Source organism: Telopea speciosissima, chromosome 1, assembly GCF_018873765.1.
Source record: "Telopea speciosissima isolate NSW1024214 ecotype Mountain lineage chromosome 1, Tspe_v1, whole genome shotgun sequence".
Classification (NCBI taxonomy): domain Eukaryota; kingdom Viridiplantae; phylum Streptophyta; class Magnoliopsida; order Proteales; family Proteaceae; genus Telopea; species Telopea speciosissima.
The window spans coordinates 60006778-60078866 of record NC_057916.1 but is presented as its reverse complement, the minus strand read 5'-3'; the positions used below and the strand labels follow the sequence as shown (position 1 = coordinate 60078866).

General features: G+C 40.5%; 2 protein-coding genes and 2 long non-coding RNA genes across 4 annotated transcripts; 2 read left to right on the top strand and 2 right to left on the bottom strand.

Annotated features, from left to right (window-relative positions):
- The first annotated feature begins 19275 nt into the window (after positions 1–19275).
- LOC122645855 (protein ALP1-like) lies at positions 19276–20491 on the top strand. Its single transcript, XM_043839250.1, has 2 exons — positions 19276–19948; positions 20043–20491. Exons 1-2 carry the CDS (start codon positions 19324–19326, stop codon positions 20246–20248), a joined length of 831 nt encoding a protein of 276 aa, XP_043695185.1. The 5' UTR covers positions 19276–19323; the 3' UTR covers positions 20249–20491.
- Positions 20492–35675: 15184 nt separating this feature from the next.
- LOC122661995 (zinc finger protein BRUTUS-like) lies at positions 35676–66067 on the bottom strand. Its single transcript, XM_043857530.1, has 14 exons — positions 65591–66067; positions 62133–62342; positions 60515–60709; positions 60026–60393; positions 55713–55938; positions 55226–55394; positions 53931–55130; positions 53625–53796; positions 53330–53551; positions 53110–53247; positions 51116–51350; positions 50933–50992; positions 36162–36233; positions 35676–36068 (listed from the first exon to the last, which is right to left on the bottom strand). Exons 1-14 carry the CDS (start codon positions 65885–65887, stop codon positions 35928–35930), a joined length of 3705 nt encoding a protein of 1234 aa, XP_043713465.1. The 5' UTR covers positions 65888–66067; the 3' UTR covers positions 35676–35927.
- LOC122662002 lies at positions 49712–50157 on the top strand. Its single transcript, XR_006332953.1, has 3 exons — positions 49712–49787; positions 49892–50009; positions 50109–50157. It is a non-coding gene; the product is annotated as an uncharacterized LOC122662002 (long non-coding RNA).
- On the bottom strand, positions 52374–52888 carry LOC122662009. The gene is made up of 2 exons (XR_006332955.1): positions 52688–52888; positions 52374–52513 (listed from the first exon to the last, which is right to left on the bottom strand). It is a non-coding gene; the product is annotated as an uncharacterized LOC122662009 (long non-coding RNA).
- Positions 66068–72089: the final 6022 nt, after the last annotated feature.

Genomic DNA, 72089 nt, shown 5'->3' with positions numbered 1-72089 from the left:
GCCTGCCCTCGCCTGGTGTACCCGTTCCCACTTATAGATGATTGGGAGTAAGTTAATATCCTAATAACTCATGAGTATAAATACTAGAATGGGCTTAGGACCTGATGTTCCTTCTAATCATATTATGGGCCTAGTAGTATAATGGGCCCAATAACTTAAAATGGACCTAAAGACCTAAGACAACCAAACATGACTTAAGACTAAAGTGAGGTAAATAGGGGTCAGTCCACTATTCACCTCACAATAGAAAACCTAAATCGTGGAGAGGAGAGGAGAAAAAGAAAGAAGAGGAGAAGAAGAAAGAAGAAGAAAGAAGAAGAGAAAGAAGGAAGGAGAAGGGAGAAGTATGGTGGAGCACAAGCTATCATCATCAACCCTTGGTGAGTCTCTTTCTCTCTCTCTCCATCTCTCTTTCCCTAATTCTATTACCTAGGGTTTGAATCGGTTGAGCACACCTTGAGTGCTCCATCTACTCAATTAGAAGAGCCATTAATGGCAAATCCTTGATGCTTAACAATGAAGCACCTAACCCTACCTTAAACCCATTCACCCTTCTCCATTTATGAACCCGAAGTTGGGGATTTACCTCCATTTATGGGTTTCACCAACCCTCATGGAAGACCATAGAGGTGTGGTTTGTGGGTTATTAAATAACATTGATTAAAGCCCCTTTCAAAATCCCAATACCCAAACCCATGAGTTTTCTTTCCATATGTATTTTAATGGAGAAAAACCTAATCGATCATGGGGTTTACAAACCCATGTTGGGTGTGTGCTATGGCACCTTGGTTGGAGTTGTTCTCATGGCCAAAGAGACCCCTAAAAACCCCTAAGAATACCCCATTTTAGCCCAAGACTTTGGGGCTGCAAAACCATTCTCGGAATGGCATGAACAGCAAGATCGCACGTGGACAGCACATGCAAGTGCCAGTCCCCGAGAAACTAGATCTGCGGTGGGAAGTCCGAGAGGGACAGCACATGGACAGCACATGCAAGTGCCGCCCCGAGAAAGATCTGCCGGTGGGAGGTCCGAGAGGGACAGGCACATGGACAGCACATGCAAGTGCCACCCCGAGAACCTAGATCTCGGTGGGAAAGTCCGAGAGGGACAGGCACATGGACAGCACATGATATAGCCTTCTTGTATGTGCCGGTCCCCTATTTTAGCCTTGTTTGATAACTTATGGGGCCCAACTCTTCTAGCCCTAAGGCACTAATCTCTCCCCACGTTGTACACTCTCTTTAGGTTGACGACCCGGCTCGGGGCGTATTAGTACGTGGGACAAGTGTACTTGGCATCGAACGCGATTTGAAGAGCTCCGCATCGACGATTGACGAGAATCAAGGTGAGTGAGTTAAGCAAACGTCTTAATTTATGGAATGTTTGTGTGTCGTGTCTTGCGAATGTCATTCATGCATGTGTGCTATAATATATAATTATTAGTAAGATATAGGACGATATAAATGTTTAGATGTTGATAGGACTTTACATTCTTGTCTTGCGATATTATTTATTTTACTGCACTATGGTGCGAATGGTGTTGGATTTAATTATGGGACTCGGGTGCCGGTTGGTGCTGGACCTGAGGATTCCATAATATGGACTCACTCATGGCATGTAGATCTAGGGCTTCGGAAGCGGGATCCAAGTGCCGGTGGGTGCTGGGCTTGAGATTGCCGTACTTGAAATTGCATTAGAGTTGTCCATTGCATTAGGTGGAAACGGGATGGTGACCGACCGACTGCCTTCGGTATTCACATCTCGTACTTGTATACGTACGTATGGGCTAGAGGGGCGAGAGGATAGCCGGCCGACCGTATTTCGGTATCTATGGACTCGGCCTCCGGCCTATGCACATGCGTACCTCACTCATACAATAGGTGAATGCTGGCTAGGATAAATGTTTACCCAAGACTATGACCCTTACCGACCGGGGGTTAGGTGTCGGTCAAATCCGTGGGTTCCGACCGTTATTCGGGTATACCCACCCGGGAAGTTCGGGCGCCAACCGTATTTTGGGCCGAACGCCAGGACGGGATTTGACTCGGGGTTTGCGTATATCTCTTGGTGGAGACCGTGCAAGAGGCTTCCAGTGCGACTCGGGTTTGTCATCGCCGGTATACCATCCGTTTATGGTACCGATGTCGGGGATGCTACCTAAGGTGTTGCTATAGTACTATACCTGACTTAGTTGTGTGTTAGGTGGATAACAATAAAACTATACATCATCATTCATTCATGTAGCATGATTGTAAATTGTATGTGATGTACGGTCTACCTTGGTGGTATGGGACACCTTGGTATCCGTCCATCATGTATGGTTTGCAGTCAACCCCATTCATTATTATTATTGTGTATGCTTGTGTGGCTTAGCCACTCATTGGGCTCAGTTGGAGCTCACTCCTCGAGAAAACATATTTTTTTTAGTTGATGCAGGAACATTCAAACATGATGGCACGGAGTTCAAGACTCCTGATGAAGGTCATGAAGAGTGGTGGACTTCGGAGTATGAGGATCATGGACCGGAGTGCTACTGTGAGATGTGTTCCACGAGGGAACAGTGATTCTTGGCTGGTGGCCATCTTTTGTTACACTTTGATAAACTATTTTCTGATTCAAAGGTGTATTCTTTTATTCCTCTCTTGATAAGTGTATTTATTATACAGTGATAATACATAGATCCTTATTAGAACCCATTGATATGAAGGGGTAAATTTGAATAGATAATATTTTATATGCTATCACCTAGCTTCTGCTAACTCTGATGTTATTAATATTAATCCTTTGTTTTTACCTATTATTTGTCGTTGTGAATGAGTTAGTCTTAGGTACTGCATCAGTGATTCTGGTGGTTAGAGAGCGTATTGGTACGCTCCAGTTGCATTCCCCGTGGTTCAGGGATGGGGGTGTGACAATTACCCCACTAAGCATTGACAAGGACACACCACATAGAACGGTAGCCCAAAAGCCTAGAACCCCAAAAGACATTGTGTGTTGATTGAGGATCGAAGTTGTAAGGGCCAATATCGATTGAAGATCGGAGCCGAAAGCAATTTCACCTACTGAAGAATCAGTCTCCAAAAATGGACATCCGGTATAGCCATAAAGGCAAAGGCAGCCAAAAAACCAGAGAAGAAAAAGAGCCTTAAGGGAAGTGCAGGAAGAAGACCTACAGAAAGAATTCATGGCTTCACCATGAAAAATAGGAGTAGAAAATAGAAGCGCTATTTAAAGAAGAACCAATGCTCCAGATCAAGAGGGGAATATCAAAAAGCAACCACCAAATTTAAGAGGAATAATTTCTGGGAGCCACGTGGCCAAGCCCCATTGTACTTATACTCTTTAAAAACTACGAAGGGTTTCAAATACGAAGGCAATGATTCGGCTTCTACTTAAGTTCCATTAATAGCGTAGTAAACGAATCATTGAGAATGGCATAAGCAATAAATGTTCTACGTTGGAAGGTACAAACAAAATCCCCTGGAAAAAGATCCTCTTCATAAAGGCAATTTTCGCCAAAAAGTAGGGCAAGCACCACAAAAGGAGATAATCTTTTATCTAAGACAGAAAGACTAAGCAGTATGAGCCAGACAAATACCGAGCATTATGACAAAAAAAGGTGAAGATTCCATAGATAAAATATGACAGTTGTCACTGCCTGAGATACCATGAATTAATTACAAATACAGGCGTTTCGGTCGTGGAGGATTAGGGGGCAAAGGTCCTAGAACATTCTTGGGAGGGGGAAAGAAAGGTACTGAGATGGAAGATGGATCCAACATCACCTCCCGTACAGGAATTCGGGGATCAAAGCCCAACTTAATCTTCCCTCATTTAAAGTAGAGGGTAGCTTCCCTTATCTTATCATACAAGCGTTGGGCACCTTCTAGTACCTTATCTTCATAGAAGCGTTGGAAGACCGCCGACTTCACAAGGTGCCCGATAGTGAGATTGGCAGCGGCATACTTCTCCACCCAGAGATAGTCAGCAACGTTATCTACAATGTCCCGAGCAAACTCCAGTCTTTCCAACAAATCTTTCTCCCAACTTCCAAGTGACTTGTAGTAATCTAATTCACTCTCAAGACGAGAATAGCGCTTCTGTAGGACAACATTTGGTTATCTGGGCTTACAATTCCTTTTCTCGCTCCATGGCATCAGATTGTGTGCTACCATGCACAGAAAGATAATCCTATAGACAAGTTCTTCCTTGATCTTCTTTTTTGAGAAGAGAGGAGAGTATCCACGCGCTCCTCAGCCGCAGCCAGCTTTGGATCCGCATTGGCGTGAGCTTTCTCAGCAGCTTTCTTTCCCTCCGTCAACTCCTTCACCTCGGTAGCCAGGAGATGGATTTGATTATTCCTGCCAAGACAAGTTCACTTCAGTTCCCGACACTCTTTCTCCAGGTCACTGTACACCGAGGCAATCTTCCTCTTACGTTCCACTAACCCATAAGCAAAAGCCAAAGCCTGGAACAAAGGAAAAATCAGCAATGATCACCCCGAACCCCGAGTTTTATAAAGAGAAAGAGCATCACCTCATAAACCCACGCAAGGGTGGAACTCTCCAGCGTGTCGTCATCCATATCTGAGAGTAGATCCTGATCAGCTGGAGGAACATAGTTTAACACCAGATGCACGGCGACCTCTGCATTACCGATCACCTTCTGGTCGGTATGAACCGACCATTTGGGGACAAACACATCTGAGCTTATCTTCTCCTTCCCCTGGTCCTTCCCAATAACTTCCAGGGACAGGGGATCCTCGAAGACTGCGAGAGAACTCTGCTCCCATGCTGAATGCTCAGAGGAGGAAGATGTCTTCTTCTTGCTCGAATACTGTTCCTAAATCTTGTGACCCTGGGAAGATGGAGGAGGGACATTCTTCTTGAGTTCTTTCCTCGGCAGACCCTTTTTATGATCGGTTGGGCCCTCCTTCCTCTTTTTGCCTTTATCCATGGGAGAAAGAACTGTATCCCCAGTGATTTAAAGATTCTCCGTCTCTATGAAATTGGTAAGAGAGCCCAAAGTAAACTCCACTGCAACAAACATAAAAGAGAAGGTTAGTGCCAAGTAAAGATCCACGGGAAGGAGACAGGAAGAGGCAAATTCCAGGGGCGCTCACCCCTCTCCAAATCATTCATGTCTAGAGCGTCAATAGCATCCACTTCCACACATTCCTGCTCGGTCACCATCATTTCAAGGTGGACAGGTCCTCGGCATCAAGGCGGGGGGTTCTGTTCAAAGCAGAGGTGTTTGAGTAGCCCCATGCAGTAGGAAACTTGGGCCCCGTATATGAAGCCCAAAAGAATCTCTGTTTCCAACCATGAATGGCGGTCGAGATCCTACCCATAACAGGAGTGTTATGCTGACGAAAGTAATACCACCCAGGGTGACCATTATTTGAGTTCAAGAGGAAGCACTTAATGAACAGAACGGGAGAGGGACGTTTGCTTAAGTAGAAACATCTAACTATGAAGGCTCCTACACATCTCCAACAGTTAGGGACCAATTGGCTGGGGGCAACCCCGTAATACTTAAGAAGATAAGAAATAAAGGTAGGAAGGGTGTAACGGAGCCCCGTCTCAAAAGCATCTAAGATGAGGCTGACCTCGTTGAGATGTGCATCATTCAGCCTATCCTCGGGAGAAGGGACTCTAAGGTCAATAGACTTTGGGATAGAATAAACTTCTCGGATCTCCACAAGGTTGTGCACTATCAGTGCCGAGAGGATCTCCTCCACCCCTTTTCCTATGGTAGGATCAAATTGGAGTTGGCGAACATGATAACCCCTTTTCCCGCGGGAAGTCGATGATTTTTTGGGGGAGGCGCGACTGGAAGTACTGGCAGAAACACCAGATGTACTTTGAGGAATTAAAATGGGAGCCCTAGGAACTACGGCGCCCTCCATGGATGACCGAGGAGGAGCCTCTCGGTTTCTTCTCACATCCTCTCCATGATACAACTCCTCAGCCTCTTTTAACAAAGATCTACATCCCAATTAGGTAGGGACCGAAGTTTTCATAAATTTCCCCATCTCTCAGACTAAACAGAAAAGCAAAGCAAATGAAGAAATAAAGAGGAAAGAGAAAGGGAAAACTTACTTGAGCAAAAAGGGATGCGGTTAAAGAAAAGAAGAGGCACTGAGCGAAATGGCTTTAGAAACTCAAGAGGTTTTTAAGCAAGGAAACTTGAAAACGATGAGGAAGGAAAGACAGGGGAAGTTAGAACGCTTTATACTCTTGGGGGTAATGAAACAAAGCTCCTAATCCAACCATCCATTTTGTTTGAACGATGAAGATGCAAAGAAGAAGAAGAAGAAGAAGAAGAAGAGACACATGTTTCTTGAGTGAGAAAAACAGCCTCTGCAAGAAAAACACCGGGAAAGCAAGAAAGTTTAAATTTGAACTTTATGACATCCCATCAAACTTCCCTCAAAAGGCGTGAAAATCGAAAGATATTTTGGACCCACATGCAAACATCGGTGAATGGCGGCGCGATTGTAAAATACCCACGGAGGGTAATGTCATCCAAAGGAGAAGTGTGATCCAAGGGAAAAGTGATTTGTTAACGGTACGCAGCACCACCGAACATTAAAACCAACCACCAACGAGGTATATGGACCCAATGAAGATCAAGAATGACTGAACATAAAAATCGAGCTGCATTCACATCTGCAAGGGATGGCCAGAAAATTTTCTCCCCATACCTCATTTCAGGTAAGGGGAGTAGGGGGAAAATGATACACCACTTTTGTACATCCAATCCCTACTTTACACGTGGCCCCACTTGGGCTACAAGTAAACCAGTTTCCAACCGAAAGTCCAAAAAATCACACCCAAGACAGTTATACTGGCCTAGACATGTCAGTAAAGACAGTTGTAAACTTTCAAGTAGGCATACATTGATAACCATAATTCACATGCCAAATTCGGAGGGATCCCAAGATTTGAGGGAAGAATCTCGATTCTTGTAAGGGTTTCCTAATCCGAGCATACAGGGACCACTTTACCAGAAAGGAAAGGTCCACTGGAAGATCGAAGAGATGAAATAGGAAAGAGATTGGGCATGAACTTGTATAAATAAGAGCCCTATTGCTCACGTAAAGAGATCTCATTCTTCTATCAATAGAGAAATCAAGAAATACTATAGAGCAATCTTTGTTTTCCATATTCTTCCTAGCCCAGGGCTAGCTTGAAAGTTGCATTGCTTGAGGATTTTCATCGATAACATTCTTTGTACAATAGGTCCAAAAGTGGCATATTTAGGCTTTACGAAGGATCCCTGCGGCGGATCAGGGGTATCCTCCGCTTGCTTGTTGAGGATCCTGGCAGAAACTCACCCTGCGTAGAAGACTAGAGCGAAGGCTCTTGTGCCATGACTTCTGCTTACGCAGGCTCCAAAACGCGACCAGAAAGAGAAAGGATTAAAAACCCAATTTTCTTTTTATTTCCCATTTCCTCTCTTCCCCAAAACGTGAACCAAGCCCTTCAAGCTTCCAATAGGGAGGCCCAAGCTCAAGATCACTCAAGTCCAAGCCTCTTCCTCGTCAAATCCATCTCCAATCATCTTCGAGGTATGTTTTCTTCCTCCCAACTTGATTTTTTGGTGTTTCTTCTTTGCTCCAAGCATAGCTAGGCTATACCCATGCGTTTTCTCTTTGGATTGGTTTGCATTTGAGATTTCCTTGGGTTGTTTGTTTTCATCTCTCATGCGTTCTTGGTGATTAACACGCCCACACATACGCTTGATGTTTGTTTGATGCTCAATGTAGTTTTTTCTCAAGCCCTAACCCTAGTTTCTTAAGATTTTTGTCCAATAATCGAATGTAGCTCAAGTTTTAGGCAAAATAGCTTGATATAGCTATGAATCTAGGGTTTCATCCATGTATGCATGCTAGCACATTGAGAATCAAGGCAAAATTGGCTACTCCCAACCCTATAACTTGGATTTTGGGTTTTTTCCCCCATGAGGAAATTAGGGCTCTTCTATGTTTGCCCCAATTAATTTAATTTGCCATAGCATTTGGGTATTTAGAACAATGTTGGATCGTTTGTATCAAGGTCATCCCAAACATTGTCCTCGTGCCTTTGAATCCAACATTTGAATTCCTTATTATATTATTCAATTGAAAGGTTTTGGGAATTCTTCCACATTTGTTCGATGCATGTGTCAAACATTTGCACACACACTCTTAACCTATTTTACCTTGCATGTGACCCAACTAATCTCATTTTGTTGGATTCTAACTTGTGTATAGGGTTTTAATGGCTACACGAAGGAGTGCTTGACTTTAACCCTAGGAGAGAGAGCAACCTCCACCAGGGGAGTTTGATAGACATTGGTTCCGATCAGCGGAGCTTAAGGACTCTTGGGTTGACGTTAGACTTGCTAAGGTCATACCGGAGAGATGGGTGGTAGTAGAGGATTTTCAATCCTTTTGTGTTGCAGAAAGATTTGCTCGACTCAGATGGACAAAGATTTTGGAACCATCCTCATTTGGTTCGATACTTCTATGCTAATTTTGAGATGGCCGACTATGGTGAGGGAAAGTATTGGATCACCACAAGGGTCAATGGAGTGGACATATCCTTTACCACAGCCGAGCTTGCTACGATTCTTGAGATCTCTCCCTGAGGTTCTTTGAGGTATGGTCCTCCAAAATCCGAGTACACTAGCATTATGTCCCATGAGGAATATGCTACCATGATGCATACTCTCCGGTTCGATGACATTGAGACTCGTTTGCTCATCAAGGATTACTATCCTTTATTGCGGATTCTGGCCCGCTTGGTTCAGTTCAATGTGCTACCCATTGGTGGGTACATAAACCAGGTAATCCCTAAACCTTTAATTTACTCGAGTATTTTATCATCAATTGATTTCTTATTAATGTATGTTCCTAATGCTCGATTTGCCTCCTTTACAAGTGTTAAATATGCAGAGCTACTGTGCTTACTACCTTTACCATGGTCAACCATTATGCCTTCCCAACCTAATCATGTGAAACCTGGCTTACAAAGCAAATCACCCAAAGGAAGGAAACCTTCCTTGTGCTAAATTGATCACCCGGTTGCTTTGTCACTTCCAAGTACCTATAAATGATGAATTGAGAGTTAAACGCATTACTCCCTTCGATAGGACCACTTTGAGGAGGATGAGTATGACTGTGCGAGAGGGGAGTTTTGAGCCACCACCTAATAGAGCACAAGTAGCGAGGGAGGCTAAAGAAGAGGAGGCTGGAGATGTTGATGACCATGATGGTGGTCAAGGAGATGATGACCTCGATGATGGTGATGATCACAGAGATGGGAGAGGTGGTGGGGGTGTACTTGTAGTTGTTCCTCTTACTAACACTGTTCCTGCTATTGCCTCTCCCGCTTAGAGGATAGTTCCTTCTATTTCCCAAACGGCGGGTGCTTCTACTTCCTATATGGTCGGGACTTCTTCACCGCGGACTGATGCATTTCCTCCACCGCCACCTAGAGAGAGTGATTAGTCGGGTACTCCAAGTTGGGGGTATATGATATAGAGATTCTCTGTCTTAGAACAAAGGATGGAACAGAAACTCTCTGCCATAGAACAGAGGTCACAGGCCCAATACAATGATTTTGTGGCCCTAGTGAACATGGGGTTCGATGACATGCAAGATTGGTTGGTTAACATTGAGTCTCATTTGAAAATTAAGAGAGCTTGGGACATGGCAAGGCTTAGGTCTAGAGTGAGAGATCAGGCACAGGACAAGGGGAAGGGGACAAAGCAGGATTAGACCTAGGATCAATTGGGGGTATATGATATAGCGATTCTCTGTCTTGGAACAAAGGATGGAACAAAAACTCTCTGCCATAGAACAGAGGTCACAGGCCCAATACAATGATTTTGTGGCCCTAGTGAACATGGGGTTCGATGACATGCAGGATTGGTTGGTTAACATTGAGTCTCATTTGGAAATTAAGAGAACTTGGGACATGGTAAGGCTTAGGTCTAGAGTGAGAGATCAGGCACAGGACAAGGGGAAGGGGACAAAGCAGGATTAGACCTAGGATCAATTTTGGTTTTCTAATTTTTTTATACTCTTTTTTAGGTTAGTTTCTAAGTGTTAGGTCAACAGAGACTGGAATATATGTATTTTCCTTTCATTTATGTTACTTGGATTATGTCGGCCTTGGATGGCCTAATATGTAAGGATGATCTCTACCTAATGCAAGTTAAAATTCTTAAGCAACAACATGTCTTTATTCTATTCTTATATGTGTTTATTGGAGATTTTTTTAATATTTGATTCCTAACACAGAGTAGTTTGAGGTAGATCAAATCAAGTAGTGAACATGACAGGGTAAAAAGGGGCTCTGATACCATGCTGTCACACCCCTACTCGAGACAAGGATAATGTGATTGGAATACCCCTGTATTCCACACCTAACCTGCTGTGTCATGTCCACTACATAAATCATATAATTAAAGATTAAGGATAAGTTCAGAGTCACAGCGAAAGTAATCATGAATACTAATAATATGTAGATTAGGATTGTAAAAGTGGTATCATATATATAAATGGCATTTTATTCCTACATCGTCTTCAAATCCCATAATACCATATAAACATGTATGAAATAAAAAAGAGATTCGCAAGGTACCATCCATCATTAATTACATTATCCTCAGGAACATTCTCAAAATAAAATAAGAACAATATCCATAACTATTGGGCCTTTAGCCCGATCTATTGTGCTCCGTAAGCACACGCCTTGCAGGCACAGCCGGATCCATGCTCCTTGGGTTGGGCACCCCAGGCTTTGTAGCCATCTTCATAACAACACGTCCGATCAACCTCAATCGAATGCGCCACTCTTGTGTCCATATCTAAAAATAAAGATTTTCGAGGGATGAGCTTCCACTAAGCCCAGTGAGCGTTCAAACCACACATCATCATATAATAATAATAACAACAATAAATAATGCATGCTAAAGTGTGCTCATCACATATGATGCATGAATGCATTTGTTAATTTTCCCCCTAACAACAATTTCTAAGTCGGGTCAAGTACTACTATAACATAAGGCTGCATCGTCGGCCAACAGTGCCATATACTGGATGACATTTCGACAATGTCAAACCCATGCTACAATAAAAGCCTGCGAGACCGGACCCCCTCACCGGGTTATCCGTAAACCCCCAATACATACCCCATCCTTGTGTCCAACCTAAAATATAGTTGGCGCCTGAACTTCACAGTGGGCTACCCCGAAAACACCGTCGGGATCCATGGGCTTGCCGAACACCTAAACCCCTATCGGTAAGGGTCATAGTACTGGGTAAGTCATAACCTAACTAGCAAACAACTACTACAATGCAAAAAGGAGTGTGCATGTGTAGCCTAAAGGTCGAGTCTGTAGTGCTAAACACAATGGCCCGGCTATCGTCTCGCCCCCTCTAGGGACACACACATACACAAGATAATAGTACGCGGGTGATACTGATATACCTGTCGGCCGGTCACCATCGGATTTCCAACCATCATATACACATCACAATCATTCATTATCCACATAATTCTCCTCACAACACTCACATGGCAATCACAAGTCTGGTGCCCACTCATGGCACTTGGATTCTGTCACATATTCTTATCATAGATTCACATTTTCATTTTATTCATACCATCATTCGCATCGATTTCAAAATAGAATTTCAGTCCTAGAACATCTAGCATTCAACATGATTACATCTCATCATCTTCGCATTGTTCCACCATAATAAGAAACGAGAAGTGGCATAGCATACATAGTAATCACACCATATCATCATGCATAGCCTAATGAGAAACATTCCATAAAATAGTTCAAATAATCAATCCACTCACGATTGTCATATAGTATATCTTTGAGTTCTATGCACATGTATGCTCCGATCATAAGTGTAATTTTATCTTAAAAGTCACAATTTCATAGATAATATAAGTGAGAGGAAAGTCTAGGTTTCAAACCCAAAGTCAAAATAAAAACTGCTGACCATTTTGGCCTCTGCGGAGGATCCCTGCAGAGCCTATGTTGTATCCTCCGTAGGCTACCTCCCCATAGCCAAAAAATGTTGTTTTACAGCAATGCTCGGGTCTATGCTTGGTCTGGGGTCTTGGGGGCCTATGGTGGATCATTGAGGGAGTAAAATCAGTCTCCTAAACTCTCTCTTACATAGGGGTTGGATCCCCAATGGGATCCATGCATTAGATCAAGTCCTAGCATTAGGATCTTCCCAATTTGAGCTCCTACAATGGGGCTTTCATGGTTGTTTGGCCATGGGATGGATAAACAGTAGATTAGGGTTATAATCTAACATAAATAACACCTAATAGAAGGTCTAACAATAGTAGATCAAGAAGCCCTATGATTTGGCTAAGGATTGGATGGAATTATCACATAGCACACACCAACTGCCTTTTCATACAATAGTTGCTAACATCGGCTTGAACTTGCCTGGTTTACTGGTCGTAGGAAGTTATGAACTCGGTCATAAAATAGCCCAGTGGACCTTTTACATTTTGTTAGATGGCCAACATTTCCTAACAGTTGCAGGGTTAGCATGTCAACAACAGATGACAAAGAAGCAGAGCTTTTTAGGATCATCCAAGGATGGGGAACAGCAAAGGAAGGAAATATTAAGTTAAAAGAAATATGGTTTTGCAACAAGTCCCTTTGTGAAATACTTACCCCCATTGAACTCAAAACCAGTCCCTTGAAACCTTATAAATTTATATTGTGAACTTGCAGAAGTATCTACTAACTTTAGTAGCCCAGTTTTTAAATGGTGTGATGTAGACTATGTACTCAAATCTGTGTAATCCTTTTTGCCTTTTTATATAATACTACTTTTCCGCCTCTGTGCGTGTCTAAGTTTTCCGCCTCTGTGCATGTCTAAGTTTTCTTCTTATGTCTTTACTTCTACATCTTTCCTTCTTCCCTTCTCTTATCTCCTGTCATCCTTCTTCTGGGTTTTTCCTCAATCCTTTCTTGGTTCCTTTCATGGATTCTAATCCACCAATTTCATCTACTTCCACCCATCATGATGTGCAATCTGCTCTTCTTCCACCACCCATTCACCAGCCTTCATCATCACCATTTCCTCATCCTAATTCACCACTGTCACGTCCATCTTCTTCTTATTCTCCTCATGGCCATTCCCCCGTTCCTCCACAACCATTTGTTGATGGTTTGGATTCTGATCAGCATATTTTTTATGATGATACATTCTCTCTAGCTGATGATATGGAGGATCGTATCATCACAGATTATGCTTTCTCTTTGGTTGGCAAAGTGATTGTTGTCAAGCCATATAGGAAGTAGTCTGTAACCGAGGGTTTACTTAAGGCATGGAATCCTGTTGCAGATGTTCATGTTTGCCCTCTAGAATCAATCACTTTTTATTCAAGTTTGAGCATGAACTTGATATGAAGAATGTAATGGAAAGTTATAGAATGGTAGTCAGGATGAAGATTTCAATTTTTGTGATTATTGGATTCAATTCCATGTTGTTCCCATTGATCAGCGCTCAACTGAGATTCTGGTTTCAATTGCCCAGAAGTTTGGTGTTCCTAAGTAGATGATGGAGACTACTTCTTTTATCAATGTTGTTCGTTCGACATATTATAGAGGCCGTGTTACATTGGACATTCGCAAGGCTTTACGATCAATGATTCATATTAAGCGTCGTGGTGGCCTACGAATCTCCATTCCAGTAACTTATGAACGATTGCCAAATTTTGTTATTATTGTGGCTTAATGGATCACGATTTCAAGAAGTGTATGAAGTTATTTGGTGCAAAATATGATCATCGATTGGAGCCTACCACTCTGGTTGTGTGGAGAATGATGATTGTCCATCATCCCAAGTTACCGCTTTAGTGCTTCTTTGCGTGGCTATACTCCAACATCTCGACAGATTGAATTATCCATTAAAATAAGGTCGGGATCATCTTCTTTACCACCAGCAGAAACTCAGTCGCCGCCGGCAAGGAATGGTGTGAACAAGGGTGATTCCAATTCTCCACGTCGACAATCAGTTAATGCAAAAATTGGAATGATTTCAAATTTAAATTCAAATCCATTAGTTGTAACTGCCACAACTACAACTTTTGGCTTATCTGGTTTGCAAAATCAGTTTATAACTGAAGGCAACTTCCAAACGGCTAGTGCAACTTCCCCTTTTTTGGTTGATGGTATATCTCCACCTATACAAGCGGTTATGCAACCTAGTCAGCAAACTCCATCTTTATTGGCTAAATTGGTGGAGGTGACAACTAATGCTGGTCAACCTATAACTCTCACTCATGATATGGCTAATGCTTTGGTTTCTTTATTACCATACTTATCTGTAGTAACTATTGCTGGTAAGACACAACAAGGTGCACCAATATTATCTTCTCCACTTCTGCCTACGTCAGAGAGTGGTATGTCACAAGGCCATTACCCTATTATGCCTTTTGTTCATGTACTGGATGCTTCTGCACTTCATATACCTTCGGCTACAGCCAAGGATACTTCTGAAACAACAACTATTCCTCCTACTATTTCTTAATCTGGTGGTATTGATAATCATAAAAGGCCACGTCCTTCTTCTCCAGAGTCTACTTCTCAAATGGTTTCTTTGTCATAAGAACTTTCTTATGGTTCTACACCCGTGGTTGCTGATTTGCCTCAGCTCCACGGGCAACAATGAAATTCTTCAGCTGGAATTGCCAAGGGATAGGGAGACCTTTGACTATTCGTATTCTTTCACAACTCTCCCGTGGGGACAGACCTGATATTATTTTCTTGATGGAGACAAAATGCAGGAGTCGATCGGAGATAATAAGGCAGCACTTACATATGGACCATTTGTTTACTATTGATCCTATTGGCCTTTCTGGTGGGTTAGCTTTGCTGTGGCGGGATCCTTTCTCTATCCAATTCTTATTCACTTCTGATCGTATTTTGAATTTATTGTTGAATGATGGAGTTGGAAATTCTTTTTTCTGTAGTTGTATCTATGGGACCCAATTAAATCTCAACATCATAAATTCTGGGAGAAATTAGTGTCTTTGGGTGCATCTAGGAGTTCAGCATGGCTACTATTTGGTGATTTCAATTCACATTTGACTTGGCAAGAGAAGCATGGTGGTGTAAGAAGTTCTAGTAGAGGTATACAAGACTTTCTTAATATGATGGATGCTTGTAATCTTTTGGACCTTGGTTGTCATGGTATGACATATACTTGGAGCAATAAATGGGTGGGTGATGCAAATGTCAAAATTCGTTTGGATAGAGCATTATGTAATAGTGTATGGCGTACTTCTTATGCAACTGTTAATGTTTTTTCAAAGCCTGCAATTGGTTCAAATCATTCCCCTTTACTTATAGACACGGAGGTTGGTCGGTTTAGGGTATTTGACCTTTCCGTTTTGAATCTATATGGTTTAAACATCCTGGTTGTAAACCAATAGCATCTTTTGCTTGGTCTTCTTTTTGTGTGGGGGATTCATCTTCTATTTTACATCATAAACTACAAGTATATAGAGATGACTATATTCGGTGGAATAAGGAGGTTTTTGGGGAAGTACAAGCCAAGATTAAGACCATCTTTGGTATAGTTTTTATTTTTTATTTTTGACTTAAAAAACGTTTTTGGTTGCGTTTGGTATCGTTTATGGAGCCTGATTCTATTTAAAAAGGATTGAAAAAAAACCAAAAACCAAAAAGAGGTTGAAAGCCATTTATGATTTTTGGTTAAAAAGTGTTTTTCGCTATTTGTGCGCTGAAGTTAAGAACTTTAAAATGCATGTGTAAATTGCTCCTTAACAACGACTCTCTTGAGAGGTTAAAATTGTAAATTGCCCACTAAAATAAGAAAACAAAACCCTCCTCTCTCACTGTCTATCTCTCTCGCCCCTCATCTCTTACCTCTATTCTCCTCTCTACCTCCTCCAACCCTAAACTAAACTCTCTGCCACCTCCCTTCCCTCCATTACAGCACCATTTGGCTCTCTCTCTCTCTCTCTCTCTCTCTCTCTATATATATATATATATATATAGAGAGAGAGAGAGAGAGAGAGTTTTGATTTCTGACTTTGGTTTTATAGATTCTCACCACTCTTGCGTTTGGTTCGAATATTTGGTCAGCCACAAGCCTTGTATTGAGTTCATATTTGTTCTGAGGTAAGCCTACCACTCTCTCTCTCTTTGGACGATTTGGGGGTTTTCTGTTGTTTTTTTTTTTTTTTATGGTTTTTGAGGACTGCTTCTCCCTATCAAAAAGGCCACTCGACCTTATTATTGTGTTGGTTTATGCCCCTGATATGCTGCAACTTAGTTTCTCCACAAGGCTGGACGGTACTCAATTTTCTGGTTGAAAATCACTCCATCGATTAGTGTTGCATCTACTCAGTGCTCACAAACTACACTTCCACACTGTAGGTCATAAACTAACCTATTTCTTAACTTGTCATTCTTGTAGTTCATTTTCCTTTTCTCTCTTCTTGAACAGAATATATAGGAAGGATACTTATATTTTCTACATTCCTATTTTCTGTTGTTTTCCATTTGGGGTAGGATGAGAACATAATTAACTGATAGAAGTCAGATGTTTCTCAAGTTTATGGTCTCTTATAATTTCAGTTGGGCCTCTGCTCTCTACTATCATTGTTTTGTGACCTGAGAGGGTATCTGGATTATGTTGGCTTATGACGACTGATTGGAGCTCGAGTGGGGCTATAGATCTTGAGCTTAACTGAAGTAAATTCCGTTGGACTGCTTATCTAAAGCAGCAATTCAGAACTTACTTGTGCAGCTAGGGTTATAGGATCCACAGATCTCTCTAGTGGATGTGTTGTCCTTGCTTGTGTGGAAGTGATTAATCCTAAAATATCTAAATTGATGAACTTTTCAATACCTGAACAATTAGGCAAGACTCTTATCCACTTCTAACTGTTTTACATGAGTTTTACATCTTCTGTGAATTCTATCCATGAGTTTTTGTATAGATGTCCTTTGCCTCTGGCCTTGTGTCAAATTGTTATTAAACACACAAATTGCCACTAGGCCTTCCTAGTTGATAGACTTACTGGAAATGATTTAATGGCTGCATTGAAGTGATTTTACATGGAATGTGCAAGAGATATATTTAATATTGAAAAAATAAAATATCAAATTAAGACTTTTTAAAACAAATCTTCTCTTAAAACAACATATTAACAATTCAAAAAGAGTCCCACCTAACAGTAGTAAAAGTTGTGGGAAAAGAGATTCATGGGTGAAGAAACCCTTGGTACCATCTCAAGAGTCAAAACTTCTCTGAATAAACCTTTCACTAAAATTCTGAACATGATTTTTCTTCCTTTTTTTTTTTTCTTTCTATGTAAGTGCCTCTGAACATGTTTTCATTATATAACCCTATATGGAGAACAAAAAAGCAAGTATTGATATCTAAACCCTAATGATAGAAACCTGTATGGAGAACCAAAAAGCTAGTATTAATCTAGACTCTAATGATAGTAATCTGTATGGAGAACAAAAGCAAGTATTGATCTAGACCCTATTGATGGTCATAACCAAACAGAATAACTAGTCTAACTATGACTGTCAAAACCTTCAAAAACACTAGTAGATGCAATGTCTTTCCTTTCCTTTTCAGGACCATTCATAGAGATATAAGCCACAAATTCCTGTCTCATATCTTGTATTTGCATCTAATGATGGACTACCAAAGTTGCTTAGATTACTTACAACACTGGCATAACCAGCTTGCTCATTAAAATTCAAAATTCATATCAAACATTAGAGGGAGAAGATATAATTGAAGAAAGAAGTTCAGTGACTCACCTGACCACAAGAAGATCAGGCTCATGAAATTACTTTAGTTTTCCATTCTTCTCATGCCCTCTATTCATGAAATTATTTTAGTTTATTGTGAAAATGAATTATTGGTTGTTGTATTATCTTTAAACATAATTATTAGAAACATAAATTATTTCAGATGGATCATGGAAAGGAGGTTGAAGTAGGTATGAAGGAGGACAAAAAGGGTATAAGAGAGTCATCCTATTGTTGAACTGATGAGAAGATAAAAATACTAATCAATATTGGACTTGATTGTTCACGCAACGGGTACAAGCTGAATACATCTTTCATGAAGGATGGTTGGGCCCACATCTTGAAAGAATTCAACCAAAGATTCGAGAAGAAAGTAACCATGATGCAACTTAAGAATAAATGGAATATTTTGAAATTTATATGGCAAGCATGGTTGTATTTAAAAAATAATACAAGCGGTTGGGGGTGGAACATTGATCTAGGAACCGTTGATCCACCTAGTGATGAGCATTGGAAAGCTTTTGTAAAGGTAAATCCCTCATATAACAAATCAAATTTAATTTCCTGTTTAGAATCCTAAATAATATTGGATACTTATTTTATGTCAAAATAAAATTGCAGAAACATCCCCACGGAAAGCACTTTAAGAATGCCCTCTTGCAAAATGAAGAAGAATTATGTGAATTATTTCACGGTGTTGTTGCTGATGGGGTCACCAACAACACCAAAGGGGGTATCTGCTTCCAATAGTGTTGTAGACTTGGATCTCGATGACTAAAATGATGACGATGACCCAATTGGGTTGGCAAATATAAAGAAGATGCTGAAGAAGAAGAGTGCTATGGGGTTATCTAAGAGATCAAAAAGTAATGACAATCCCATTATGGGAGAAGCTATTATTAGAATGATTTCTCTGGAAGAGCAAAGAAGAGCAGATATGGCAGCTTTGTTAGAGATGAAAAAAACTTCTATCCAAGGAACAACTACCAACACAATTGAGATGGCTTATGAGATTTTGAACTCTATGAATGAGATTGAGCCAGGTACCATCAACCATGTTATGGCAATGGAGGTGCTTGAGGACCCAACCAAAAGATAATCCTTCGTTTTGATGCATGAATTTTCTCGCTTAAATATTTTGTAGTTTGTTTCTTGCTAGACTCATAATGTGTGTTAAACCTTTTGTAGTTATTTTTTTTAGGCTGTGTTAAAACTATGTGTGCCATGTTATGGCCATTTAATATTTTGAAAGTTGGACCTATATGTGTGTGTAGTTTGAATCTTCTAAGTTGAATTTATGTGTTAATATAAGTTATTATGTATGATCAGTTGTTATGGATAGTGACGATGAAATATTTCTCAATGAGGAGGGCTAATTGGTGCCAATTATTTTGAGCTGTATACATCATCAATTGGAGCAAAAGAAGAGAATTGATGACGACAGTGATGATGATGAGATCACTTCCCAAATTACAAAATAACCAATGCACATACGCCAACTCACAAGTCATGCCTGGATATTTGAAATGCTAAACCCCAGTACACATCTAAGAAGGTTTCGAAGACTATTTCGTATATCAAGGGAGCATTTCACTAGGTTGGTACGTGCATTAAAAGAGAGAAGTTTAATAGCAAACACAAAGAACACCATGGTTGAGGAACAATTGTCAATGGCAATATTCGTGATGGCTCACAATGTTAGAAATGATGTTTTCCAAGAATGCTTTCAACATTCAGGTGAAACAGTGAGTCGTCACTTCCATAATGTATTGGAAGCACTACAAACATTTGCTAGGGAGATGGTACAACCACCATCATTTGAGGAAACACTACCTCACATCAAATCCAATCGAAAGTATTATCCATTTTTTGCCAATTGCATTGGAGCAATAGATGGAACACACATAAGTGCATCAATTCCAGTTGCAAAACAAGTTCCATATAGGTCTGGTAGAAAAAAAGAAGTTACCCAAAACATATGTGTTGTATGTTCATTTGACATGTGCTTCACTTGGGTTTGGGCTGGTTGGGAGGGAATAACACATGACAAGCAAATATTATGGGAAGCCATCAACATTCCTCGTCTGAAATTTCCCCATCCACCATCAGGTAATAGTTCATATTTTTTCTTTTGTAGCGTTATTAAATTTATTTTTATCTGGGTGGCCGCTTTGAATTCTAATTGTTAATCTTAATTTTGTAGAAAAATACTATCTTGTTGATTCTGGATACACCCATAATCCTGGCTATATGGCTCCTTTCAAGAATGTTCGATATCGTCAACAAGATTTTAAACGTAGACAACCACAAGGAGTAGAGGAGCTACTTAATTTTACACATTCATCATTAAGAACCATTATTGAGAGATCATTTGGAGTCTTGAAAAAATGTTTTCCTATTTTAAGTTGATGCCCAAATATAGTTTTAAGACACAAGTATTGATTGTGATTGCTTGTGTGACCATACACAACTTTATCAAAAAGCAAGTAGCATCGGATTGGCTTTTTGAAAAAGCAAAAAAGGGAGAGTTTGATGACGAAGACAGTGATATTGATAGTGATGATGATGAGGTTGTGAATATTGCAAATGTGGTAGGTGGTACGCAACAACAAAATGGGAAGCATATTGAAAACAAATTACAAATCAGATTAAGGAAGCCTATCAGGATTGATGATCAACAGATGTGTTTACTGTGTTATTTATTAAGTTTTTCTTCTGAGGATTGATGATCAGCAGGTTAAGGAAGCCTGTAAGGACCTTTTTGTAGTTTTTTTTTCTTACAAGACTTATTATGTATTTATGGACTTTGAAATATTTTGTTGCTGTTATTTTCATGCACTCATTGGTATGACTGAAATGGCGTTTATATATTTTTGATCACTTTAACTATCGGTTGAACCTGCTTCGTGTTCCTAGGACAGCCCATCCATATGTTGAGGTGCGTTTCTAGGTCCTCCTAGCCGTCAGATGCCTCACTGGGCGTCCAATCGGTTGGGGAAGATCTTGATACATCCTTTTTTCCATACAAGTTTAAAAATTATAAAAATCATTTTGCACATAGGTATACCAAACCTATTTTGAGTACACAATCTATTATGTCTATTGGTTACCAAATGATTTTTATGTTTTGACCAAAAATGGTTTTCACAAATGATTTTTGTTAAATAGGCAAAATCAAAAATAAAAACTATATCAAAGATGGCCTAAGTCTCTTATCCGCTCAATTGATCTTTTGCAACAGGCTCCTCTAACTGATGATATTAATTTGCAAATTCTTTCTTTGAAAAGAAATCTTGATGATGAACTTGCCAATGAAGAAGAGTTATGGAGACAAAAATCACGTATTTCTTGGCTTACTGAAGGGGACAGACATATGCATTTTTTCATGCAACAACTTTACAAAGACGTAATTTTAATCGTATTCTCAGCCTTAAATTGTCTACTGAAGAATGGTCACAAAATGAGAATGCTATATACCAAGAAGTGCTAGATCATTTCAACATTGCCTTTCAATTTGAGGGTATTGATTTCACTTCTTTGGATACTGTTCTTGACTCTGTTAGCCCTATTATTTCTAATGGTATGAATGATATTTTATGTTCTATTCCATCTATGGAGGAGATGCGTGCTGCTTTGTTTTCAGCGAGTCCTTTGAAAACCCTTGGTATTGATGGCTTTCCATCGGCTTTCTTTCAACGTTATTGGGATATTATCAATGAAGATTTATATGTTTTTATAACATCTTGTTTTGAGACTTTTCATATGTCTTCACAACTTAATGAAACTTTGGTTTGTTTAATTCCAACAGTTTCACAGCCTGAAGGACTAGAACAATTTTGGTCTATTGCTTTATGTACTGTTGTTGGGAAAGTGGTGACAAAAATTATTGCTACCCGTTTGAAGGCTATTTTGGATGATATTGTATCCCCTTTTCAATCGGCATTTATTCACAATAGAGCAATATCGGACAATGTTTATATTGCTCATGAGTTATTTCATTACATTAATAAGAGAACGAAAGGGAAAAAGAAGTTTATTGCTCTGAAGCTTGATATGAAGAAGGCATATGATAGGCTTGAGTAGCCTTTTCTTGAACGTATGCTTCTTCAAATGGGATTTGCGCCAAATTGTATAAAGTTGGTCACGAGTTGTTTATCTTCTGTTTCATACCAAATCCTTATAAATGGAGCTTCGCATGGTACAATAGTTCCTACACATGATATTTGTCAAGGTGATCCTCTTTCACCTGCTTTATTTATCCTATGTTCTCATGCACTTAGTTGCTTATTGCTCAAGGCACAAAATGAAGGTGTTATAAGGGGAATTAAAGTGAGGAATCGTGCTCCTACTATTACTCATTTACTCTTTGCAAATCATAGTCTTTTATTTGCAGAAGGGAAGTTGGAGGAATTATGTGCTTTGAGAGATTTTCTTACACTCTATTGCAAAGCATCTGGACAAGAGATTAATTTGAAGAAATCATGTTTGACTTTCTCTCCAAATACACATGCAAAAATTAAGAGATGGTTTTTAAGGGTCCTCAAAATTCCATATGGTTCTAGCCCTAAGAAATATTTGGGTTTACCAATAGATTTTGGGGTTTCAAAATCAGTTTTGTTTAAGGATCTATCACAAAGGGTGGATGCCAAGGTACAAGGATGGAAATCTAAGTTATTATGCCATGTAGGCAAAGAAGTTCTTATTAAATTATGGTTTCTTCAATACCCAATTATGCTTGTCTACACTTCAAATTACTAATGGCACATCATAATCATGTGAAGAAGAGTACTTCAAATTTCTTTTGGGGTGAATCTCAAGGTAAGCCTAAATTTCATTGGGTTTCTGGGGATAGATTATGTCTATCTAAAGAGAGTGGCATATTGGGCTTTCGAGATCCAAAGAAGCATAATTATGCTTTACTCTCCAAAATAGCATGGAGACTATGGTCTGATTCTGATAGCCTCTTGTGCCATTTCCTAAAGTCAATCTATTTTCCTCATTCCTCTTTCTTAAATGCAAAGTTGGGTCATCAACCAAGTTGGGGATGGAGAAGTATCATGGTTGGGAAGGAGGTTTTGTATTCTGGTTTGTGTTGGAGAGTGGGTTGTGGAGATGGTATTCGTGTTTGGGATGATGGTTGGATTCCCACTATTCATGGCTTCAAGATTACATCTAGCCAACCTCCAAACACTACAGTGTTTTTTGTATCTGATCTCATTGACCCACTTTCAATATGTTGGCGTGGAGATCCTCTTCAATCTCTATTTAGTCCATATGAGGTTGGTGAAATCACGAAGATAAACCTCCATTTGTTTCCTCAATAGGATACTCTTGAATGGGCTGCAAGCAAAAATGGTGTTTTTTCAATTCGTAGTTATTGCGTCAAGAAATCGTCGGCGGTCCTTCGAGTGCCGTAACCCACAAAAGAACCTGGGTGACAAACAGATGAATGATAGAATTCAAGATATTCAAGATGCGTTGATGGGGTAGAGTACCTCTGCTTTTATAATGGAGTGTGGAGAGTCCCAGTTGATGGCGAATAATCCCCGTAGTAGATAGAGTCCCGAAGTGTCAGGGGTCTTCCATGGTTGGTTGCCTCCCTACGGGGAAACAGTATCCCGATAAAGATGATGTCTCAGATAGATAAACGTAGATGTGTTGTGAGATGAGGTGCTTGTATCCGTCTTGGATTGTGTAGTTAATAGGTGATGGTATAGAGTCCTGGAGATGGTGTAGGTCTTATTGATGACGGTGGTAGTAACCTAGTCTTAGTCCAGGTCCGTGGAGGGTGGTCTGTACCCCCGCTTGGGTTCATGCGTGTCTGGGGTTCACGTCCACAGGCTGTCCATGCCCATAGAGACCACACCCGTGGAGATCGCGCCCGAGGGGGTCCATGCCCAGGGGTCAGCACCCGAGGGGTTCACTCCCAAGGAATTCGCTCCCAAGGGGTTCACGCCTAAGGGGTTTACGTCCGAGGGTGTCCGCCAGAGGGGTTCGCGCCCGAGGGGTGGTCTGCACCAGAGGTTGGTCCGTGCCCGTCATGCGGTCCGCGCCTACCTGGTTCTCCACTGGTTCTGAGCTGGCCCACCTTGTTGGCCCGGGACGCGTGGTGGCTTCTGATTGGTCCGTATGAATTTGGGTTTATCATTTGCCCCCCACTCTCTTGGATCAGGAGGTCCAAGAGAGTAGACTTCACTTTTGCACTCATAAGGGGCTTGTTCCGGATTTTTGATTGTTGGAGGGTATGCTTGCGAATCACTTGGTGAAATAGGAGAGGTTGTGGGTTCAAACCTCTCCTCTTACACCTTTCGTCTTTTTTCCTTTCTTCTTCTCTTTTTGTGGATGTATCTTTTTCACCTCTCTCTTCCTTTTCCACTTTTCATCCTTTCACTTTTTTGCTCTTCTCTCTCTTGCTTTTTTATTTTCACTTTTCTTTCTTGGATTCTTCTTCCTTGTATGCATTTGGCATTTTCTTTTTCGGTGCCCCCCCCAAGTGTTTGTCTTTAGGTGGCATAGAGTAGTGTGACCATCCATCATTGGCTCTGGCCCTTTGGTTGGCTTGCTAATTAGCCTAGTGCTTAAGCTTGTTATGCTTCCCATCCGTGGTTGTGTCTTGGACCTACGACGCCCGTGCTCATGCCTTCTTGGTCTGTGCTTGGTGCCTCGGTCTCAGGTTCATCACTCGAGCCTCGATCTCGCACCCAAGTCTCCATTTACGGCCTCGCCCGTCCTGTGCTTCGCGCCTTTAGGGTCCGCACCCATAGGGTCCGCTCCCGTCTCTCTCCACCCGCACCCATCATCTGCAGCCTTCTATGCTTCGTACCCTTAGGGTCCACACCCATAGGGTCCGCTCCCATCTCTCTCGGTCTGTACCCGTCATCCGCGGCCTTCTGTGCTTCACGTCCTTAGGGTCCGCTCCCGTCTCTCTCGGTCCGCACCCGTCGTCTGCGGCCTTCTGTGCTTCACGACCTTAGGGTCCGCACCCCTGCGCTTTGGTCTGCGCCCCTGTACTTTGGTCCATGCCTATTGGCGCCGCTCTCCTGTCCACGCCTGTTGGTGCCGCTCCATTGTCTGTGCCCGTTGGCGACTTCCACGCCTGTTGACGCCTGTCAACCACGGCCCTTAGCCGTGGCCAAAAACCCTTCTTCTTTTTTTTCACTCACTTTCTTCTCTCCCTTCCCTCTCCAAGAGTCGACGCCCATGCCTTTTGGGCGTGGACCCTTGGCTCTATTTTTTCACTCTCTTTATTCTCTCCCTTCTCTTCTCACCCAAGGTCATGGCCCTTTGGCTGTGGCCTCTTGACCTTCTTTTTTTTTTCATCACTCTCTTTCTTCTCTCTCTTCTCTCCTCTCTTCTTCTCTCTATTAAGAGTCGACGCCCATTGATGGCTCCCATGGCCCTTTGGTTGTGGCCTCTTGGCCGTGGTCTCTTGGTCGTGGCCTCTTGGCCCCTTTTTTTTCATATTGAGTCGAATTGGTCTTTGGCCATAGACACGTCTTTACTTGAACCTTGACCTCGACCCCATGGGAACTTCGACTTCGGACCTCGGACCTCGGACCTCGAACCTCGTCCATGCCCATAGCCTGTCGCCGACAGCCTTTGGCCGTGGCTTTTTTTTTTTTCATCACTCTCTTTCTTCTCTCTCTTCTCTCCTCTCTTCTTCTCTCTATTAAGAGTCGACGCCCATTGATGGCGCCCATGGCCCTTTGGCTATGGCCTCTTGATCGTGGTCTCTTAGCCGTGGTCTCTTGGTCGTGGCCTCTTGGCCCCTTTTTTTTTTCATATTGAGTCGCATTGGTCTTTGACCATAGACACGTCTTTACTCGAACCTTGATCTCGACCCCTCTTGAACTTCGACTTCAGACCTCGGACCTCGAACCTCGTCCATGCCCAAGGCCTGTCGCCGATGGCCCTTGGCTATGGCTTTTTTTTTTTGTATTGAGTCGAATTGGTCTTTGGCCATAGACACATCCTTAATCAAAACTTGACGTCGACCCCTCGCGAACTTCGACCTTAAACCTCGAACCTCGACCTCAGACCTTGGACCTCGACCTTGACCTCGAACCTCGAGCCTTACCCATGTCCATGGCCTGTTGTCTACGGCCCTTGGCCATGGTAGTTATTTTTATTTTGTACCTTTCCTCCTGGGTTTGCTTGTTGGTCGTTGCAGCTCGCTTTCCACTCTCCTGGGTTGGTGGCTTGACGTTGGGGGACTACTACTCAAGTAAGCAGCCTTCCTTGCCATTATCCATGATGTCTAGCGAATCTAACTCCGCCACTGTTGTAGTTGGGTCCATAGATTGGCCCTCTTCAAGGTCGTCTTCTTCTGTAGACACTCTCCCCCCATTGCCTTCTCCCAGACCTACTTCTAGTGACGGGAAGGATGTCGTTGATAGTCCTGACCCGTTGGTAGTCCTCCTAGAGATGATGCTTCTGAGATTGTCCTTCGTGCCCCTGGGGAGTTGATCGTGCCTTCTCTCACCGAGCGGATGAGGTCTGCCTTTATGAGGTTTCCTTCTCCTATAGCCATCTTTCTGGATTTCTGTGGTTGGATCCGCGCTCCTTTGTGTATTGCTCTTCATCACTCATATATGGTCGACTGGTTTTAGTAGTCGTTCAACCCCAATGGCCTTGCGCCTTGATAGTTCTCGGTCTTTTTTAGTCTGCGGACCTTGGTGGCATTGCACCTTGGTGGTCCGGAGACCTTGGTGGCATTGCGCCTTGGTGGTCCGGAGGCCTTGGTGGCATTGCACCTTGGTGGTCAGCGGACCTTGGTGGCATTGTGCCTTGGTGGTCAGCGGACCTTGGTGGCATTACGCCTTGGTGGTCCATGGACCTAGGTGGCCTTGCACCTTGGTGGTCCGGAGACCTTGGTGCCCTTATGCCTTGGTGGTCCATGGACCTGGGTGGCCTTGCGCCTTAGTGGTCCGTAGATCATGATGCTCTAGAGGTGGTCCATAGACCATGGTGTTTTGGAAGTGTTCGACCGAGGGGTAGAGTAGATGAATGTATCCCAATATAAAATTTCAAATTATCCTTGAAAACTGTAATTGTAATGTGACTTACTGTGTACCGTGGCTGACTATACTACTGCTACTGCTACTACTACTACTACTACTACTACTGGTGACACTGCTGCTACTACTCTTATTGGTAGTACTTCTTCAGGTGCTTTGAGTTCCAGGTACAGTCTACCTTCTTGCCCCCCTGAAGTTTTCAAGTGATAGGTCCCTGGACGTATCAGCTTGGAAATTATGTAAGGTCCTTCCCAGTTTGCTGATAGCTTCCCTTCCTTCCGTGGCTGCAATTCACTTGCCCTCCTTAGGACTAGGTCTCCCTAGTGGAAGAGCCTTTCTCTTACTCTGGCGTTATAGTACCTGGCGGTTCGTTGCTGATATGTCATATTTCTTAGGAGTGCCTTTTCGCATACCTCATCTAGGAAGTCCAGGTTTGCTCATAGTCCATCGTTGTAAGTGCGCTTATTGAAGTGAAGTGCTTTGTGGGACATGGCGAAGACCTCTACTGGTGCCAGTGCCTCTGTGCCATATGCTAGGCGGAATGGGCTTTCTCCTGTGGGAGTCCTTACAGTGGTTCGGTATGCCCACAGGACACTTGGTAATTCCTCGACCCACTTCCCTTTGGCTCCTTCTAGCCTCTTCTTGATTCCGTCTAGCAATGTTCTGTTTGTCACCTCCACCTAACCATTGGCATGTGGGTAGGCTACCGAGATAGGCCGATAGTCAATATTGTAGCTTTGGCAGAATGCTCTAAACTTGGGGTTGTCGAACTGCTTCCCGTTGTCTGAGACTAGTATCCTTGGTACCCCGAATATGTAGATGATGTCGTCACGGACAAACTTCTCCATTTCATTCTCGGTTATTTTGGCCAATGGCTTTGCCTCGATCCATTTGGTGAAGTAGTCTATGGCGACCACCAAGTACTTGCGGTTCCCTGATGCTGCTGCGAAGTCACTTAGGATGTCCACCCCCCACATAGCAAAGGGAATGGGATTGTGGATCGATGTTAATTTGGTGGTGGGTAGATGGGGTACTAGGGCGAACAATTAACATTGCTGGCTAGCCTTGACATACTGTATTGCTTCCTCTTGCATTCATGGCTAGTAGAACCCCTGACGAAGGACTTTATAGGCTAGAGCTCACCCTCCCATGTGGCTCCCACATATCCCCTCATGAACCTCTGCTAGGGCATACTTGGCTCCCTTGGGTCCTAGGCACCGGAGTAGTAATGCTGTGACCCCCTTCTTATATAGTACTCCGTCCAGGATGGTGTACTTTGCAGCTCTCATCCTTATCTTCCTTGCTTCGACCTTGTCTTCTGGTAAGATGTCATTCTGTAGGTAATTGAGTATGGGGTCCATCCAGCTAGGCCCCTCCTCAATCTCATTAACCTACTTCTCCTGATATGTTGGCTCATGTAGTACTTCAATGTAGATGGCACTGGCCAGGTTTCAGAGCTCGTCATTGACTAGCCTGGACAGGGCATCAGCGGTGGCATTCTGGATCCTGGGAACCCAAACCATCTCGAACTTCATGAACTCCCTGATCAATGCTCGAGCACATGCTAGGTATGACGCCATTCACTCGACCTTTGCCTCATACTCTCCATTCATCTGGTTCACTACAAGCTGGGAGTCACTCCAGATGGATAGGTGTGTGACTTGGATGGCTTTGGCCACCTGGAGTCCAGCCAATAATGCCTCGTACTCTGCTTCATTATTGGATGCTAAGAAGTTGAATCGGAGAGCATACTGGATTCAAAATCCTTCGGGGCTGGTAAGTATGAAGCCAGCCCCGCTTTCTGCTGCGTTACTCGAACCATCCACTTATATCTCCCATGATCCTCGATCATGCTCCTCTGGTTCTTCTACTTCTGGCTTAATCGCAAATAGGGTGCATTCGGCGACGAAGTCCTCCAAGGCTTGGCCTTTGATGGCCGTCCTTGGTTGGAACCTGATATCATGCTCACTCAACTCTACCACCCAAGCAATCAACTGTCCAAAGACATCTGGTTTGTACAACACCTTCTTTAGTGGTAGGTTGGTGAGTACTATGATAGTATGGGCTTGGAAGTAGGGTCGTAGCTTTCTAGCTACAATCACTAGCGCGTAGGCTACCTTTTTTATCCTTGTATACCTGGTCTCGACGTCGATCAGGACATCACTAACATAGTAGATGGGTCTCTGTATCTTTCCTTCTTCTTTCAACAGTACTGTGCTCATCGCGATTGGGGTGGCAGCCAGGTAAATTTGTAGCTCTTCGTTGGGTTCTGGTCGCCCGAAGAGTGGTGGGTTCTCCAAGTACTCTTTCAACTCTTTGAATGCTTTTTGACACTCCTCCGTCCATGCAAAGTCTTTTGGTCTTTGGAGGTTTTTCAACGTCTTGAAGAATGGTAGACATTTATCCCCTGATCGTGACACGAACCTCAAAAGGGTGGCGATCCTTCCATTCAACCTCTACACTTCCCTGACCGTCCAAGGTGGTGGCATCTCATGGATGGCCTTGATTTTGGATGGGTTGGCTTCGATTCCACGTACTGAGACCATGAACCCTAAGAACTTCCCTGACGTTACTCCGAAAGCGCACTTTGCGGGGTTGAGTCTCATTTGGTTCCTTCTCAGCACAGTGAATGCTTCCTCTAGGTCGGTCAGGTGTTGGTGGGCTTGGACGCTTTTCACGAGCATGTCATCCACATATACCTCCATGTTACGCCTGATTTGTTCCTCGAACATTTTATTGACCATCCTCTGGTAGGTGGCCCCTACATTCTTCAGTCCAAACGGCATGACACCATAGCAGTAGTTCTCCTTGTCCTTTCGAAATACGGTGTAAGACTCATCATCCTCATGCATGAGGATCTAGTTGTATCCAGAGTAGGCGTCCATGAAACTCAGCATCTCATGGCCGACAGTAGCATCGATCAATAGATCAATCCTGGGCAGTGGATACTCATCCTTTGGGCATGCCTTGTTCAGGTCCGTGTATTCGATGCACATTCTCCACTTCCCATTGGGCTTCAGTACCATGACTACATTTGCAAGCCAGGTAGGGAACTTCTCTTCTCTGATGAACCCCGATCGGCTCAACTTCTTGACCTCTTCCTTGATAGCTGCTTGTCGAACGAGGACTAAATTCTGCCGCTTCTATTAGACGGGCTTCCTGGTTGGGTCTACATGTAGCCTGTGCTCTGCTATGGATCTGGGTATGCGAGGCATGTTGGCGGTCGACCATGCAAAGACATCCATGTTGGCTTGGAGGAGGTGTCCCAATTCTTCTTTCTGTTCATCATTCAACAACGAGCCAACCTGTATGACCTTGGAAGGGTCATCCTTGCTAAGTGGCCATGAGATGAGGTCCTCCATCGGCCTTCCTCTTTTCTCTGTCAGTTCATCTCTCTGATTGGTGACCAGGTTCTCCATGCACAGTGCCATTCCCCGGGTGTTACCATTGTTCTTCTTGACAAAGGTGGCATAGCATTCTCTGGCCTTCTTCTGATCGCCTCGGACCTTGCCCAGCCCAAAGAGGCAGTTGAATGACACCACAGAGCTAACAACCATGAAGTTTACCATGATGGTCACTTGTCGAGGATGCTCTCCAAAGGTGACGGGTAGCTTTATAGTGCCTCTGATGGAGGCAGTGGCGCTCGAGAATCCGTGGAGGTAGGTGGGCTCTGGCTTGAGTTGGTCGTCCCCAAACCCAATGAGAGCATGTCCACAGACGCCCCTATATCTATCAGTACCCTGTGCACTGGTCGATTGGCTATCTCCACTTGCACTATTAGGGCATCTTCATGTGGAAAGCTCACACCTTCCAAGTCTGCATCCGCGAAGGAGATTACCATCTCGGTCTTGGCCACCTTGCTTGGCTTCTCTGCTACTCCCATGAACCTGATGCGGGCTTTGGCCTTTCTGGTAGACTCTTGCCCCGGTCCTCCAAGTATGGTGAGGATGGGGGCTTCCTTGGTGCCGTTGGGTTTTGGTACATCTCTCCTCTCTTCTATGCAGTCTCTCTCCCTATCTCGATCCGCCCTCCTTTCTTCCCTTCTTGGTTCTTCTCTTTCTCGATCATGACCTCGGTCTCCTCGGCCATCACGTTTTCCTTTTATGTATTTTTTCAAGCTCCCTGACCGTACAAGTTGCTCTATCTCCCTCTTTAGTTGATAGCAATCTTCTGTGTCATGCCCATTATCCTTGTGGAAGAGACAATACTTGCTAGGGTTACGCTTCTCAGGTCCTGCTAACATGGGTCGTGGCCAACGGAGTAGGTCACGGTCTTGGATGTGCATAAGGATCTGGGACCTGGTGGTATTCAGAGGTGTGAACTCTGGGCTGCTTGCTCATTCACTCCTTTTTGGGCGATGGTCGCTTCTTTCTGACAGGCGATCTCCCTTCTCTTGTCGATGCTCGGTCCTCAACCTCTTGCTTTCTTTGCGGTCCTTCGGCGCCGACCTCTTGTTATCTTGGGGCTTGGCTTCGATCACCTTCTTTCGAGCTTGTAGTACCTCGGCCATGTTGGCGAACTCGTTACACCGCTCTAGGAGCTCCTTTATGGTCCTGGTCTCATGACGTGCCAGGTCTTTGATCAAGTCAAGGTCCCTGATACCCCCAACCAAGGCTGCATGCTGGGTCTGGTCGTCTAAGTCTCGGACCTCCAGGGACTCCTTAGTGAACCTGCTGACATACTCCCTGAGGGACTCCCCAGGGTTCTGTATCACGTTCAGTAGATTGACCGTGGTCTTCTTTTGCTTGACACTGCTCTGAAAGCGGGTGACGAACTGCTTGCATAATTCTGCCAACGAACCTATCGACCTTGGTCGTAGTCTGGAGAACCATGAGGTAGCTGCACCCTTGAGGGATGCAGGGAATGCTCAGCAGGAGACCACGTCCAATCCACCGTATAGGGTCATCATCCCATTGAAGTAGTTGATGTGGTCATTAGGGTCTGTGGTTCCACTGTAGAGTTCGAAGGTGGGTAACCTAAACCTGGATGGGAGTGAAGCTGACATGATCTCTTCCGATAATGGATGTTGTCCGGGGATCGAGTGTGTCTCGCCCTTGGTCTACTTCTTTAGTCCTTCCAGCTTCTCGTCCAAATCTCGAAGTCTCTTGTCTAGCCCCTCATCCCGTGACTGTCCCCCACGTCTAGCTGGTCGTTCACTATGACCTCGTTCTCGTCCTCTCCTCGAAGTCCCCTCCGGTCTTGAATGTTGGCGGGATGGTGAATGGTCACGTCATGATGAACCTTGGAGTGAACGTGAGGGGCTTTCTTCTCGGTGGGTCTGGCTTCGCCCTGGTGTGCGGCTTCTCCCTAGTCGACCTTGGAACACCGACCTCCTGATAAACCCTTCTGGGTTGGGTACCACGGATCGGTGTGATGGTGTTCTCCTATGGTCTGACCGTACTGGGAGGTCCGCTGTTCTCCTGGGATGCTGGGAGGGATCCCCCCGCTACCTGGTGTACCTCTCTAACCTGTCCCCCCTAGGAGGTGACCTCCTAGGCTCTGCTCCTGTCGAGGGACAGGATCTATCCTACAACGGTGGGATGTTGCGCGCTACCTCAGGTAGTCACGGAAGAGTCGTTGGTCATGGAGGATCTGTCATTGCAAGTCATTGATCTGACCCACAGTCGCTGGTGCGTTAGGGTCTGGTACTTGCTCCACGGCTGCTTCCATGGCTACTTCAGGGTTGAGGTCGACTACCTTAACCTGTTGGTTCTCTGGGACCTCCCTCTTCTGAGAGGCATGGTCATTGGCTCTGCAATGTGAGCTCTCTGGAGGAGGTGATCCATTCCCCTTCCTCGCAGCATTGTTGGTGGAGGGAGCGGTCTTCTTGCCTCGTGGTGCCATTGAGTAATTATGAAAACAAGTTAGTAGGTACGATGGCTAGCGTCATTCCCATAGACGGTGCCAATCTGTTGGTCAGGAAATCATCGGCGGTCCTTCGAGTGTCGTAACCTGCAAAAGAACCTGGGTGACAAAGGAGAACCGATGTGGTTCCAGCCTAGGACTCTCCGATGCCTAAGTTAGATCTCTCTGAGCAAACAGATGAATGATAGAATTCAAGATATTCAAGATGGGTTGATGGGGGTAGAGTACCTCTGCTTTTATAATGGAGTGTGGCAGTGTGGAGAGTCCCAGTTGATGGCGAATAATCCCCGTAGTAGATAGAGTCCCGGAGTGTCAGGGGTCTTCCATGGTTGGTTGCCTCCCTACGGGGAAACAGTATCTCGATAAAGATGATGTCTCCGATAGATAAACGTAGATGTGTTGTGAGATGAGGTGCTTGTATCCGTCTTGGATTGTGTAGTTAATATGTGATGGTATAGAGTCCTGGAGATGGTGTAGGTCTTATTGATGACGGTGGTAGTAACCTAGTCTTAGTCCAGGTCCATGGAGGTTGGTCTGTACCCCCGCTTGGGTTCATGCGTGTCTGGGATTCACTTCCACAGGCCGTCCATGCCCATGGAGACCGCACCCGTGGAGGCCGCGCCCAGGTAGACTGCACCTGAGGGGGTCCGCGCCCATGGGTCGGTACCCGAGGGGTTCGCTCCCAAGGGGTTCGGACCCAAGGGGTTTGCGTCCGAGGGTGTCCGCCCGAGGGGTGGTCCACACCCGAGGTTGGTCTGTGCCCATCGTCCTCGGTCCTCACCTACCTGGTTCTCCACTGGTTCTGAGCCTGCCCACCTTGTTGGCCCGGGACGTGTGGTAGCTTCTGATTAGTCCATATGAATTTGGGTTTATCAGTAGTGCATATCATATGTTAACAAATTATGATTCTTTGAACGCTCATGATTCTGCTACTTCTTCAAGAGTTTATTCTTGGGAATTGGTTCCCCCTTCTGTTTGGAAATCCATTTGGAACTGTCGAACTACACCTAAGATCCAACGTTTCCTTTGGAGGGTGTGTTGCTGGCCTTGCCACTGGTGATACATTCCAGCATCGTAATATTCGTGTGGAACCTATTTGCATTCGTTGTGGTGATCTAGAAACGCCTGTGCACATTCTTTTTTTATGTAATTTTTCAAGGGAAGTGTGGTTTGGTAATAATATTGGTTGCACTATGCCTGCAACCTCACTTTCTTCTATTGGTCATTGGATCTATAGTTGGCGAACACTCACATATTTGGGGAAGAAGGAGTCTCGTTCTATAATTACCCAAATGTGTTTTCCCTGTTGGTACCTATGGCTTTCTCGTAATGACTGTGTTTTTGGTCATCGCTTATGGAAACCAAAAGAGGTGATCTTTGCAGCAAATAAGGCTTTCATGGAGTTTATGGGGATACAAACAATTTAAGTGATGCATCTGTTGATCATATTGCTGTACAGCAACAATGGCAGCCACTAGAACCTGGTTACATAAAATGTAACTGCGATGCAAGCTTGGCGTTGGACTCTACTTCAAGCGGTCTTGGTTATGTTTGGCGAGATTATTCTGGTTCGATACTTCGGGCTATGTCGACTCCACTCAACTTTACTGATGTCTTGACAGGAGAAGCATTGGCTATATGACATTGCTTGATGGATATGCATTCTTCAGGACATATGCTAGTTGACATCGAATCTGATAAGTTAAATCTTATCGGGTTCCTATTGGATGGAAACACACCTTCGCCGTTGCAGATACGCCCTATAGTAAATGATATTTCTCATTTATCATCTCTGTTCACATCTTGTATTTTCAGTTTTGTTCCAAGGGAGATCAACACTGTGGCTGACTCCCTGGCCCGGATGGCTATGTCGCTTACATGCTCGACAGTTTGGCATGTATCCTCTCCTTGGTTGCGTGAGTTATATTTGCTCTCCAACCTTGAGATGTAGCATGATAGTGTGATACTTCTTAATAAAGTTCCTCTATTTACCAAAAAAAAAACTAATTCAGGGGTACCACATGGCACAATTCTGAGATACCGCGTAGAGATGCTCTGAGATACTGCACATTTGGCCTTATAAATAGAGGGCCACCCCCTACCCCCCTCATTTTACAAGTTTCAGAGAGGGGACGAGACCCTGCTGTTGTGGAGAAAGAGAGAGAGGAGGAAAAATCGAGATCCATCGATCCCCATCCAATTCCAATTCCGATCCCGGGCTTTTAAAACCGGATCCTGATTCCGAGTTTTTAAAAGCTGACCTATTGCTGCGGTTTATGGATCTTAATACCTTATTCGATCAACCTCTCTTTTCTTCTCTATTCTCTTCTTTCTTCCTTTTCTCTTGATCTGCACGGGTATATTGACTATTGCTTTTCTGATCTCATCATGGTCTATATCAGGCTTTTAAAACACAGAACCGAGGAAAAAATTGATCATTGGCGATTCCAATCCGGATGGGATCAGAATCGGTTCGCATCAGTGGTTAAAACCCTAGAATGAGAATTTCTAGGGTTTTTGGATGTGAATTGGACATGCCAGATCGGTGGCAATCGGATAAGTCTCAGCCGATTCACTGATCCGATTCCCAATTCTTAAAACCCTGGTCTACATGGTATGTTACAATCCGTTATCCAAAAAAAAAAAAAACTTCCAAGAAAAATGAATGGCAATCAGATCAGGTTAATAACAACTTAATCAAGCTAAATTATTGTGCTCACCAAAAACCCAAGAGGGGTTAGGTTGAAGAGAGGGCTTGGCTGGTCACTGAGTGAATCTTGCTATCTCATTAACACAGTGGGAGCTTGTTTCCCATCTGAGCCATGGAATCTTGTATCAATAGAAGAGGGGCATGGTGTAAATGTCGAACAAGAAAACCCCTTGTGGTTATGATTAAAAAGAAAATTGAGAAGTGTAGTAACAGATGCTATATGAACCAACGCGTGGGCATAAAGCCTTTGTTTCTTGATCTTTCAATTCTTTACCAACTTCATTTTTCCATGAATCTTAAATGGCAATAAAACTACCTCAGGTGATACGGCTCCTGGTGGCTTTACTAAACATAGAAAAACTTATTTCACTGTTAGTACAACGAACCTTACAAAACTCAGCTTGTGTTGCTGTTGTTGGGAAGAATATTTACACACCTCGAACAACCTAGAGATAAACCAGATTACCCCTTCAACCCAGAACCACACATACACATACTAATTTGATGTTGAGCAGTTGGAAATTGCTGAATCACTTTTGATTACCCGGGTGTTGTATGATCCACAAAATCCACATTTATGATACAACCAGTGAAAGCGTGCCATTCCCTTTTTACCACAATCGTTGCACAGAATATCCTGGATTACCAAACATCACTAATTAGCATTCTCCTTAATAAAGGAAGGAGAGGTTCAAAGAAGCCAGAGAAAAATTTATGTCAGCAAAGGTACCTGACAGCGATCCTTGTATTCTTCTGGAAGCTCCTCAGCAGCTAACAAAGCATCAAGCATGCCAAAATACACCTGGATGGGTTGATAATCTTTTAGAGATCTGTGCTACCTAAATGGATGAATAGAATATATCCCCATAAACCTCTTTCCTCAACATTTTCTTTTCCCACATGTAGGGAAGCATACTACCCTACATCAATTTATTGGGAAACCTCTACCCACTATTAAGAAACCTAAAAATAGAACAACAAAAACAGAAGCACAATGCTATAAGATACAATGTGCACAAACACACTAAGGCTGTGTTGGCTGTGTTTGGTATGCATTCTTGGAGTGCATTCTAGGTCAATTTTGCATTCTCGGATGATAAAAACAACTATTTTATCACCCGAGAATGCGAAATCGACCTACAATGCATACCAAACGCTACCTAAGATATCACCAGACATACCAAAGATGACAGTTGGCTTAGTATAACTGACCTATCTCCCCCCCCCCCCCCTTTTGGGTACACACATACAAGCAAGAGCGTACAGACCCACACAATAATTACTATTGAAGATAGATGAATTGGCTGAGAAAACTGAATAGGGAGGTTTCATTTGATTTGGGTTGGGTTGGGCTGGGCTGGAAAAGATGAGAAGGAAGTTTCAGGTTTTGTGCCTGTCACTATTTGCTTCCATTACATTATTTTAAGTACATTTTAGTTGAAGTACATAATTATAAACTGGACTAAACTCTTGGCACAGACAGAACTGGTCCAATCCCATCACAAACTAAACCTCAAGCAGCAAAGGCCCAACCAGCCCATGCAGCCTGCACATAACTCGATCTGCAGCTCTGCAAGGGTAAGCTTGAAGCCTTAGCTAACTACAGGACTCTGATCAGTTTGGCCTGAATGCCTTCAAGAGGAGGCTACTCGTAAAATCTAGATTCATGAATTAAGTACAAAAGTTCCATGATTATGATTGAATTACAGATCTATCATATACATTTGTCCATTGTATAGATGTATGTGGTTGTTTGTCAACCTGAGGGACCACGATAAACCTGAATATTCTGACATCAATATTTGGATGCAATATTAATAACTGCCCCTACATAAACTCAAGTAGGTGGTGCAAATAACTCAACTCAGCTGAACTCAGCCTTATCACAACTAAATAGGGTCGGCTACATGGATCATTTCTCTCCAATCAGGTGGCGCAAATAACTAATAAGGTGAATAATAAAACATCAAATAACACACATTAAGGAAAAGGTGATGTAGATCAAAGGTCCATGTGTAGCCGTACAAACAAACCTCAAAACCAGCCTAGTGTAGTTGTGGGATTCAACTGCTGTGAGAGGCAGCCTGGGCTGATGATGTGGCAGGTTTTTGTTGGTTCAATGGAGCATCACATAAGGCAGCCCCACTCCAGATAAAAAGCATGGAGGAAGAGAAGGGGGCATTTTTATTAAAAAAAAAAATGTTACTGTTCGCATGAACAGTACCCGAGTTACTATTCACATGTTACAGTTCAAGTGAACAGTGATTGATTTGGGGGCCATATGGACAGCTTGCATGGAGTACAAGATATGGACAGCTTTGTTCCTATTTTTGAGTTTACCTTGTTTCTATTTTAAGTTTCCAGTTTGGTTGTAATAGGAGATTAGATAGTTTCTAAATTCAGTTTTAACAAGTTAGTACTAGTTTCTAATTTCAGATTTAGAAAGTAGGGTTAACTTTTAATTAGAAGTTTTTATTTTCTTAAGTTTCTATTTCAGTCCTTTGTTTCCTTTTAGTTAGATTTAGTTTCTATTTTGTAATCCTCCCAATAGTCAAAAGGGGAGTTACTGTTTGTAATCAAGCTTTAGTTATAAATAAAGGCAAGAGGCCGTATTGATCAGCCAATGATGAGATTAAAAAAAAAGTGTGGTTGTTAGCCATGTAGCTGTGAGAGATAGCTCGTGTGAGAGGCCGTGGGTGAGAGACCTGGGAGAGAGTGACAGGCTCAATCCAAACTATCCTTCTATCATATTTTCCTTTTTTTTTTTTTTTATTGTGTGATCTGCTACAAGTTCTGCGATCGATTAAGAAATATTTGCTACAAGTTCATCAATTGTTGCCTAGTTTTGAAGACCAAACCAGAATTAAACTTTGTTCAAGAAGATCCTGCTTGGGGCTAGGTCCTTCGTGATCCAGCCTTACATTATTTGGTATCAGAGCTAAGGAGAGGCTGTAGACATGATCGACGGTTGTTGCATTCTACTTCCAATTGAAGATTCATCATGCAAGATTGATTCGATAACTCCACTAAACTCGTGGACGAGTTTTGTTTCAAGATGGGGAGAGCTGATGTAGATCAAAGGTCCATGTGTAGCAGCAGTCCATAGGAACAAGCCCCAAAACCAGCCTAGTGTAGTTGTGGGATTCAACTGCTACGAGAGGCAGCTGGGTCTGATGGTGTGGCAGGTTTTTGTAGCTTCGATGGAGCATCACATAAGGCAGACCCACTCCAGATACAAGCACGAAGAAGAGAAGGGACCAAGACAAGAAAAAATAAAGTTACTGTTCACATGAACAGTATCCGGGTTACTGTTCATGTGAATAGTGATTTGGAGGCACATATGGACAGCTTGCATGTAGTACAAGATATGGACAGCTTTGCTCCTATTTTTGTTTAGCTATGTTAGTTTACCTTGGTTCTATTTTTAGTTTGAGATTAAATAGTTTCTAAATTCAGTTTTAGCAAGTGTTTTTTTTTTAGCAAGTTAGATAGTACTAGTTTCTAATTTCAGATTTAGAAAGTAGGCTTAACTTTTGTAACAAAGAGCTGCTAAATAAGCTTAGCTTTTGGAACAAAGAGCACTGCTAAGAAACCAGAACCGAGAGAGAGAAGAAGATGGAGAAGAGAAGAGAACTGTCGAACTTGACAGTCTCCCTCACCCTATTTATATTTATACTTAATAGATTACATCAAGAGGGAATTCCTAATCATATTAGGAATCCAAATTACAATAGGAAAATAGAAAATAAAATAGAACTCAAACTAGAACTAAGAAACTAACTCTAACTAAAAACATAAGGAGGGGAATCTAGATTAGAATAATGGAATATTCTAATCAAGATATCCTCTTCTCTCTATGATCTCGATATACTTCAACACTCCCCCACAAGCTGGAGCGTACAAATCACCTAGACTCAACTTGGAACAACTTCTACGAAAAGCAGGTCCATACAACGGCTTGGTAAACATATCACCAAGTTTATTGGTACTAGATACAAATGGTGTAGAAATCAACTTCTTCATAACGGCATTCCGAACAAAGTGACAATCAACCTCAATGTGCTTGGTCTTCTCATAAAATGCAGGATTACTTGCAATATAGATAGTAGATTGATTATCACAAAACATCTGCATATGTTGAGTGATGGGAAATCCTTATTCCTAGAGAAAAGATTTTACCCACATCAACTCAGTTGTAGTATGTGTCATTGCCCGATATTCAGCCTCAACACTCGATTGAGCAACGGTGGTTTGTTTCTTGCTTTTCCAGGTGACCAAATTACCACCCACAAAGGTACAATAACTAGTAGTAGAATGACTATCACCATCACCACCAGCCCAATCAGCATCAGAAAACCCAACCAAATTAGCATTTTGATTAGGCCGATAAATAAGACCCTTACCAGGAGCACTTTTTAGATATCGCAACACACAGCAAGCAACATCCCAGTGAATTTTCTTTGGACGTTGCATAAATTGACTAATAACTCCAACGGCAAAAGATATATCTGAGCGAGTGACAATAAGATAAATAAGTTTTCCAACCAATCTTCTATATCGATGAACATCTGAAAAATCCTTGCTCTCAATGAACCCAAGTTTTTTATGGGGATCCATGGGAGTCCCTGTTGGTTTGGAAGCAAGCATTCCAGTGTCAATCAAAAGGTCAAGGACATATTTTCTTTGAGATAGCTAACACCTTTCTTGCTTTGTAAAACTTCAATACCAAGAAAATACTTGAGAACACCCAAGTCTTTCATCTGAAAATGCTGATGAAGATATGATTTAACTTGGGCAATACCAGAAGCATTATTACAAGATATAATAATGCCATCCACATAGACTACCATCACCACCACCTTTGAACTCTGACGGCGAACAAAGACAGAATAATCAGAATAACACTATCAGAACCCAACCTGAGTGACAATGGAGCTGAATTTATCAAACGATGCTATTGGAGATTGTTTCAACCCATAAATTGCCTTACGAAGCTTGCAAACCTTGGTAGAACGCTCCCCCTGAGCAACATACCCTGGAGGTTGCTCCACATAAACCTCCTCTTGAAGATCATCATAAAGAAAAGAATTTTTGATAACCATCTGATATAAGGGCCAATCAAAATTAACAACCAAAGAAATAAGGTACGGACAGAATTCAGGCGAGCAACAGGAGAGAAAGTCTCAAAGTAATCAACACAATATGTTTGAGTATAGCCCTTCGTAACCAAGCGGCTAAACAGAACCATCCGGATTGTATTGGATAGTATAAACCCACTAACACTTAAAAAGATCCTTCCCAGTAGGTAATGAAACCAGAGTCCAAGTATTTCTAAATAATAAAGCATCCATCTCGGTATCCATGACAGCCTTCCAACCAGAGTGAGAGAATGCCTCATGGTGGGTTTTAGGTATAAAGTTAGTAGATAAAGCAGAACCAAGTGGGTGATACTGGGAAGGAAGATGTGAAATGGAAACATACTGCTCAATAGGATAAACAATTAAGGATTTATGGCGCTTGTAAGTACAAAGATCGAGTACCTTTACGGACAACAATGGGTAAGTTGATGGAGCCTTCAGCATCAAAGTCAGATTGAGTGTTGGGATGATCGTTGTCCACTGTAGCAAATGGCAAGTCCGGGACAGTAGGTACAGTGTATAATGGACCAAGTACAGTGGTCGAGGCAGTGGAGGCTGGTATAGGAGTGGTGGTCGATGATACAGTCAATGGTCGACGTCGGAGACATTGATAGACTTGAACTGGTGATGTGATGGGAATGGGGACAGGTATTGGTGGACCTAGAAGATCTTCATGGTGCACTGTGGACGATATAGAAGTACGAGAAAAATAATGAGTATTTTCAAAAAAGGTGACATCAGCACTAATAAATTGTTTATTAGAAATTGGATCAAAACATTAATACTCTTTTTGAGTACGAGAGTAACAAAAAAAAATACATTTAATAGACCGAGGGTATAATTTATCAATGGCAAGATGAAAAATATGAATAAAATACATACAACCAAAAAACACGTGGTGGAGAAGGAAATAAAGAACTATCAGCGTAAAGAATAGAAAAAGGAATTTTATTATGTAAAACCGAGGATGACATACGATTAATAAGGTAACAAGCAGTAAGGACGGCATCACACCAAAAATGTTTGGGGAGATTCATGTGGAGCATAATGGACCGAGCAACTTCGAGTAAGTGCTGATTTTTTTTGTTCGACCACTCCATTTTGTTGTGGAGTGTACGAGACACTAATTTAGTGAATAATACTATAAGTGAGGCAAAAATCAGAAATCTCGGTTTGAGTGTACTCAAGAGCATTATCAGAACGAAAAAATTTTTATAGATGTGTCAAATTTAGTTTTTATTTGTTGATAAAAAAATTTTAAATATAGTAAGAAATTGAGTCCGAACCTTCCACAAATAAACCCAAGTAGAACGGGAATAATCGTCCACAAAACTAGCAAAATAAGAAAATCCTAACCTATTATGAACTCAACATGGACCCCAAATTTCAGAATGAACTAAAGAAAACAATGAAGAACTTCTAGGTATAGTCCGAGCAGGAAAAGAGGCATGATAATGTTTGCCTAGTTCACAAGCTTCACATTCAAGGCAAGTTGTGGACCAAGGTACTAAAACTCAGGTCTCGGTACCAACTCGGCCCTTGGAAAAACCGAGTCGAGTCGAGATCTCCGCGAGATCTCGTGGAGTTGATGCATTTTTTTTCTACTCAAAGCCTCAACTCAGTGGGTTTTAGACCTAGTTTAGGTCTGAAACTTGATATTCAGCCTATTTTAAGCCATTTAAACATAATGGCACTATCAGATTTTACAAAAACAAAGTCCAAATATGAGTTTCAATTCGGACCATAGGTTGGTAGGCGATGACGTACTAAAATACCCTACTCTACACATAATTTAGTAATAAAAAGCAAGCAAAACATTCAATTAAAAGCTAAACAACTTAAATAAGAATTAGAAATGTTAAAGTGATACATCAAACTGTTTAACAATGTTACAACTATCATCACATAAAATGACATTGAATCAAGTATTCAGTCCCCGCTAGTGTCACATAGTCTTCCCATGACATAATGTTGTTGTAATGTTGCATATAGTGCTCCACAGCAAGCATATAAGAGTTCTGTCGAGTTAGGTAAGTAAATACATAGTAGGTGGGTCATTTCCATGGGTCAACCCTAGATCTTGACCCGAGATCCGAGATCTCGCCGAGATATGTCGAGTTCTGTCGAGTTAGGTAAGTAAATACATAGTAGATGGGTCATTTCCATGGGTCAACCCGAGATCCAAGATCTCGCTGAGATCTTGTATTATTTTGTATCGTATCCCACCTCGTCTCGGTTTCTCAAAAAACTAAGAAACTTGCCGAGATCTCGCGAGTTCTCAAACTATGATGTGGACTTGCAACTAGGAACCATTAATTGGAGTTTAGGTAGAGATGGGTGACCAAGGCGTAGATGCCATTGCATGGAAAATGGTATGGTAGTGGATGTAGCAACAGTGGAAGGTCCAGTGCCATCCAGGTATTACAACCCATCGCGCTCAAGCCCTCCACCAATCATCTTCCTTGTCTGAAGGTCCCAAAAAACACAATAAGGATAGAAAGTTACCGAACAGTTAAGAGATTTAGTAAGTTGACTGACAGATAAAACACTTGAAGGTAATTTAGCAACATGAAGAACAGGAGAGAAGTTCATGGAGGATGTTGGAGAGATAGTTCCATGACTAGCTACCTAAGTAGAGGATCCATTAGCAAGGATAACATTGGAAGAAGTATAAACGTGATTTATTGAAGAAAATAACTTGACTTACCAGTCATGTGACATGAAGCACCTGAATCAATAAGTCATGAAGTAGAGGAAGGATAAAAAGCATAGTTACCTTTATAGGCTAGGGTAACGGTAGAGGTGGAGGCAAATTCAGCTTCAAGTTGTTGGAGGTGTTTGACTAGCTGGTTGTAATCATCACGAGACACAGATCATGAAATACTAGAACCTTGATTCATTTCATTGGTAGGTTTCTCAATAGTAGTGTCAGTCATGGCAGCATTGGCTAGTTCATTCGCCCACTCAGGTTTTCCATGCTTGGCCCAACAGGCTGATTTGGTTTGTCATAATAAGAGCACTGGCAGGAAGATTTTTCAACGGTTTGATGGCATGTACCTTGCCAACTAGTGTCACGGGCCACGGCCTCTAAATTGGCCACGACCACATCCTCGTCCACGATTTGCAACAAAAACCTCATTGAGAGAAGGGACCTTCTCCCCTGTGAGCAACTAAGTCTTCACAGATTGGTAGACAGAATGTAGTCCAGCTAGGAATTTTGCAAGATGGAACTTAGCTCTTTGTTGTTTCAACTAATCCAGATTGGTAGTCAGAGGCTGATGTATCTGGCTGGAGTTCTTAAACCATGCCCTTATAACTGGCAAAATATTCATTCAAGGTTTTATTTTAGTGTTGGAAAGTAAAAAGTTTCTCACAGAGATCATACATATGGGAGATATTCCTTTCTTAAGAGAAGCTTTCACGCAAGTCATTCTAGACATCCTTAGCAAGTGTGTGAAACATCAGATTGAAGGCGATAGCAGGTTCAATACTGTTCCATAACCATATCTTGATAATAGAATTTTATCCACTCATCATGAGCTGTGATTGTGGTTGGGTCCTTAGGATCACGATCAGGAGGATCATTTGTAATGTATTTTAGTTTGCCCTTGGCATGTATGTAAGCTTGCACTGCCTGGGCCCACAATAAATAATTTGAAACTCCAGAGAGTTTAATAGTAGTTATCTGAACTTGGACATTGTCCGTTGGTGGTTTCAAATAACCCCAAAAAAGCAGCAGTATATTCAGCAGTAGCAAAGTTAGGTTGTGATAACCAAAACCAGTAGCAGTACTTTCGCCAGAGCCAATATTAGGGCTTAAAAAACAGAAACCCTAAAAGAAGCAGTAGTAATAACCAGAACAGCAGTGGCACACTTGGCAGTACCAGAGTTAGGATTTAAGAACCCTAAAATATCAGAAATAATAACCAGAGCAGCAGCAGCACACTTGGCAGTAGCAGAATTAGGGTTTATGAATCCAAATTAGCAGTAAGCCAGTAATAACACACCCGACAGTGGGGAATATTAATCCCAAGAGTTTACCAACTCAAAACAGCAAGAATTAGACAGCTGAGTGTTGTTCTGGGAGAAGCGAAACAGAATCCAAAAACTCAAAATTTGGATCGATTGAAGAAAGAAAACCCTGACAAGGGCACTGTAGAACTAAGAACAAAGACTCCTTGTAAAGAAAACTTCAGTCTTCAACAATGATCCACTGACTGGATCTGAAATATCAGAAATCTCGCCGAGATTCTCGGTTTTCCAATTTCCCGAGTCGAGATGGCCTACGAAACTTAAAAGATCTTGCTGGAAATTCTTGGTATACAGACCAAGGTTTAAAGTATCGGTTTCGGGTATCGTATCGGTCGGGTAATTTTAAGAGACGTATCGTATCGTATCGTTTCGGAGATACGTATCGAACAATATAGATACGCATAGAAATGGTTAAGATACACATGGAAATATACTTTTGGAACAAAAAACGATATAAATAAACAATATATAATGAGTGTCATGAATAAAACCTAAAATGGTGAATAATATATAACCAAACAAGTGCATTAAATTGAAATTGTTATAAAAGATGAGGTTTCTTATATGTTGTAATCGTCTATAGTGATGAAGAGTATTGGATGATGCAAGGATGATGTTGTAGCACTCCTTGATTCGTTTTTTAGTTTACAAGTGTGAAAAACCAAGATTAAATGCAAGATTTTAGACTTTTGGTTGAGAGTTTTCCTTCATTTTTTTGTTAGATTAGGAGTTGTATCGAGTCTGTGAGTGAAAATGGCTTTTTTATAGAATGTATCGATGGTATCGGTACGTATCGGTATGTATCGGTGTGTATTGGTATGTATCGGTTCGTATCGGTATGTATCAAGCCGTATTGGTCGATATGTATCAATACGTATTAAACCACCCACAGAACCCTTTACTGGACGTATCGATGGTATCGATACGTATCAGTCTTATCATATCGTATCGGCCCGTATTGGTCAATACATTTCGATACAATTCGAGACAGTTCATTTTTTTTTAAAAAGGAGACGTATCGGTATCGACCGATACCAATACGTATCGGTCCGTATCGTATCGTATCGTATCGTATCGGTCCGTATCATATCGTATCAGTCGATACTTTAAACCATGATACAGACATCTATCTATGCCAGGGACCAAGACAGAGAAGACAGACACTTATGTATGCCTAATATCATTTAAGTAAATGCTTTTGTATTTGTATTTCATTTATTTAAGATATTATTCATAAATAAGCAAATACACCCCCATTTGAATCCAATAAAAATAGTTAAAAAATAAAATTCCAAAAGGAAAAAAAGTCAACCCCCCAGTTCAAGAACAAAAACTGGATTTTCGGCGATAGGTGTAATTTTCAACTTTCTAATGCTGGGGTTTTTCTCAAATCTAAAAATTCCATAAATCTTATTATGGTAAAACATTGCTAAAAACCAAAAGTGCGGTAAAATATTCATTTGTTTTGATGTCCAAAAAATTATTTTCATTCAGAGCGATTTTGACAGCATTCGCGCACACCGAATTAAGTTTGACCGGTACATAACTCTTTCAATATAAATCAGATTTTAGCAATCTTGGACTTGTTGGAAAGCTATGTTTTGAAAGCTTTCCAACAAGTACAAGATTGCTTAAATCCGATTTATATTGAAGGAGTTATTTACCGGTCAAACTTAATTCGTGTGCTGCAATGTCACAAAATCGCTCTCGAATGAAAATATATTTTTGGACATCAAAACAAATGAATATTTTACCGCACTTTTGGTTTTTAGCAATGTTTTACCATATTAAGATTTATGGAATTTTTAGATTTGAGAAAAAACCCAGCATTAGAAAGTTGAAAATTGCACCTACCGCCGAAAATCCAGTTTTTGTTCTTGAACTGGGGAGTGACTTTTTTCCTTTTGGAATTTGATTTTTTAACTATTTTTATTGGATTCAAATAGGGGTATTTGCTTATTTATGAATAATATCTTAAGTAAATGAAATACTATTTCTAGTATTTCATTTACTTAAATGATATTAGGCATAAATAAGACTGTTTATCCTGTGTCTGTCCTGGTTTCTAGAATAAGTGTCTGTCTTGCTTTCTCACTAAATGAAACTCCTATTTGGACTTTGTTTTTACAAAATCTAATAATGTCATTGTGTTTAAATGGCCTAAAATAGGCTATATACCGATTTTCAGACCCAAAAGAGGTCTAAAACCCACCGAGATGGGCTTCCGAGTCGGAGAAAAAAAAAAGGCACAAACTCGACGAGATCTCCCCAACTCGGTTTTTTGCTGGGCCGAGATGGCTCCGAGACCCGAGTTTTCGAACCTTGGATAGTAATCAAAGAGTACCGCAGCTTGAGAAGGAAAATCTTCAATCGATCTAGCATCCAGGTATGTAAGAGAACCCTAGTTTTCAATTGAAAACTCCATCGAAGGTTTAATATGTAGTCATAGTTGTCAAGGCGGCGCCTTAGGCGTCCAGGCGCCTTGGACGCCTTGTTCGCCTGGTTGATTTCGCCTTGAATTTTGTCCCTCCCCACTGCCTTGGGTCGCTTAACCGCCATGATAACTATGTATGTAGTAACATGCAGCATAGGGTGCTGCACCCCTTTAAGAAGAACTTAAATGAAAACCTTCAAACTAGAATCGCAGAGGAACAACCAATTAAAGGTTGTGCTCTGTTACCATGTAACAAAGAGCACTGCTAGGAAGCCAAAACCAAGAGAGAGAGAGAAGAAGATGGAGAAGAGAGGAGTACTGTCGAACTTGACAGTCTCCCTCACCCTGTTTATATTTATACTTAATAGATTACATCAAAAGGGAATTCCTAATCATATTAGGAATCCAAATTACAATAGGAAAAAAGAAAATAAAATAGGACTCAAACTAGAACTGGGAAACTCTAACTAAAAACATAAGTAGAGGAAACACATAAGGAGGGGAATCTCAATTAGAATAATGGAATATTCTAATCGAGATATCCTCTTCTCCCTATGAGCTCAATATACTTCAATAGCTTTTATTTTGAAGTTTCTATTTCAGTTTTTGTTTCCTTTTAGTTAGATTTATTTTCTATTTTTGTTTGGTTTCTATTTGTAATCCTCTCAATAGCCAAAAGGGGAGTTACAATTTGTAATCATGCTTTAGTTATAAACAAAGGCAAGAGGCTGTATTGATCAGCCAATGATGAGATAAATAAAAGAGTGGTGTTAGACTGTTAGCCATGTAGCTGTGAGAGACAGGTACGGTGAGAGGCTCAATCCAAACTATCCTATCTTCTATTTTTTCCTACTTTTTTTTTTTGGGAAATTTTCACGTACCTCCCCTGAGGTATCACATAATTATAAAAACACCCATCAGTTTTGGGAAATTTTGCATGCCCCCCCTAAATTTTCTAAAAAGTTAACACATGCCCCCATTCCGTTAGTGTTGGACTAACAACGTTAAAATCAATGGGTAAAGTGACAAAAATGCCCTTGCAAGAAAAAAGAGAAAAAACCTGCAACTCATCTTCCCCAAATCGTTTAGGGTTTGAAAAAAGGAAGATGAGTTGCAGGTATCCTTCCTTTCTGATTCGGTTTAATACAAGAAGGATTAAAATTATTGAAAACAAAATGGGGCTTTTGGTTTATGAGGAACTGTAGAAACAGATTTGAATTAGGTTAATGCTTGGATGATTAGTTCATCCCAAGCACATTGTATTTATAACTATAATGAAATAGTAAAAATAATTACATAAGCAATGTGGGATTAAACCACATAAGAAACTAAAAAATAATAAAGGAAAAAAGTCCAGAATACCCCCACGGTATTCTGGCCCAATATAACTAACACTCCCCCTCAAGTTGGAGCATATATATCATGCATGCCCAACTTGACTAAGATAGGATGAAACAGCTTGCTACTCAATCCCTTAGTGAACAAATCAGCTAGCTGATCAGAAGACTTCACAAAGGGAACACAAACGAGGCCAGCTTCAAGCTTCTCCTTGATGAAATGTCGGTCAACCTCCACATGTTTCGTGCGATCATGTTGGACAGGGTTATGAGCAATACTAATGGCCACTTTATTGTCACAATAAAGCATCATTGGAAGATGGACAGCAACACCAATATCCTGCAATAACCCTCTAAGCCACAGAAGTTCACAAATTCCTTGTGCCATTGCGCGGAATTTGGCTTCAGCACTAGACCTTGCCACAACATTCTGCTTTTTGCTCCGCCATGTGACAAGGTTTCCACCCACAAAGGAACAATAGCCAGAGATAGATTTCCTGTCAGGAGAACCAGCCCAATCGGCATCAGTATATGAGCCCTTATAAGTAAAGAAAACACCTGCAAAAAATCAGCAACAGTGGGCAGCAGTAACCCTAAGATCGATAGATGTCAAGGTTTTGAAAAAAACCCTGATAATGGAGGAATCGATCTCAAGGAAGTCTTCAATCTTAAGGAATAATTTCTGAACCAATAAAACAACAATTCTGCAGCAGCTTCTGGTCTTCAAAGAGAGGAGAGGAGCCCTTGTATCTGATGTAGAAGCAATCTCCAAGAAGGAACTGAAGAACCAATATCGCAGCAGTGTTGATTGGAGTCTATCGAACAGAATTATAAGTCATAAATGAGGTAATGGGGGCAGCAACTAGATCGCATGATTACCTCATCAGTGCTGCCCTATATGGGAATGAAGAACAAGGGAGAAGAAGGAGAGAACTAGAAGAGAAGAAGATCGAGAGAGAGAAGAAGAACAAAAACCGAGAAAAATTGGTGTCCCTAGTTCGAAATCTGCTCTGATACCATGTAGAAACAGATTTGAATTAGGTTAATGCTTGGATGATTAGTTCATCCCAAGCACATTGTATTTATAACTATAATGAAATAGTAAAAATAATTACATAAGCAATGTGGGATTAAACCACATAAGAAACTAACAAATAATAAAGGAAAAAAGTCCAGAATACCCCCACGGTATTCTGGCCCAATATAACTAACAGGAACAAACCACAAATTTATGGAAGCAAAGCAAAAATATCAACTATGGTACTGGTTCATCTGACTCCTTTGAGATTTGCTATTTGTTTCATCTTTAATCTGTCCGAAAATTGGAACCCCTAGCTGAATTAGGACGCCAATAACCCACTGAGGAAGAAGAGATACCACCGACACACTCCACAACAAATCCAAGAGCTTGAATTGTAAGATTTTTCATGCTATCTCTCTATCGTTTAGCTTTATTTCTGCACCTGAGTGTGTTTGATGATGAGATTTCTTTCTTACTCTGTTGTTTCTGTCTTTGAAGTCTCCTCAAGGAGTGCCCTCATCCCAATGAGAAATAAAGGCTAGAACTAAGCACGAGGCTTAACCTGGAAACCAGGCAAGTAATGTTCTGGTTTCAGAACTGACGCACTCAGATGAAGGTAAAACCTAAGCAGGAGGCTTGTCTCTTCAGTTTTTGTCTTTTCAATGTTTGTTCTGTAAAGTAATGGAACTGATAATCTCATGATGACATAAACCAGACCCAACTGGAATGCCATAAGAACTCAATACTTAGGCAACAGAACAATAAGCTGTGAGAATATGTCGATTAGGGATGCCGTGAGGAACCCAATCTGCACCAACTGTGGTGGCCCGACGATGTTAGGCGATATCTCTTTGGAGGAGCAACACCTTAGGATTGAGAATGCCCGTTTGAAGGATGAGCTTGATCGAGTGTGCAAAGGATACCTGCAACTCATCTTCCCTTATTTCAAACCCTAAACGATTTTGGGAGGATGAGTTGCAGGTTTTCTCTTTTTTCTTGCAAGGGCATTTTTGTCACTTTACCCATTGATTTTAACGTTGTTGGTCATACACTAACGGAATGGGGGCATGTGCTAACTTTTTAGATAAGTAAGGGGGCACGCGAAATTTCCCAAAACTGACGGGTATTTTTGTAATTATGTGATACCTCAGGGGAGGTACGTGAAAATCCCCTTTTTTTATTTTCACTGTGTGATCTACTACAAGTTCTGCGATCGATTAAGGAATATTTGCCACAAGTTCATCAATTGTTGCCTAGTTTTGAAGACCAAACCAGCATTAAACTTTGTTCAAGAAGATCCTGCATGGGGCTAGGTCCTTCGTGATCCAGCCTTAACATTAAAAGGGGAAAAAAAGAAATTCAGACAATGAATTGATTGTCCTAATTATTATTTTGGGGATGAAAGGAAAAGGGAAAAGGGAACAGAATAACATCCAAAGTCAACATAACTATGCATAGTAGAGAATAAGGAAAATAAAATAAAATATTATCTCTTTTTTTTTCTTTCTTTTCAGAAAATGATATGAAGAAATCTCTTACCGCCATATCCCCCAAAGATTTGCTACATATTGGACAAGTGTAGTGACTGCAAGTATACACCTATTCACAATAGAAAGAGAAAATCTAAGTACAAGCTACTCATTGAGTGTTCTTGCATAGGGGAAAGAAATCTAAGAGGGAAAAGCCAGTTGGAAGGGGGGTGGGGGGGAAGAAATGGCAGACCTTGAAGCAAGCTGAATGCATGAAGTGCCCACATGGAAGAGCTCTGACTGTAGCACTTGAAGTGAATAAAAAATCACAGCAGATGGGGCAATTTGTTTCAAGACCTTTCTCCCAACACTTGTGGTCCACTAAAGACATCCCCAAGCAACAATTGCACGTCATGCAATGAAAAAAATCGATGCCAAGTCCCTTCCCTACGCGGCATAAATTGCAAAAGGGGCAATGGTATACTGTCCTGAAGAAGCCAAACAGAAAATCAAATAAATAAAAAGATGCCAAGAAATATACTCCAACAGTCATCCACACTGTCCTACCTAAGCAGGAAAAAATAAATGAACATATGACAAGGGATCTTCTTCAACAGTCATCCAAGAAAGCATAGCATTAGATCCTCAAGCAATCAAGTATTCTAAAATCTTAGAGAGATGAAGCCACAGAAGAAACGTTAGGCATTTTGTTTTACAAACAACCTAAAATTATGCATTCTTTAGACTTCTGTATGAAATAATCAAAAAGAAGTTTTTCTAGATTTTTTTATGGTATGAGCAACTCCTGGAAAGGCAGTTTCTACCTGCTACTGCAATGGTCAGTCACACTGGAACCTTCTAAGGACCAACAACATATTACCCCACCTGGACGGTAAAAACAATATTTCTATTCTCTAAGGTCTTGCTCCAAGATAGAATATACCATGTAGTCTCTGAATGGAAACCAAGTTTTGATGAGCACAGAACCGAAAAATTGATTGAAAACCAACAGGACAACGGTCATTTACAACTTACAAGTGCAGGACCAACCCAAGGTAACTTATTATTCTATTTGATTGCATTAATGTTTAGATGTTGGGTTTCGATCTGTGCTAACTAAATAACTGATGACCCGGCTAGAGGGGGACTACTGGAGAGGGTTTGTATATGTGCCCCTATCCTGCAGTCTAGTCTCTTAGAAAGTCTCATTTCGTTGTATTCCTGCTGCTGTTGATCTTCTTGTTGTATACTATGTTGTGATGTTGTATCTGTATTAGCCATATTTCTTCTCTTTTTACTATTAAGAAAATCTTATTAACAAAATGTGGGGCTTCTTTTATTAATTATTATACAAAGAGTGCAAGCAGTGACCAATTTATTTATTTATTCTACTATGAGCAAACAAGTTAACCTTGCCACAATCAGATTATACAAAATGATACATAGAAATCTGACCATAAAAAATTCCTAAATGAGACACCAAAGGAACTTTCGAGGATTGTTTTTTCAGATTCATTAGTCAATAATAAAATGGGCTACAAGAACCCTCCAGAAGTTTTGAAATCCCATAACAAAGTTACGTTACCAAGAAACAGCGTACCAAAATTAGGCATTTCCAGTTGTACAAATATAAAATTCATAGAGATGTTTACTTTTTGGGAAAAGGTTCTCTGAGCCACTGGGGTAGGGTACACTAGCATCTCTGTGTCTCTCTCTCTCTCCTCCTCACATGAAATGACCTCACAGCCCTCCAATGTATGATACCATTTTGTCTCACCTCATTGGTGCTCCTCTATTCCGGCTGTCAGAGAACCTTCTCCCTTACATTTTTTTATATAATATTTTATCCACCAAAAGACATGTCTAAGTATTGTGCAGCTGAAAAGTTATGAGAAGAAATCATCCTTACAAGGAATTCTTTTGAATCCAATTGCATCTAAGGAAGACTAGCAAGAAAAATAAGCCCTGTGCTTTGGAGTAAATTCTTTTTTAGAATGTAAAAGAAATCTTCTTAAATAAAGTGCATCTATTAAACCTTCACATACATAACCGAAGTTTTTAAATTTTAATTTAGGGGGGAGGGGGGAAGGTTTAGAAGGCCTTTTCTTTTTCATTTTTTTTTTTTGTGTTTATGTGTGTGTGTGTGCAGGGGGGTGACTGGGGGTTGTGCACAATTCTCTATCCAGCCTGTACATACATTTGCATGGCCAATTGAGATCTGAGAGTTTCCAATGACAAGCCCCTTACCTTTCATCATCAAAAAATTTGCATATATTGCAATAGTACTTTGCCATTGAAAGCCCATTGCAGGATGGTGTTGTGCAAATTGGTCCAACTGCCTGAATCTTCAGGCAGGACATACACATCATTTCCGATGTTACTTTCCTGCAAATAAGGCACAGTTTATCAACTATTAAAGAAAAAAAAAATTCTACCTGAATTTTCCATACAGAATGCCAAAAATTACCTATCCATTGAGTGATCACTGACTTTATCATGGCAGAACCTGCATGTAAACAACTTTCCACAGCAAGCAGCGAGGAGTTTGCAGTTTCTTTTGTAATGCTCACACCCAAACACCTGTTTCTCTGGATCCCGAAAAGATGGAGAGCATCCAGGCACATCTTCACCATTCAAACCTTCCCCTGTTCTTGTTTGAGGTAACTTCTGCTGAGCTGCAATCCACCGACTAACATAACCAATACACTGATCAGAGTATGCGCGATACATGATCCAGATATAATTAGTATAAAGAAACATACCTAGTCATAAGATTTTGAATAAGATATGCTTTCCTCCTTGGATCAAGCGTTGAGTCTCGAGAGACCTTTCGTATCTCTGCCTCAAGCTCACTTTGATTCATCCGAAAAATATCTCCCCATCCAGGCCTGAACATCTGATCACTCGGATCCAAGCTTTCTTGCATATCAGTGCCTAAAATAGCATAAGATTATAAATGCGAAGTCCAACACAAAATCAGCTTGAAATAATCAGATATTAACTTTATCCCAACCTGTATAGTCCAAACAAGAGCCAACAGAAGCAACAGAAGAAGTCACTGCACAAACCTTCTTGAGAAATGCTACTCTCTGATTTTGCTTTCTGCTGAGATGCCACAGGAGTTCCTTCCCACCATTCATCAAGCCACTCACTAAACATTGTGTTTTTTGCAGCCTGCTTCCAAGTGTCCATCATTTTATTCTGCTCTTCCTGACTAAGTGCTGAAGTTACCCATGGTAACATTGACTGGAGAACCTCTGCACCTGTAGTTCCAATAATGCGGCCAACAATTTTTTCCTGCTCCTCCACAGAAAAGTGTGTATCAAACAACGGCCATAGCTCAAGTTCTTCCCTAATAACATGTTGGTCCAGTGAAACTCTTATGGATTTACACATGCCTTGAAGCTTCGTTGCAAATTCATTGTGTTTTCTCATAAACTCAGAACCAGGATCAGCAGAAGAATCAGAGTTCCTTCTAGTTGAATCCTCAGATATATTGGAACTGTTCAAGGACTCATGCAGCTGTGAAAGCTCAGAAAGAACTGATGATATATCCTCAAACAGTTTTTCTTCCTGTTTGTGGTCCAGAGTATACGAGTGACTCACGTTATGTAGATTCTCCTTGGATTCCAATGCTGGGAAGACTATCTCATCCTCAGCATTGCTATGGGCCCTGTAAAGACCCCATAATAAACGAAATCTTCCACTAAATTGCCGAAGAAAAGCCTCATCACAACCATTAAGCTTACCAGATTCAGCATCTAAATATTCCAAATCCTTGCGAATAGCTTTATGAAATTTGAAAATGTTATCAATTGGTCGTGATGTGTAAGCAATATCAGAAGAGCTATTATCTGTTTCCCAAACAAAAAGACTGGAATTAAGAGATGGAGCAGAAAGATTGCCAGACAAGGTACGCATAGACTTCGTGGCAGCAAGTGAACTTATTCCCCGGTTGCCATTGGTAACTCCCAAACCAGGGACACAACAAGCCTGATTACTACCAGATGGTTTACGGGTATTTACAGTTTCAATATTATTTTCGCATGATCCTGATATATTGCCACGTTTAATAGGCCTGTGGTCATCATTTGAGGTACATGGAGAGGCACATGCACAGGACAGCTGACTGAGGTCTTCTTCGATTTCAATAAACTTTTTTACAGGACAGCAACCAATTGCACTTGAAGACAGACAAACATCCTCCGGACGACCCTTGCATGCCCAACCAGAGAAAAGTGTTACCAATGCCATCTCAGATGCCGGTGCTGTATCATATCAGTACATAAGTCAGAGATGTACCAGAAAGCACTGCATATGTAGCCCAAAACTTTTCTTAAAGTAACATAGATAAGGAACACACCTGCCAAATACATATTTCGAAGAAAAGATCTTGCTTCAACTTCACTTAGTGATCCTACAAGCCATGGTAAGACACACTCCAACAATTTCAAGGGCATCACACATAGGCTCTGGTACATAAGTTCTCTCTGCTTTTGGGGGACAAAATGCTTTCGTGCAAGTGGAATGACCTATAAATGCAAAAAGAATTAATAGATGCCTTTAAGAGAAAATGGAAAATTTGACAGGAAGGTTGAAGCTAGATAGCGTCTAGAAAAAGAAGAGGTACTTTAAGGTTGTTCCCAGCAATGGCTTGCTTTTAGGGAATCCAAAATCTGATAATGTGTGATTAAGCTTCTGACTTCAAAACTTATCTAGCAATAGTTAATATGCAGTTGGTGACTTGGTTCTCTCAACCACTCTATTCAGGAATATCTTTGCCCATAACTTGAAAATTGTTGCAAAACACACTAGAAGGATTAATTATTGAACCAAAAAATAAGGCTCACCTGTACTTCTTCATTGTGAAAGTGCTTCTGTATGGAGTCCATTATTTGATCAGCATGTGCACACAGCTTCGTGTAGAACTCAGCCAAAGTTGAGGTAGCACCGGCACTTTGTATGCTTTCTATCAAGCACCTAAACTTATTAAACTGACTTGCTTCTTCAGCATGCTCCTGAGCAAAAGAGAGTTCCTCATCCACTGCAGGGAATATAACATTGTCCTCGGCAATACTGCATCCAGAGTGGCAGGAAATTCTCAATTAAGAAAGATGAAAATGAATATATATATATATATATATATAAAGTCCAATAGTAGCAACAGAATGATCTCTAAGATTTATTTACACTTTTTGTGCAATAAGCAAAAAAAACCAATAAGAACAACTGTGTTAACAACATGACATTTCGAAGATGCCCATCAAATGCATCGGTGATGTAGATCGAAACATGAAGAAGAAAATGATCAAGACAGAGTTCAGCCAGCCCAACCAGGTCCAGACCTGAGTTAATCTGGTCTGGTTTGGCCTGGTCCTTTGCTGGATTCGATGAGGCATATTCAAAAGTGGCCAGGCTGCTATTTGCATGGAGACCACTGGAGAGTGTCTAAGAATATAGGCTGCAATTGTGAGTATCAAGAAGATTTGAGCTGTCAAAACTGCAATGAGAAGATTTTATTTAGTTGCTATTTGGTTTAGCTTCTAATTTGGCTGCTTAGTCATTGATCAAATTAGATTTTAGTTAGTTTCTATTTCCGTTTTGAAGAGATTTTAGGCTAGATCTTATTACATAGCTAAGAACATGTTTCCTTTTAGTACTACTTTCTAATTTGTAATGTTTCTGGAAGAAAAATCTTAGGATGAGTAGTTCCTATTTTTAAGTTTTCAATTTTGTAATAGTCGCTTTACTATTTAATAAAGAGAAGGGGCTGGACAAAGGACACGATTTGAGTTTTAAAGAAAAAAAAAAAAAAAGCTCTGTGCTTGTGCCGTGTGATTCAGTGCGATGAGATACCCAGGTCTGTGAGAGATAGACCAAGCCATAGGTTAGAGGCCTTGGTTATATCCCTTCCCCTTCTTCTTCCCTTCTTCTATCCTTTGAGTTTCCTAGTTTCTATTTTTATTGTTCTGCAATAACCTTCATCTGAGAGTACTGAAACCCTGTTCTCTGTTATTATTGTTACTGTTTGATAGAAGGTTGTGTTATTGATTCTCCATTGGCAGCTGGCTTTGAAGACTTAATACAGACCTGCAGCACCTTTTGTGCTGTGTTCCTGAACAGCATCTGTGAGTGGAGATTATCTGATCATCCAACCAGTAGCTGGGGTTCATGTTTTGGTATGTTTGTACCACAACCCTAGACCTCCTTCGATTAAAAACTCTTGATTATCCAATAGCCAGATTCTATTAAGGTACTGAGTTACTAATTTTGATTCATACTTGCTATTTTGGAATTTATCACATATCTCTTGATCTAACCATCAACCTTGGCTGGAATTTTGAAGAGTTCACCTACCCAAGGTCTATAACCTTCGACTGGAAGGATCTGATCATCTGAGTTTGTTAGTTACTAATTTTGTAACTCGTCTTATTTCTGAGTTTTAAGAGTTCTGTGTTCAGCCGATAGTATAATCTGCTATACTGTTCTGTTCCCTGTGACAGAATATCATCTTAGGAGTATGTTTCAGACTATTAGGTGTCTTGTGTGTCAAAGACCTTATTGGTAGCCTACTGTTTGGGTGATTTTATACGATCTTGCTGCTGTAACCAAGTGTAAGCTTAATGTTATTTCTGTACGTGAGATCCAACTTGAGGTTAATGGTGCAATCCGGGGTTCCAATAACCCGGTTCAGATCACTTATGGGCCCACCCGAATACTACATGACTCAAATAGTGAGTGGATGGTAATTCTGTAAATTAAAGACAATCTAACAAAGAAACAAACCAGCAAGTGGAATAGCACGTATGATGAGGGAGGAGCATTTTTGGAAGATGTGGGAGGGTAATAAGAAAAGTAGAGTTAAGGGAATTAATTAAATCTAATAAAACAAGGGGAACCAACATCGTCTTCAACCTTGGAGTAGAACCAGCGGCGGAAAGGGCTTAGGTTTCAATATGGAGGTTTCCAAATCAAGAGCTCCAATCAACCTACAAATCTGAAAAAAGGTAACTGACTCAAGAAACCTATGTAGGGCAACCAACAGCCAGTCAGTTAATCAGCTGTAGGATCAAATAAAATCTTCTGAAATCAGACCAGGCACAGCTGTAGCAGCCAGATCGGGTTGCAGGGTTTGCTCTCTCAATAGAAGTGCCATTAAGGTGCAGGAAATCTAAAGATCATGTCACCCAGAGGTAGCAAATAAACTCCCAAATCTCAGAATCAATGAATCAGATTCCAAGGAGTTCTAGCAGTTTGTACTCAACCAAACAGCAACACAAGTAATAGCGAAGAAGAAGAAGAAGAAGGGAGGAGAAGTAAAGAGAGGTTTAGAGAGAAGAACAAAACGAGATAAGAGGGGGGTGATGTAGGACAAAACATGAAGAAAAAGAGGCCAAAGCACTGTTCACGTGAAAAGTGTCACATCCCCTTAATTGGGCTTGGTGAGAATATTACTAGACGAATCGTGGGGGCAGTTTTGTCAATGTCTTTAAGTCTTTTTAACTGAATGGACACAACTTAAAAGGGTGGGAACCACAAGCTATGGAGTTCGGCTGCACCTATTAAGCCATTTAAAGTGGGGTCGACATGATTCAATTGAGGAGATTTGAAGGCTTTAGAATCAATTAGTATTTAGTAGTTTCTAATTCATGTCTTTCCTAGTTACTAAGTTTTATTAGTTTCTATTTCTAAGTAGTTTCTGTTTTTGTTAAAGCTTGAGATGCAAGCTATGCTTTTTATTTATATGTAACAGCCTTTAGAAGCCTCCCACAATTTATAGAGTTGAATGAAGATTGCTTTTAGCAAATATGATTCCTTTCTCAAGTGTTGATTGTGACTTGAAGGGTTGAGAAACCTGGCTGAGAGAGCCGAAGAATCTTTATCCCTCCTTCCTCCTATCTTCTTCCTTTTTCCCTCCTACCCTGTTCGAGCTCTGTTGGTGACTGCTGCTGTGATTCTTCAACCATCTGCCTGATTGGAGTGTTATTCGGTCCCAATTCTGGCCAATTCTGCTGGCTTGATTAAACCCTAAGTCTAAACCTTCTATTTTACTCTCATCTCATAACTCAACTTCTGTCCATCAGAATCACATCCAATTTGCTGCAGAGCTTCCTCTCAACAAGACCATCACTCGATCCAGATTTGTGCCCAAGCTGATGCCTGGTTTGGCCAGCAAGGCTTAACCTTCTAATTTGGTATTGCTTCCATATCTCTCAATCCCACCACCAGAATTGAGTGAGATTTTCAGCAGTGTTTCTTCCCTATACAAGCATCATTCGATCCAAAGCTGGGAGAATTCCTTTGGCTGGTTTGGTTGATTTCATTAACTTTCTAATCTGCCTCTTGTTCCTATTTTGGATTTGTGGGTATTTGGGACTAGTATCCTACTCTTACATTAGGAGGGAGGGGCTCGCACAAGTTACCAAGGGCTACGGAGGCTTCAAACCAGCAAACTCAATTCATTCTCCAAATCTAAATCTTGCGTAGGTTACAACCTTGTATTTAAAGACTGAAATAAATTCCTAAATCAACTCTGCCATGAATTAGCCTATACTAAAACATGGAAAGGACTCTACCACTAAGTAGCCCATTTAAAATAAAAGATTACAAGATAAAATCCCAATAATAAATCTAAATAAATAAATAGCTATAATATCCTACTGAACCGAAAAACCCAATTGGACCTGGTTCATCTAGGTCTAGATTGCCAAAAGGGTCAAGCCGGTTCAGCCACGAATCTGCATCAGTTAAGCTACCAGTGGACTAGCTTTACTTCAACAGGATATTCAAACTTTGGCAACAGGTGGTTCTTCAAACATTAAACCACGGGTTTCAAGGAGAATCCAAGCCCTTGTAATACTGTGGTCGAGCATATCCACAAGTTATGCCGAGACTAGATATTCCTTATTTTTTTTGTTGGGACAGTGGACTGCCACAAGTAATGATCAATTTGTTATCAAACCAAGGAATTTCTTCACAAACATAATACAGAGGGAAATCATTTCACAATTTGTCATTTTCTTTATCAGATTCAACTACCTCAAAATAAAGCCAAGTTCTGGAAGCGACACCATACAGTGTGAAGACCCTCATACTTTGAGAGTATGATAACTTGTGAACAGAAAAGGAACTGCAACAAAAGCAAGAATGATGAAAAGGATACCTATGAAAGATGCAAACTTCAGCAATAAATTGTAGCCTCTCATTGAAAGCTGATAGATCAGAAAAATCTCCAGAACGTTGTATCTTCCTAGCCTCCTCTGCTATATCATTCAACTCTTTTTTTATAGAACTATGCCAAAGCAATATTTCATTTATTGGATGTAACTCAGTAGAATCAGTAACATCACTGTTTGAATCCAAATATTTTCTTTTCCCAATCTTTGAATATCCACATGCACAGGATCCTTGCTCGGTCTGATCAATTGACATGCCCACCCCAGAATCTACAGAACACTGAAGCTGAGAATCATCTTCACAGTTTTTATGAATACCAGATATCTTTTTTCCTTCCATCCATGTAAATATAACCTTCATTTAACACGAGTTGTAGTCAACCACAATGTAAAGTTAAGAAAACATAACCAAACAGAAAATATAATATTTTTTAAGCTACAAAAGAAATTTCCCATGCCAAGATCAAACACTTTACTTGTTGAAGAAGCTTCTCTTCTGGGACTATCTTGCACAAGCACTTCAGCATATCTTGATGTTCATCAGATGAAATAGAAAATGAAAGCCAAGGAAGGAATTCTGCCATCATATTCACAGGAATGCTGCACAAAAATTGCCAGACTATAGAAGCCTGCTCTTCAAATGAGAACTTCTCAATGAGCAAGGGAAAGACCTGCCACAACCAAAGACAAACTGATATTATTCAAGTTCATTTTTAACATGCGTGATTTAATATTATATATCTACATTTTCATGATTGTAGATGGACGAGAATGCAGAAATAGATTTTGAAAGCATATGAGCACATAGGGAATCTTTGCCATCCCATAGTGACTTGATTAATGGATGCACTAGAAGACAACAATCCGAGAACTTTGGTTATAAGTTAAAACTTCAAAATGTAGTTTGTTGCACGTGTTTTAACATTAAACTCAACAGCCAAGTCTAGGTCATCATTTACTGTTTAATTTCATCCTTTTTTCTTTTGGTTCCTCGCATGCCAAAAAGGAAGACAACTTGAAATCCTGATGTCCTTTACAGTGTGATAATATGCTTAGTGTAGATTTAGAAAAAAATTAGGAAGTTTGAATAATGCATGATAGTGAGAGTCTCAGAATTGCAAACCTTTTGCACACAGAAGCTAGAACATATGTCACCCACTCCAACAAGGATATGCTTGGAAAAGGAATTAATAAAGATATTGAGTAAAGCATTTAAGTAACAGTCTCAGAATTAAGAACCTCGTGTACATAGGAAGTCAAAGGTATGTTACTCAAGTATGACGAGGATATGACCATGTCATTTTGCAGTTAATAGTGAATGTTCTAGATATTGATATAACTCATATTTTCGAGTGTCAAGAATCAAGATAACTGCACTAAAGCATTGAAGTAAGATTCCTTTTTTCAGGGGGGGGAGGGGAGAGGTTGTAGCAAGTAGAAATCACAATAAGTTAATGGAAGGATAGTGGTGTCTTATCTGTTGAAAACATATGATATCGTGGTGGCATTAGATCATGTCTGACCAAGCTTAATAATGCAAATAAGCTAAATCCTGGAGCAGAAAAAAAAAATTTTGAAGATAGTACACATGATATGATCTCCTACAACCAAAGTAATTAGGAAAATGTCAAAATATTGGAACTGATTAGATACCAATGTAGATGATCAGCATTGTTAAAGATGAGGTATGCCTAAGAAAACAAGTAATGTTATGTATTTATTTGGGTAAGTACCAATTCTATTAGGAATAATGTTATTATGAGGTATGTCTAAGAAAACAAGTAAAGTTATTTATTTATTTGGGTAAGTATTACTTTTATTAGCAAGTAAAGTTATTATTGAAGTGGAAAAAAAATTAGAGTGGGATGGAGAAAATATCTGCCACCAATCCACATATTGATCCATTACATTTTCTTATCTATGCACTCAAGTATTAAGATTGTATAACTCCAGTTCCATCGCATACTCAAATCAAAGAATACAAGCACCCAAAGGAAATTCCCTATTTATAGTATAGAGTTCACCACATAGATTATTAAAATACAATGAGAAAATTGTGTACATTAGTGATTAGAGGGGAAAAAAAATCAATACCTGCTCCTCTTCCTTGGACATGTGCTGACTAACGGATGTTTGAAGGGCTCCTGTGCAACAAGCTAACTCTCTCCGAAAGCTTTCATCATTTTTTGTCTTTGAACTCAGCAGCTCGAACAACTGATCGAAAAGATCGCTTTCTCCCTTGTGCTCAAGGGAGTATGTCCGTGCTACGTTCTTCACGCGTATATCAAGAGCTGGAAAAATGACCTGAAGTTTCAAAAAAGCAATTGCAACATGTTGTTAATAACCAAAAAGAGAGAAGAAAGTTTCTTAAAATTTCTTAACAGGTTCAGTTCAGGCAGGAGCCTTTAAAGATAGTAAATGTCAGAATTTATATGATACTATTACAAGTACGTGTCGCCAAAAGATTTGAAAGAATCCAAAAAGGTTAAGCATGTTTTTTTTCCAGCCATTAGTCCTTTTCCTGAAAAAAAATATCAATTGGTCGTAATCTTCTTTTGAAGAGCTTGACGAAATAGGCCAGACTTCTAGGTTCATGTCTCAAATTTTGCATATTATACAAATAGACTGCAAAGAAATGTACAAGCTCATCTTCATCAAAATTTTGGGGTGTTGAGCATTGCACTAACAGGCATGATCAACGAAAGCTAACGATATTATCTTTCTTATTTAGTAAAACCTAATATTAAAACACAAAACTTTAACTTCAATAATGTGCCAATGGAACAGCTTACCAAATATTAGCATATCAGAAACTTTATGCCTGTTTTCTGATTTTGATACATGTATTTATGAAGACAAATAGGACAGAATATCTACATCTTTTCATTTGAGAAAATTAAGGTATTATGGGTCAGGTCAACCTGCTGTCTAGCAACTGACCTGATTCTAACCTGGTCTGGCACATTTTAGTCCTGATATACATGTTTGCAGTTAAGAACCTTCAAGAAGCCTAGTTCATTACTGCAATTGTCCTTGTCTTCTCATTTTTCTGGCTTGATGTTTGGTTTGGTCCTTTTGTCGGATAATGTCCAGAACTCTACTAATATGATGGAATTATGGTAACTCTATTCTACAATTCATAAGTATGAGAATATGTCGTAGGGTATAATTGCTAGAAAATATACTAATGTAGTAAATTTAGTTCTATAATAAGTTATTATAACTTTATGACGACTCTTTCTTATAAAGAAATTCATATTCTATCAAGTATCCTGGGAGTTTAGAAAGAAGCCTAGTCACTTCATTCACTACCCTTGCAGACTCATAAGCAACCTCTATTGGAAATCGGTTCACCACAATTGTTAAAGCACTGACTGAAGAGAAATTCAGTCAAAATTTTTTCTCCTTGCAAAACAATTCAGATAACCATTGATTGTCCGCTTTAATCAATTATGATTAAACATTACTACTCTCAGTTTGCTTTGAATCCAATCTCAACCTAACATTTTGAATCCAAAACAAGGAATCTCATTTAAGAATCCTACGACTTTTCAATCATCCTCATGATTTATGACTTGAACCTTAAGTCTTATCAGAACCTAGTATTCAAGTCTCTAAGGCGGCAGAAACTCCATTTTTTTCAAACCATTTATGAGAGAAAAATAATAAATTTTTATAAGCGCAGTTCCTCTGTTTCAAAAGCTAGCCGTTAAGGAGAGGATGCCCAAGTACCTATAAGTCTCCACATCGAGCTACTCACATCTGTCGTCTAGGATTCAGATGTCTAGATTTGCCGCAGACAAATTGTTGAGAGGGAATGGGGTAGCAGCTGTGACTTCCGCCTTCCGTGTGGAAACCCAACATCCTCACCCCTCTTCTCTCTTAGATTAGGATACTTTGGGTCAGTTTTAAATAAGGGGTTAAATTGTAAGCTTTTTTATTGGTCTTATCTAAAGAAACCAAGTTGAGCTAGATATTTGGACATTTTAGTATTAAAAAATAAAGGCAAAACTAGTCTAATTTAAGTGGACTACTGGTCCACAAGTAGAGTGCCTTTATTCCTTTTTCTTTTTCTATTTATTTTAGGTTCTTTTAATAGGTCTATATATATAGATCAGAGGCTACGATTTAATCAGATATTTATTTGATATTTTGGATTCAGATTGGGAGAACCTTCTTGAAGGCCTCATCAATGCTTACCCATACCTGTTATTGCTGCTGATATACTGCTATTTGTTTGCAGTATATCTGATATTATCAATCTGAGCTACTGTCATTCAAGTTAGTGTAAAAGCTTTCAATCCAAGATTCAATAACCTTCAAGGTTACTAAGGTTTTGAAATTTATTTTGCATAATTTGCCTCAATTAGGTCACTTTTATGTTTTCTATCTCACTTTGGAATTGAAGAAATGGGGTTTGTGATGTTTCAGTTTTCTTTTTATCCAATACCCTAGATTAAATAATCAATAGCAGTGCTGCAGAGAAATGAAATGTCACACAAGTAACATGCCCAAATAAAGGATATGTCTCAGAAGTAACAGGCCCAAATACTACTTTCCCTTTGTTTTCTAGAAAATAAACTCAAAAGAGATTTCAGCACCAAAAAAATAGAAAGTAAAAGGGAAAGAAAGGGGGAATTAAAATTAAAACAGAGTTCAATCGAGAAACAAACAGATATCTTGGGGGAGTGTTGGAAATAAATTGTTTTGGCGGTAGAGTATGAACTTTCCAGTTGGATTATGTGTTGCCTATAAGGCACATGAAAAGCTATTGCTAGAATTGGATAGGACTATAGTACAGGTAAACCCAAATAATTAAGAAAAAAATCCTATCCAAGTTGAATTCAGCAGTTATTCCCAACCAATACAAAACTTCTCAGGAATCTCTAACAAAAGGAGTTTGTATTCTCAGCTCAGATGCAGATTTTACAATGCATGCACTCATTAAATATCTATACTGAACTGTAAAACGATAGTCCATAACACAGGAAAAGGAAATGAGTGTATCGTACTCAAAAGCACCACCACATTATAGCGTAAGAGCAACTTCCAGATGAAAATTTTTGAAGCGTTTACAGTAGTATGGGACCGCAGCAACATCACTTAGGCAGTATCCAGGAATTACATAGAAGACAATAAGAGAAAAACGTGATCATAAAGGAAAGGCCGCTCACGATTATTACTTGCAATCCTTTGTCCGACATGAATCTAAGATTAATCAGAATTTAATAACAAATGGTTAATATAACTATTGTTTCCTGATGATTAAAAAAGCAAATGATTACACGACACGAGGAACAAGGGACGAATTTACGAGAATTCAATTGCCCAACCTGTCCTAAATCATATAAGGGAATAACACACGAACTGAAACTAACAAAAGAGCGAATCCAGTCAAAAAAAAAAAACATTATCCAGGTAACAAAGAACCACTCAAACGCATTAAATTCAGGTGAAAAACAAAAGACAAACAAGAATTGAGCCCTAAGGATCTCAAATCTCATTCTATCATTTTGCGAGGTAAGCAAAGTTGCATAAACTAGCTAGCGCACCTCATCTTCGGCATTGCAGTGATGCTTATAGATTGCGCGAAGAAAGTGATAACGCTCGAACAGTGGTCGGATGTCGCCGTCCTGGTCAGTTGCAAACGCCATAGCAGCTCGGTGCAGCCCATCGAGCAAGGAACGGATGGCTTTGTGGAAGAAAATAAAGATAAGGATTGGAGATTTCTGAGAAGAATTCTTCAAGCAAGGTTTAGAAGAAGAAGGATCCACTGGATTTACAGGTCCGGTCATTAAAGCTAAACCTCCATCTCTATGTTGAAGACCCGTTGTTAACGGAGTCGCCATTAGTGAACACAAATATCAACCACCAACAGAAACCAAATCCAAAATTGCAGAAGAAGACTTTCAAAACCCTAGATTTTCCAGAATCATAAATCTCCTCTCTTTCTATCTTTCGCAATCTGTTGCGTCGTCTTGCTATTCTACGTTCTTCGATTTCGTTCAACGGGAAAACGGAGCGGGGAAACAAACGACAGGAGAGAAATTTACTGCGGTTGATGAGGGAACACTGGAATGAGAGAGCGTTTTTATAGTCTATGCCACGTGGCTATTTTTGCCACGCTGTATATCTCCTACACGTCAGCAAGCGGGATTTCGAAAAGTGTCACGTGACTGACATGGGCGACGAGTGACACGTATGAATGCCACGTAAACACTTTTCCCTTCAAAGGCTTTCAACTACCACGACTCCACGAGGGAGGGCACAGAACAGGAGTTGTCTTATCATGGCTAGTTTAGGAACCTCCTCGTAAGCTTCCACTGTGTCCCCTCGCAAAAGCTTCTTCTTTTTTGAACAAAATGAGTTGGATAAGGTACGGATAAAGAAATGTTCCCAAACAGTAGCCCGGAAGAAAAGAAAAAACTAAAGAGAATTTAAAGGGTTGGGGAGACGGGCTAATGTGAATAATATAGGGGTAAAATGGTCACATACAGTTTTTACTCCAGGACTTCAGGAGCATCATTACGACTAGTTGTATTCAATGACTCGTGAGAGTATGACATTTGGGAAAATATCCCTACGCAGGCGGTGTGGCCGTGTGGGGTATGGGTTTGAGGTATCAGTATTGTTTCGGGGCAATACATATCAGTTTTACAAATGACCAATCTCGATTCTATGTTAATATCGAATTGATGATACGGTACGAATAAGGGGTAAAATAGTCAAAAATCTATTTTTAAAGGAGAATCAGGGGCATATTTGTTCGATACAATCAATCTTTGTCGATACTGATCCGATATCATATCAGTTTCCAAATTGACCGGTACCCATTCTGGTACCATGCACTAAAACCATGGTGTGAGGATACTTTCCCACAGATTTTCACACTATGTCCAAGTGAGCATGGTTTGAGCTATCGTGCAATTAAACATGTGTGTGTCTTCATGTGGCTTGTTGTTAACAAAAATAGTTTCATGTGTTGTGATTGATATATATGTAATACGAGATTCCTTTTACATGAGAGAATGAAAACCATGCTCACAAAATTTTATTTTCTCCCTTTACCCAAAAAAATATATATTTTCTCTTTTGAACAAACATGTGTATTATATAATTTGTGTTTTTTTAAGGAAAAATTTTTCTAATGCTGTCAGTGTACCCTCACCCTCTAATATAGTATTTTTTTTGGGAAAGTGTTCTCTATGCCACAGCACAGCCTACGCCCAAGCACATGGGCAGCCTCTGCAGGGGGCAAGGTGGTCATTGCATCCACCCCCATGTGCCTAGGCTTATGCTACGCTGTGGCACAGAGAACAACATCCTCCTTTTTTATTATTGATTTCTCTCTTTTTGTTGGATAATTGTATTACAATTCCTTACAAACAATTGAAATAACACAAATTATAATACAATAGCTTAAGCAGTAGAGACTAGGTTGTTGTTATTGATCTTTGGCTGAAATGAGAAGACCAAAACTTGAATTTGATATTGACTCACACCCGCAACAACTTGAACAAGTTTGAGGTTGAGTCACACTTGTGGTGTTGCCTTTAAGGTAATTGATGCCTCCTACCCCAAGATAAAACAACCTCCAACTAGAAGATAAAGTAGTTCTTCTAGTCCCTTGTAGGAACCAAAAGCTTCAACACAGCAACCCTCTAACCGTACACAGACTTAGAAGAAAAAAAGAAAAGAAAAATAAGATTTTATGTGATTGCAAAGTATGAGCATGAATATGTATAAAGATATGTGTTTTGCAACGCATTTGGTTGGATTTATATAGGCCCAAAATCGATACTTACACATCCTTGGAATCCCCAAGAATAATCACCCACTAATGACCAATTTAATTGGAGAATTAGATTTATGGACATGAATTTAAAATTAATTCCTAATTCATAGTCATTCCCCACTAAAGACCATGAAATGCCTTAAAACCCCATAAAGGGTCATTCCCCACTAAAGATCAAAAAATGTCTTAAAACCCCATAAAGGGAAAGACATAATCTATGGCCATGAATTGAAAATTAATTTCATAAATGGAATTAATCTCAATCAATATTCTTGATCCATCTGTGAATGGACTTTAGGGTACCCATAGGATGTTACTACCCTTTGGAATTCAACAATTACTTTATTGATCATATAGGTCTCACACCATAACAAAGCAATCAAAACATTTTTTGAAACTTAAAAAATAAAATATATTTTAAATATTTTAAATTTAACATTTTTTGCCATAACCATGTCTTCTCATGTGGATGATTCTATTTTCATCATCACCATTGGTGTGACGTAGGAGAATTCTCCACAATGGCAGCATGGGAATCCTTGTCTTCTTTTAAAAGAAAAGATATATTAAGGCCTTAAGGGAGAGTAATATCGGGTTTGCAAGGTGGGGAACCGACCACTCGTGAGGCGGGCGGGAGACAATTCATCAATGGAGGGTGGAGAGAGAGAGAGAGAATGTGTATTAGTGTAGCCTACATTGACAATTCAAAGATCTGTTTTCTATGTATTAAGGGAAAAGGTTGGAAATGCTAGTAGTATGTAGTATGCTAGCACCCTTTAAGTGTCTATCTCCCTCTTCAATCTACCTCTTCCCTTTTGAAGGATAGGGAATCATTTCAAAGGGAGAAGAGAGAGAAGACAACATGTATTGGTTACATATTTAATTTCGTGATCTAAATAAGGGAGAATATTCGCTGTGCCGCAGCACAGGCTGAGCCCAAGCACATGGGCTTGCCACTTAGGGGGCAGGGTGGTTATTGTGTCCACCCCCATATGCCTGGGCACAGGCGCGCAGCCTGCACTGCGGCACAGAGAACAACACCCCTTAAAGTTGTTAAATCATATTTTTCTTCTTGGATGGCAAAAGTTTTCCTTGTAATTTTAATGGCCATACCTAATCAATATTTTTTCTCCATATGGGTAAGAGAGAGATAGACTAATGGGAATGCTGGCGTAAGCCACACCCCCGGACAGTTGTTTTTCATTTTTTTTTTTGGCCTTTCCTTTTTACATCTGATAATAGTATTGAAATTGGTTAAAACTTAATAAACTATAGTCGGTGAAAGTGGATCTTACTCCTAATTAAAATTTAAACTCCACTTGATATGCCACGTGGCAACTAAATTAGCCTATAAGAAATCATAGTGCAGTCGGAATGGATCTGCAGTGCTTAGTGCTTAACCAAAGGAAAAGGAAAAGGAAAATTTGTCTTTGTGTATCTTTTTAGTCCACCATTTGTTGCTTTTAGACACAAGAAAGTTGAGAATTTCATCCTTCCATGGGCCATGCACTGATTCTAACAAATTAAATGGATCATGACTTACAATGGTTTTGCCATGGTCAACATAATGGTTCTTCCACCCACCGCTTGAGGACTTGATACATACCGGGGCTGCCTTTTAGGCGTCGTTTGGATGCAAGGAGAACTAAATGAAGGAAGAGAATGGAAATTTTCAAACTAGAAAAAGAAATTTTTGTAATCGTTACCGCATGTGACTACAACACTAATTTCAAATCACACCATATTTGATAATTAAATTTCATTTTATTTTGCATCTATTACCCTTTGGTTTAAAAAGTAAAATAAAAATTACATGTAAATTGTATCATTACTAAATATACTAAAAAATTAGGGTCTAATTTTAAAATGATTCATGTAATATTTCCCATTTTTTTGGGATAAAGCATAATTGAGTTGAGTTTCCATTTCTTGCTTTAACTGGTTTATTCTACACCCAAAAAAAAAAATATCAAGGATGTAATTTTAAAAAATTGTCAACCGTTAACTCGTGGGGATTATTTTATGAAATTATTATTAAGGCAAGATATCGTTGCCTGATAATGTAACCCCTTCACTAACGCAGGGGGCCAATGAGAGCGAGAGCAGAGACATTAATATGGATAAGATTTTTTATTTTATGAGGATGAGGTGGTAATTTCACACGCTCCTGTGTTTGGGCGTAGGATCCATTGATTAGATAGCATTAATAATAATAATAATAATATTATTATTATTATTTTTATTATTTTGTAATTCTTTATATTAATAGGTAATGTGCCTCGTATTGATTAAGAAGCATGCAACAATTATGTTTCACTCTAAATGTTTAAACCTTGGTAGGTGAAATAATGACTCTAGTTTATTGCATGGTCCACATGGAAAGCCCTCTTACATAGCCCCCTAATTGTACGTATGTCAGGTTTAAGCCAAAACAGACATACACTTTGGGAGGAAAACGTCATCCAGTCGCGTAGCACATGCAACCTTTACACTTATACATAGGGGTGCGTAAATGATAGTCGCACTCTTGGTCATTTCTGTCTTTCCAGGGGTGCGATAGTCATTTAACGCACCCTTGTGTCTGGCACAGAGATGGCGTGCGGGTGGCATTCTTTATCCCATAAACTTTTGAAAGAATTTTGAAAATGGTTTGAGAACAAATGACTGATTGAAATAGAAAGGAAATATACAAATACATGAGGCATACATGATTAAAGGGAGAGGATTCCCTATGATGCCAGTGTGGCGTATGGAGGGATGAATCTACACATCACATCAATAGCTGAGCAGATGACAATATCATTCACATGAGATCCACATGGCTATAACATGAGAGAGAAAATAATACTCTGGTGTCATGGCAATTAATTTGACATGAGTCAATTGCTAGCGTATCCTACCATTATAATTGCTATATCACCTTGCCATATGGCAAAAGTAGAAAAAGACCTTTTGCTGTGAAAATCACATGATACTTATATTAAAAAGTGAGTTATGCATTAATTGAGGCTAATTAGTGCTCCCAAGAATATGGATTATTAAGGTAATAAGAGTGCATCTTGGTAATTAACTAAAATGGTGAACTCTTTACCAAGAATAAAATGGTGAACTAAGAACTTGTTTTTTTCTTCTTTTGATTGGCTCTTGTTTTGTCTCAAAAATTTTTTAAGTTAAGAGTAAAAAGAAAATATATTTTTAAAATAATTTAAAAATAATTTAATATTATATCATTGTCAAAAATGATCATTGCTTGCGCATTTTCGAGTACAAATAGGATTTTTCACCAATTTTGATTACATCAAGAATAATGCAAATATTTTCCTAGAAGTGAAACAAAAAAAAAAAAAAAATCATTTTTATCATTTGATGATAAGAAAAATACAAATATTTACTTGGAGAGTGAAATATATTTTAAAAAAAGTCATAGTTGGGAAATCATGTTTTTTCACCTCAACTAGCCCTTTTTCAAAATCTGATGACTCAAGCGAGTCAAACCTAATCAAGGCGAGTCATTTTTTAATATTTTCCTTCTACTTTTCTTATTTAGGGAAGGGAGTGAGGTATAATTGTTTCACACATGAGAGGAAAAAAGGGGCTAATATTGAAGATAATGAACACAAATTATAAAGTTTTATTTAGTTGTAGACCAAACTTATGGTCTATGAGTAATATATAGTCCAATGTAAAGAAACTAGATTCGATGAATTTCACACTACATGGGCAAAAACATTGAATCAATGAATATTTGGATTGATTAAGACCTGGTCTGGTCATTTCTTAAACTTGTGTGAATCTTCATGACTTTTGACCAAGTTTCATGTTTTTTTTGGAATTGAGAGCTTTATATATATATTTTCTATAGAAGGGGGGGGGGGGGGAATGAACCAGGGAGGGGATAAGGTACCATCCAGGAGACTCGAAGTCAAGACCTCCTGGTGAACATGGGCATGAAGCACACCACGGCTCACCAACTGAACTAGGCAATTGTGAATTTTTTTTCTATGCGGTTCCCTGACCGGTGTGGTTCCCTAGTGCCTCTCACAAGAGGAGGGTAGACCCCACCTGGATAGAGTATTCGATCAGGTGCCCCCGAGTGGGTCCCACTCCCCTCTTGTGAGAGGCACTAAGGAATCGCATCGGTCAAGAAACTGTAGACAATAACAATTCAGGTAGTTGTTGGTAAGTTTCATGTTTTTTTTTTACTTGATTCGAATGACACGTTTGAGTCAAAACATGGTTTTTCAACTATGTAAACA

Bases quoted from the DNA above. Each gene is read 5' to 3' on its own strand.
- LOC122645855 (XM_043839250.1), top strand. From the start codon at position 19,324: ATGCACATACGCCAACTCACAAGTCATGCCTGGATATTTGAAATGCTA. The intron at 19,949-20,042 runs GTAATAGTTCAT...TTAATTTTGTAG, and splicing joins ATTTCCCCATCCACCATCAG to AAAAATACTATCTTGTTGAT.
- LOC122661995 (XM_043857530.1), bottom strand. From the start codon at position 65,887: ATGGCGACTCCGTTAACAACGGGTCTTCAACATAGAGATGGAGGTTTA. The intron at 55,939-60,025 runs GTATCCTTTTCA...CTCTGGATGCAG, and splicing joins GAAGTTTGCATCTTTCATAG to TATTGCCGAGGACAATGTTA. The intron at 36,234-50,932 runs GTAAGAGATTTC...CAACCCATCCAG, and splicing joins AATCTTTGGGGGATATGGCG to GTGTATTTTGGCATGCTTGA.